This window comes from Myotis daubentonii, chromosome Y (assembly GCF_963259705.1).
Source record: "Myotis daubentonii chromosome Y, mMyoDau2.1, whole genome shotgun sequence".
NCBI lineage: Eukaryota > Metazoa > Chordata > Mammalia > Chiroptera > Vespertilionidae > Myotis > Myotis daubentonii.
In genome coordinates, this window is record NC_081862.1 from 14,890,438 (window position 1) to 14,962,526 (window position 72,089).

Genomic DNA, 72,089 nt, shown 5'->3' on the forward strand with positions numbered 1-72,089 from the left:
ACATAGGACATTTTCAAAGATAGACCAGTTGAGACACAAGCAAGCTCTCTTCAAATTCAACGAGACGGAAGTCATATCAAGTACCTTCTCAGATCACAATGCCACGCTCCTAAATAGTAAAGAGGTAATATGCAAATTAATTGCCACATCATCAAAAGATGGCTGCCTATGACCAGAATGGCAGGGTGTTAGCGAGGGACAACCAAATGACTGAACACGCAGGCTGCATGGGGAGACCAGACTGGCACGGGGGTTAGTGAGCAATGACCAAACGCCTGGACAGCAGGCTACGTGAGAAGAGCAGGCCAACTGGGGCTTAGTGAGGGACAAGCAAACGACTGAACAGCAAGTTGTGTGGGAAAATAGGCTGGCGGGAGGGGGGGTTTGGGGCATCCAGGCAGAGAAGGGGGGCAGTATGGGCCAACCAGCCCAGCAGGGGAGCAGTTGGGGGCAGCCAGGTCAGCGGGGGATGTGGCAGTAAGAGGCGACCAGTCCAGCTGCGGGACAGTTAGAAGTGACCAGTGTGGAAAGGCGGGGTGCAGTTGGGGCAACCAGGCTGGCAGGGGGTATTTAGGGGCAATTAGGCCAGCAGGTGCAGTGAAGGGAGATTAGGTTAATGGAGGGGCAGTGGGTGGTGACCAAGACAGCAGGAGGGGCAGTTAGGAGTGATTAATCTGGCACGCAGAGGCAGTGAGTGTCCAACAGGCTGACAGGGTTTGGGGGGCAGTTAGGGGTGACCAGGTAGGCAGGCAGGTGAGCAATTAGGAGCCAGTGGTCCTGGATTGGATAGGAGGTAGGCTGGTCTGAGGGAACCCCTGCCCACCCCCGCCCCCCACACAGACACACATATATAAACATTCACATTCTCAGGACAGGCCCCATGGCTTCTGTTGAGCAGTGCCTCCATCTTGAAAAGGCCAGCTGTCTTCTGTCTGACCACGGCATGTCTATGTGAGTGAATGACCAAGCCAAGGGAGTTGAGAGCCTCAGGGTCAGGAGCTCATGTCAGGCCCCTGCAGTCCTGTAGTGTACAAGTTCCCTATTTTCTGGCCAAATTACAAGACTTCTCATCAGAAGTTTGTCATTCTTCCCTCCTCCTCCCAAAAAACACCCTGAAAGAATGCGACAACATCCAAAGGCCTTCTAAGGCCTGGTGTCTCCTCTTCTGTAGCCCTGCCTCTTTCCAGGCAGGCTGAAATGCAGGAGATGCTGCTTCCACAGCCTCTTGTGATCTCTTTGCCCAATACTATTATAGTCCCCTGCTACCAACAACACAAAGATAGCAACAGCTTTCCAGCTTCTGCATGGTTCTTTAATGTCTTTGGTGTTCCCACTAAGATTGTTGTTTCAATACGTCCTTGAAGCTCTCATTAGCATCATTGAGAAAACTTATCACCATTGTCTTGAACTCTGTATGCAGTAGTTGGCTTGCTCGCATTTCATTCCTTTGTCTCTGCATCTTGGGTGCTTCCCTGGTTTTTTTCTATGTACTAGGTAGATTTTCTGTGTCTCCTGACTAGGTAGAGTGTCCTTGTGTCATTGCTGTTCTATAGGGCCTAGTGGCTCAGCCTGCCCAGATACCTGAGCTGGCACCTCCAGGTGTGCCTGTGTGGGCTGTGTGTTCAGTGTTGTTGTAGGTGAGCCTTGATTGCTATTGGCATCCCTGGATGGAACTGACCTGCAAGCCAATTTGCTGTGAGGACCAGCTGAACCACAGTGGGAGAGGTGCTGTGCATGAGACCCTCCTATAGAGCAGGGCTTGCTTCAATGGGGCTTTCGTGCTCACTGAGTCTGCCCCTGGAGTGTGTCGCTTGTGGGTGTGTAGAGCTGTAACCTGGTAGGTTTGGAAGCTGTGCAGCAGGTGCACTGTCCCTGGGGCCTCCCAGGAGGGGCAAAGTCAGCCACTGCCTAGGGAAAAACTGCAGGAGCTAGGGGGCTGTCTGGAGATGCCTGCTATTTGCATTGGGCTTGGAAATGCCCAGGAGAGACCCAGCATGAAGCATTGCAGATTGCGGCTAGTGCTGGATCTTGGGTTGTTTTTAACATTTTTTTCTGATGCCAGCTACTGCTTGTTTTATAGGTGTTAGAGAGGTCTGAAGCCTGAGCCAGGCCAGGCCATGCATACGGAAAACCTGCTACAGACAGCTTGGTTGGAGCTGCCAATTAGATGGGGTGGGGTCTCAGGAAACCACTAAGGTGGAGGAAAAGGTGTGGGCCATATATGTTGATTATTAAAAGTTACTCAAATGCCCTCTAGAAATAAGCAAATTTTTACATGTCTCCCATATGATGAGAGATTACATGGATTGCCCTCTCTTCATTTTTGCATTATCAGGTTTTATTTATTTTAATGTGTGCACAGGTGGTCTACAAGTGTGCACTAGCTTGGAAATAAAGTCTTGAATCATTCGTTCAGAGTGATTGGTTATTTTACTTATAGTCTGTATTATTTTTATAATTTCTCTGGTTAAAATGCTAGAAGTAAAACTTCTCCGTTTGAATTGCATGTCTTTGCTTACAGTTTTAAATGATTTCATCTTTTCTATTTTGAAATAGAATCCTTACATAATCTATAATATGTTTACATCACTCAGCTATTTTTACTTAAATGGATCCATGAATATAACATTTTAAACTGTATTATTTTCATTATCGTAAGTGCTTTAATTCCCTGATGTCCCAAAGTCAAGTTGGCTGTGTAACCCTAACTGATGGGATAGTAACTGATCCACATAAACAACTTTAGTAAGAAAATTTGGTATTACTTTTGTAAACAAATCCCAATAAGATTTCTGCCATACAGGGGCTCTGACACAAAGTGACAACCATAACAGCCATTCACATATTCTGGGTCTAAAATATTTCCTCGAGATCTATGCACCTCTGCCACATTCTCAACATTCAAGATGAAGCTAATACCCCTTGGTTCCCTTGATTTTTTATGAATAAAAGAGTTTTCTAGTGCCCCCACTGATTCCACCTAAATTACTACCCATATTTTCCTTCTCAACATTCTTGTGCATAATGGTAGTTACTTCCTTTTCCTTGAATATCTGTTCTCTTTACCACAAAACTCATTGCTCAATAAAATAGGGGGTTGGTCTTATTCAGAACCATTAGCACTCAGAAGGCAAGCCTGTGAATATCTGTTGAAAAAAGAAATTGAGGAATAATGTCTACACAAACTACATTTTGTTGTGCTTAGAAAGTAGCAATAAGGGAATGCTCATAAATTATTCTTCATAAGTCAAATAAATGGGTCTTTGCACTCAACAGAAATTATGAGAAAATCTAATGATTAGCTACTACAAAACCCTACATGTGAAGGCAGAGTATAAAGGTCAATATGTAACAAGCGCCTTCAACGTACCAGAAACCAAAAGGACATTGAGCAAATTAAAAGGACAATGAGGAATCACCTCACTCCTGTCAGAATGGGTACCATCGACAAATGACAAGTGCTGGCAAGGTTGTGGAGGAAAGGGAACCCTAGCACACTGATGATGGGCAAGCAGACTGGTGCAGCCATAATGAAAAACAAAATGGCATGTCCATAAAAAAATTGAAAACGGAACTCCCATATGACCCTGCCATCTCACTTCTCGGAATATATTTTAGGAAACCCAAAACACACATCAGAAAGAATATATGTTCCCCTATATTCATAGCAGCGCAATTTACAATTGCTAAGATTTGGAAAGCACCTAAGTGCCCTATCAGCAGGTGAATGGCTAAGACAAACAAACTGCTGTACATTTACACAATGCAATACTACTCAGCAGAAAAAAGGAAGAACTCTTTCATTTGCTAAGCATGGGTGGACCTATAGAGCATTATACTAAGGGAATAAGCCAGCCAGAGCTAGACAAGTATCACATGATCTCAGTCTTATTTGGAATCTCATGAACAAACTAAATTGATTTAAAAATGGAGGCAGAGACATGGAAGCTTGGACAGACTGTGGAAACTCACAGGGAAGGCAGGGGAGGGTGAGTGGGTGATGGCTGCGAGATAACCAACCAAGGACCTTGTGTGAATGTATTCACAGACAATGGGGGCGGTCAGGGCCTGGGGAAGGGAGCTGGAGTGGCCTGGAAGTGTCGCTGGGGGGAAGGAAACAGACATATGTAATACTTTCAACGATAAATATTTTTTTTTAAAATAACTGCCATGAAAAAAATGGAAATAAAAAGGACATCTTATATGTTTTCAGTGGACAGGGGCTGGGTATACTTCAGGAGGACAGGGGCTTGATGTTAGCTCCCGTTCCATAGGTTCTCAATACCATTGACTTGAATAGTCACTTACATTGCAATTTTCTCTGACACCTACCCTTGTCAGCACAGAAGAAAGGTGACGATTTCAAGTTGCCATCACTGCTAAACCAGAAGCCATGGAAGTGGACCCAGAAGTTAGCAACCCTGATCATCATGGTTCACTGGCCTCGGATAGCTGACATGAGCTAACCTCTAGGCCAAGCTCCATGGGATTCTCGTTACCCAGAGACCTGTGGGGAGTCAAGGGTTCCAGGCTCTGTCAGAGGTCTTCTCTGGGCATCGAAGGTGGATTCCATCCCCTCTAAGTCCCAAGGCGTTCCTACCAAGGTGGGGAAAACATTAAGGAGAGCTTGCTGTCAACACCTCTCAAAAATGGACTGGTGTCTGTCCGAAGGTGTATCAGTGCTTTCAAAGAAGAAAGGCTTTACAATGGGCCACACATCTTTGCCCAAAATAAGCCTTTCTGGAGGAAGTTAAAGGATCAGGAAGTGGATCAGAGGGCCCCGGGCCCTGGTCATGAGCTGGGGAGGGAGGACAGGAGTAGGAGCATATCATGGTGCTTGGTATTCATTATCTAAGGCCACAAGGGGTCAGCAAGGGCCTGTAGTTGGGAAAGGTACTTTCCTTGTTATCCTTTGCTGTTTAGAGTCTCATTAGCTGCGTGATGAGCCATTCCTAAGTGGGACACAAAGAAGGTTTACTGATTATGTCAAAGTTTATTTTGTCAGGATAATTCCTTTTCTGGAAGTGCCAGTAAGATTCTCCCATCAGAGCGGGATCAAGAAGGGGTTGAGGGAGAATTACCAATCTCCAGCTCTGCCTGTGGTCCCTGAGAAGGGCAGGAATTGGATTGGGCTAACCCCAGCCATCCTGGGATGTTCTTGTTACCTTTGTCGCACACAGCAATGGGGGGATGTCCTAGGATTCCTCTGCCTTCAGCACTGTAACTCCTACAATAGGAAAGTAAGGACACCCCAAAGCAGGCTTGATTCCCTCAGGTCTGTCATTGGGCACAGTCTGTCCTGAGTCAGAAACACACGGATGGGGCACAGGCAGGTTTACAGCTGTGAGTATGGGAAACACAGAGTTTATGCCTGTATTATTATTTATTAATCATGGAATTCTTTTCCATATGAACAACTATAAATCTATGTTTGCCCAACCCTAGATATATGCCCAGCCGTTGTGAGGAATTGACTCTCGCATGGTTATTGATTACAGAGTTAGGAAATTCCCATGAGCTGCCCTATAAGCTAGAGAGACAGTAAAGCTGGTGTTGCCATTCAATTTCAGTACAAAGGCCTGAGAACGAGGGGTGAGGATGATGTGAATTCAAGTCTGAGGGCAGGAGAATGTGAGATGCGATGCCCCCTTCAATCCTTGAGACAAAGTGGATGTGAGTTCCTTCTTCCCTGGCCTTTTGTTCTGCTTAGACCCTCAAGTGGGTTGTTTGAGCTCAATCTCACGGGAAGGGCAATGTGTCTTCTATACTGAGTCAGCCAATGAAATGCCGGTCACATCCAGGAACACCCTCACAGACACATCCGGAAATAATGTGTAATCGGGGAACTCGGTAGCCCACTCAAGATATCCATAATATTAATCTTCAGAGAATGAGGACCTTGCTACAATATGGCACTTTTAGTGCTAAAACCGGGAAAATTCTGGAAAAATGTGAAGAGTTGGTCACAGTGCAGGTTTTCTGGTGCTTACGCCTACTGACTGAGATGTCCAAACAGTTCTTGTCATTGTATATGCACAGCAGAAATACACATGTGCCAGGTAGAAATTGGATTGGCTCATCGAAATATCACAAACACCTTGAGGGGCCTTGACAAAAGGAGGACACACCCACCCGGTATCTCTTTCCTTGTGCGGAAAAGGAAGCCATTTGGAAAAGCTAGGATCAGGGGTCCTCAAACTTCTTAAAAGGGGGGCAGTTCACTCTCCCTCAGACCGTTGGAGGGCCGGACTATAGTTTTAAAAACAAAAACAAACTATGAACAAATTCCTATGCACACAGCAGCAGCAAAACACATCCAGAGGGCCGGATAAATGTTTTCGGCGGGACACATGTGGCTCCCAGGCCATAGTTTGAGGACCTCTGGACCAGGTGATGGGGAGACATGCATTGTGAGAACTGCCTCCAGATTTGGAGTCCATTGCTCTAAGGGACAGGACATGCTCCGGAAAACAGAGTTGCAACTCCAGACCTTTACTGGTCAGCTTCCTTGGATATGGTGTCACAATGAGGTATCCCAAAAGACTGAGAGCACCTAACTCTCCTCAGTCCCTTGGCAACACAGTCACCGTTTCTCAGTTGCTGTTCTTTCAGCAGCAGGCCCAGAGAGGGACCGCCCACGAGGAGGGTAATCCTGCCAAGAGAGCCTGGGCACACAGAACTGAGGAGGACAACAGTAGAAGAAAATCCATCTCTGGCGCTCTGCTCTGCAGTAGAGATGAAAGCACTTAAAGTGGAGATGCTCCTGAGAACGGTAAAATGGCCCTATGCATGCAGGCCCTCTTCTCCCCATGACTGCAGTTGAAGAGTTGGGAAGAGTTGCATATTCTGGGACTCTGACACACAGGGAAAGAGGAAACTGTCACTGTCCCAAAAGAAAAAGCTAGAGAGATGGTTTGCGTGCCATGGTGAGAGAGGCACCTGCAATGTTGCTCCAGCCCATTGTGAATGAAAGCTGTGGAAGCATCTTCAGAGCAGGAAGGGAGCGGTGAGCAGAGGGCCAGTTTAGTTCCCACTGTCCCATGAGCTGGCACCACGGTGTAAAGAGTATCACTCCTTATATGTGAGCAACAGTAGTGGTCAGCCTCATCCTCCGACTGCAGCCCAGGCATGGTCAGCATGGCCGTGTTGTCAGACTTGGGGCCAGGGAAGTGCTCAGGGATTCCTGAGGGCCCAACGCTGACCCCATAAATCAGGGGGGTAGGGTCCATGTCAAATACATAAACGGTACCAGAGACATAAATGTAACACCCAGTACCATCACTGCTTCCAGCAAGCAGATGGTGACCTACTTTCCAGGTGTTCCAGACACTGAAGGCAGACAGGACACAGGACCCTGAAAAGACCAAGAACACAATCTGGCGAGCCAACCTGAGAGAATGGGAATAGTTTGACATGTTTCTTCTCACTCAGGACACACTGAGACCTGGCCCCTCGAGCCAACACTGGATGCCCCTGTCGTACCTCCTGTGGTCATCAACGTGGTTCTTGTCTGAGGAATTGAGGACTTCCCTCATGTGGTATTAGGAGGAAGGTGAGGTCAGTGACTGAGGTTGTCTAGGAAAACATCCAATCGCTAAGTTACCCAAGAACCAAGGGCAAATCTGGACCCTTTCATTCTTTCTTAGCCTTTTCCTTGACACTCTCAGTTGCAATGAGTCCTCATGTCCCCCTTGTCCCAACCTGCATAGTGTCTGAGGCTCAGGGCCCTTTATTGCCACTTCAGGAAGTAGAAATATTGGGAAGTTGAAATGTTGGGACGCATCAGACATAGAGCATACCCCTTTGTGGCAGACACAGACTCAAGGGAATCTCCTGGTAAACACCAATGAGGACTTCATACAGGTCAGGGGTAAACGACAGCAAGTTTTCTATCCAAATCAGGACAGCTGCACACTCTGGAGGCCTCAGGTGATTCTACTGGAGCACCAGAAAAGGCAGCTGAGAGGGAGGTGGCAGACTCTTCTCTGTCTGCTTCTCTTACTCTTTCAAGTCCAATCCAGCTCAGTACCTGTCCCTCGATAACTCCTACATGCATCTGAGCTCTGTTACCTCTGTATCCCACTTCCTTCCGCATGTGCTGTCACCTGCCACATGAGGTGGACCAAACCGAGCCCTTAGGACCATTTTGCTTGTTTCTAAGTAGTTTTGGCAGAGGGTTAGTGCTCCTGAGGTAGTTCTTTGCCTTGCTTGAGGAGACATTAGAAGTTGAGTAAAATCAATTGCAGGAGGAGAAACGGATGAAAAAAAAAATGGGATCAAAGGAAGACAGAGTGACTTCCCAGAGTTGAAGGTCACAATACCCATGATGAAGAGAAAGCTCAGTAGGATTGATTGCCACTGAGAGGAAACAGGAAGTGGGATTCTGAGTTTGAGATTCTGGGAGTTGACTTGGCAAGGAGCCCTATCCCAGGTCTTCTCCTAGGAGTGTGGCAGGATGTCAGTTGGGACACACAATGTTTTTCGCCATGCCCCCTACATGATCCACTGAGAATCATTACCTCTGAGCCATGTGACTTCTGGAGGCAAAATCTGACTCATGAACAGAGAGATGGTTGGTGTGGTGTATTCTTCTGGATAGAGTTGGATTTGGAGAACAGACAAGTCAGAACTGAGTGGTCCTTTCCAGATTGACATGGCACTGTCCTCAGGTAATGACTGGAAGTTCTATGGATCAAGATGCTCCCACAAAGCTAGGGCACAAAGTTTGCATTGTAGTTCATACCACAGCACAGACATTCTGAAGAGCAAACGGTGGTGACACATTGGCTAAGGGAGGTCAGGCATCTCTGATTGTGTAGAGCGGTGTAAATTGGATATGTTTGGCAGTGACAATATTCTATGTGATACCATGGCTTCAGTGTCAGTGCCTAAACCTGTATGGGCTCCATTAAGTCAGTTTCCACAGTAATGTCTTTGGTGTGAGATAACAGTGAAATGGTACTAATCCCTGACCTGTTCAGAAATCCATCAGCTGGACCTGTGGACCAAGTAGACTGAATCCTCATCTCCTGGGAAAAGTTTGGGAAGCCCTGGGCACATTCCAGTTATCCTTATCCTTCCTGCAGGAAGCAGACCTCTGACCTTCATGGAGTTCCACCTTGTCCTCGTTCATTGCGCCTTGTTCTGTCAGGACCACAGGGCGCAGAGCCAGTGCTGCAGGAGTAACCACTCTCATTTAACACCCTCCTCTACCCATGTGCCCACATGATAACATGTGACATATACATGCTAAGCATGAAGACTGCCAGAGTAGGCAAAAGGACTACTTGCAACAATAGTTAATAACCAATGAGTTAAACAAATACATTAAAACACACTAATATTTATTCCCAAACCCATACTTTCAGGTCAAAGATACACAATAATTTCCTTTCAGAATGCCAATTAGGAAGAAAGATTAAACATCTGGAAATAGTACATGATAAAGAGAGAGGCACCTGACACAGAGGTTCTGGGACATATGAAAGGTCATTCCCTGTGGTGCTGAGTCTCTGACTGAATCTTATGGGAGAACAGTGCTGGGTACATTGGCCATAGTGACACCTAAAACACTTCTAATCCCTTCCATCAAAAAATGACACTTCTTCCACATCGGATAAAAAATAATCAGGTGTCCAATGGTGTTACTTAAGGGATGCAGGGACCATGTCTACCATGAGAGACTCCAAATACCCAGGGAACAGTGTGCTTCTTACTCTAGCAAGGTCTCATTAGAGAGACCCTGATCACCCAACAGCTTGTCCTGGTTCTCCTTGTAATAGCCCCTCTTGTGAAATAGTGACTACCTTCTCAAAAGGAAAAGGTGGTCCACCTTTGAGGAGAAACACTAGAAGGGCCAATGGGGGCTCCCACAGTCCTATGCACATCGAAATAACATGCAACCTATGGGCCTTGCTGTTACAGTCAGGGGCCACAAACAATCTCAGATGCCAAGGTGGAGGGTCAGCAGAGCCATTACTCTCTGGTTCCTACTGGTGTCCGGCAAAGGGACATTGCTCCCCCCCCCCACACACACACACACACATACACACAAACACAAACACACACACCCTACATGCAGGCTCACCCCTCTGACCAGCTTTACACAGAGTGGGCCTGGGACTCAGGATCTTCTCCGCGTCTTCATTAGCATGGACCCTTTCCCACTGTGCTGTGACATGACTCGAGAGGGTCCACGTGGGTCACTGTTGCAGCTTGGACGATTAAAGCATGATTGTAAACAAAGCAGTACTTGGAAAAATGTCACCAAGTGACTTAAATGGAGAAAATTATAGCCAAGATTTAACTTCCAAGTAGGGTGATCATCCATGTCATTTCTAAGAGCTGACATCTGCAGGGCTGAAAGTCAGTGAGGACTTACAGCCTTTGGATCATGAGGTCACACACCAGGGCTTGTGGCACCTCGGCCCAGCTTCCTTTAACAGTTCTCAACTTCTTGGCCTGATAGTTACGTGTACTTGTACTGCTTGATGCACTTTAACTGGGATTATCACTGAAAAAGTGTGGCAGCATCACGGAAATCTTCGGGGACCCCTGAGGAATGGGGCCACCTCCACAGATTCTGCAAGAACCAAGCAGCCATGGGGTGCTTCTAGAAGCATCCTTTTGGGACCTGAGCACAGAGGTGATTCTGAGAGGACACAGGACCTTTCACTCAAACCCCAGCCTCAAACCTTCCTTGGTTCTGGGAAGTATTGGGAGCATAGAAAGAGAGAAAATCAAATAGGAAGGAGTGGAGAAAGGAACAGAAGGAAATAAAATGTTTCCTTTATTCTCATTCCCACTTCATTTGTGGAGAAATGAATCCAGGTGGTCTGAACAGGTATGAGAGGCTAAGGGATTTAATGTGAGGATTTACCAGAGGATTGAGGGAAATCTACCAAGTAGGCACATGAGGGGCCTCCTTGTGGCCTCCTTCAGTTACAATGAAAGGTTTGAATGAGTGGTCATCTGGATGCACAAAACACAAGTAAACCCAACAAGCCAGTAACAGAGAGCTTCCTTTGGGATTGTCTGTGAGAGAGGACACTATCTGAAGAAAACAAGCCTTGTTCTCAATGCTTTGGGGAGGAGCAAGGACAGAGAGAGAATGAATTTTCCTCAGGGCCATGTTGCAGGAGTCCCTGCTCAGAGTGGGGAAACATCTTGAGAGCAAGGAAGGAGCTTGTGATCCCAGAGCAGGTGTTGGTCTCACTTTCCCACAAACTTGCACCACTGTGGATAGTGCCACAGCTGATGTGATGAACAACAGTACTAATCAGCCCCATCCTCCAATGGCAGCCCAGGCCTGGGCAGTGTAGCTGTTTTTCCACATTTTTGGCAAGAGAATAAATAAGGGATCACTGATGGGCATTTTGGGGTTTTATTAACCAGCAGTATAGGGCCATGCCTGGCCATTCTTTGTACCAGGAGACATGATCATAACCACTAAAATCAACGCCGTGTCTACCACAGGTGGAGGAGACTGACTGTCCCAGAGCCCTGGACACTGAGTGAGGCTGAGTCAGGGCGGACTGGACCCAGGACCCTGAAAACAGCAAAAACACTCACTGGTGGGTGCAGTGCTCGATACATGGTGAGCCTGAAGAGGAGGCAAAGAATCAGGCCAAGGTGAACCCACGGTCCCTTCCACAGAGGCCTCACCTGGGCCTTGAGTGAGGAGGGTGAGCAGGAGCAGAGGCCAGGTCATGGTGGAGCTACACCAAGAATGCTGCCTTCTGACACCCAAAGCCTGAGCCTGGCTCCCCACACTTCTCTTATCCTCTCCCCTCCCTCAGAGGAGGGAGGGGTCTCCATGCAAATCTGCTTCCTTCACCTTCCTCACCACATTCCACTCCAAACTGACCTGGAGTCTACTTATGCCTGCAACCCTGGAAAGAAGAGCTTTACCAAGAATGAAGCTCTTGCCCTGGCTGGGTGGCTTAGTGGGTCACAGTATCATCCTGGTATGGCAAGGTTGCCTGTTTATTCCCGTCCAGTGCACATACAGGGATTCACCAATGAGTGCTTATGTAATCAGAACAAAAATTCCATGTTTCTCTCTCTCCTCTCCACTCTCCCTAAATTCAATCAGTAAATGCTTTTAAAAGAGTCAAACTCTTTAATTTACTCTAAGTAAGGTCAGACTGAGCCCAGGAAAGCATGCAGAAATCGAGCCAGTCAGGGGATACCTACCTTTTCTTGTGGGGGAGTCCTGGTGTCTCCTGGATAAGCTATCCCAGGACTTCCCCTTTGTGTGGTGTGGGCAAAGGTAAAGACAGCTTGACTGAATAAAGTTCAGGCTCTCCATTTCCTGGGTGTCAATGGCAGAGATGGGGACTGCATATTGCCCTCCGCCCCTTATTCCCCTTAGTGAAGGTCGCTCCTCTGCATGGTTCCATCCTCTGTCTTTGCAGTTGTTTTATTCTGAAGCTGAGCCCTTGCATGTATTAGCTCTTTTGAGAGATGATGTATTGTGCACAACAGTTTGGGGACCTCATGGGCTCGCAGGGAAGCAGCACTTCACACTTCATCCCAGGATAGCATAAAGCCCAGCAAGTACCTTCCCCACATCCAGGCTCTTGTGCCTCTAGGGTCCTAAGGCTGTACATCCCCCTGGTGGCCCAAGACTGTGAATTCCTCAGGGAAGGCAGCTGAGGGGAATCGGGTGATTCCCCGATTACTTCCTTCCCATCTTCTGTCCCTTCCAGCTCAGTACCAGGTCCCCTGGCCCCTTCAATTTCCCGGTGAGTCCATTGCCCTTTGTCCGTCAACTTCCCTGTACTGGAAGGTGTCACCTCCCACACCAGGTGGCCCAGATGCTATTCTCAGGGCTGATTAGCATGTTCTACCATGGACTGGGTACAAGGGTGCTGCTTGTGAGGCAGCTCTTGGCTCAAGGCTGAGGACACATAACCTAAAACCACTGATTAGGAAGTTTGGATGAGAATCATGGTGCCAGGTGAGACAGACTGATTTGTCAAATTGTGAGGAGAAAAGATATTGCACAAAGAAGCAAAGGCTCTGTGGGATTGAGAAGTCCCAGGGGCTTAGAATAGCAGAAGTCAAGGTGAGAGATGGGCTGGTTCCTTGTGGAGATTCCAGGGAGAGTCTGTTTCCTGGCTCCTCCTGTGGCTAGGTCGCCAGCATTCCATGGCTGTAGCTACATGACTCCAATCTCTGCTCTGTGGTCTCATCTCCTGTTCATCTTCTGTCCCCAACTCTGCCTGCACACTTTCGTAATCCACTGTATTAGTCAGGGTTCTTCAGAGCAGCAGGAGGTTATGAGGACTTGGCTGGTGTGATTATAAAGACTGAGAAACCCCAAGATCTGCAAGCTGTGGGGCCCAGGAAAGCTGTTGGTCTAATTTGGCCTGAGACTGAGGACCTGAGAACCAAAGGAGCTGATGGTTTAAGATCCAGTGTGAGGACAGACACCTGTTAAATGAGATGTGATGCCCCAGCCCTGCGGTGATCCATGAGTATAGGGGTGAGTTCAGCCTTTTGTTCTAGTCAGATTCTCAGTGCATTGATGCTGTGCACATAGGGAGGGTGATATCCTTTTAGGGTCCACCACTTCAAATGCTAATCTTCTCTGGAAACTAGCTCAGAGACACACCCAAAAATCATGTTTATTTGGGCTCTGTGCTGTCCTGTGGGCTGTGAAACCAAGGCACACAATTAACAATCCCAGTCCCCATCTCAAAGCCTTCATCCCATCTGCAAACTCCCTTTTGCCTTATTAGGTAACATTCCCAGATCCCAGGGATTAACACCAGGATATCTTTGTGGCCTCATTACTCAGGCTCTGTAACCAACTTTCCAGTCCTGCACAGTGACACACACACACACACACACACACACACACACACACACACACACACGCACACACAAGGCTCGAGAGGCTATTCTCAGGATGTTTTGCACAGTAGCACATGGAGGTGTTCCAGACACAGGAGCTACCCCAAACCAACTTTTAAACAGTCTTTAAATTGCCCTGGCTGTCCTTCTGTTGAAATGCATTTAATATTAATGGAAACCTGAGAGTCTGTTCCCACTGCTTAGGACTGCACACAAAGCAAGGGAAGGATCTAGAAATATCCATCAGTATAACCTTGCTCGCAGTCTAGCTTCTGCAGCCCTCACTAGTGCATCCCATTGAAATATGCCTTACCATAAACCAAAGAGGACATTTTCCTTCTACAATCAAAGACATTTTAGGACGTCACTTATGAATTCCCAAACTGGATCCCACGTGGTTCTTTGTTTAAGGAATTCCTTCCCTCCCATCACGGGCAGGAAGAGGCTTTCCTTGTGGAGCCTGGGTGACATCTGTTGGCACCTCTCAACTTTCTGCCTTTCCTTCCTTGATGTCTAAGGAGGCATCGGGCCCAGCCCCTACCTGGCATTACAGAATTGAAGGACAGGTGATCAGGGTGTGACTCCACCTGAGAGAGGAGAGGCTCCCCCTGGTCCCGGGGAGGCTCTGCTTCAGGAGGGTCAAAGAGATTCCTCAAGTGTGGACTGATGGCTACACTCTGCGTTTGTGAAAATACGAAAGAGAGAAGAGCTGGGTACACAAGACTCCGGAAGCACAGCCCAGGTTTCTTCAGAAGTTCTTCACTAGACTCAACATTCATGACACCTTTGGGCGGATGACTTTCTTCATGCTTTTGTCTAGGCATGTTAGGTGAATGCAGTTAGGAGGAAGTTGCTCACCAGACAAAGCCTCACGCTATCTTTAGATGGGTGGGGCAAAGGAGCCAATTGGGAAATATTTCATCAAGATGGAAAGGACACTGTGCCAAGCTTGGTACAAGGGCAGCGGTAGGGCCTTGTGGAAGTCAGTTCTGTACAGAGCACAGGATTTGTCCCTCCAACTGTCCCCCAGCTCAGTCCTCATGAAATATTGACTGATTGTTGTGTCAAAGGAGACAGAGAGCCTAAAGGAAGTTCTCATCTTTGGTGTCTCTTGTGGTACGCTTCTTTTTCAAGGGGCCACCAAACTGGAGTAGGTTCTTCATGTCCATGATGAGAGGTGAGAGGAGTTCAGAGAGAACTCCAGCCATGGAGACATAAATGTCCCTGGACACAGGGAAGCAGGAATTAAGTGAGCAGGGATCCTGGGAGCTCAGGCAGGTTTGCTCTCATTTTCCCCAGTTGCTTGTGGCAGTGTGGTAAGTGCCACAGATGGGTTATAAAACAATGACATCAGCCCCCTTCCAGGCTGGAGCCTAGAGATGGTCACAGAGGCTGGAGTGCCAAACCAGTAGCCAGAGGGATGGTCTGAGATCTCTGAAGTCTACAAACTGACAGGATCCATCAGGAGTTGAGAGGCAGTGCCCCTGCCTTATTGGTGCTAGGCCACTCATTATAACCCACACTCCTCCCCACCCAGTGTCACTGGCTCCTCTAGAGCTTCTGCTTCAGAAACCTGAATGCTGAGGGAGGTTGAGTCATGAAGAGACAGTTCATGAACTTGAAAATGAAGACAAAGTCACAGACAGATTGGCACGTCCAGGACCATGGCTCCAGGTGAGCCTCAATGAAATAACTGGTCACCCAAGAAACAAACTATGCCTGTGCATTGATCAAGGGTGGTGTGGAGCACAGGAGCACAGCCATGCTAGAGGCTCTCAGAGAGCCTCCTGAGCCCAGAGCTGGACAGGGCAGCCTACCCCTGAGGTTATTGGTCTCAGCAGGCTGTCCTGTGTTGGGGTTGGAGGTGGGAAGGTGTTCATGCCTATTCATTCAGAGGCCGTCTCTGAGCCTGGGCATCGTCACTGTCCCCCCTCACTTCAGACTCCTAAAGGTGCGACCTCAAAGAGTGTCCGGCCTCCTCTGACCTGGCCAAGAGGGTGTGTCTGGTATATATGTTTAAAAATAAATCTGGGAGGGGCTCCCCATGGAGAAAGGGCCCTTGAGCAGAGTTACTCAAGGCAAAGAGCTGAGACCACAGTACCCCATAAGTGTGAGCCAAGGTTTGTTCCAAAGTTCCACAACTGTCTAAACCAGTGTTTTCAACATTCCTAATGCTGCGACCCTTTAATAAATTTCCTCATGTTGTGGTGACCCCCAACCAAAAGGTAATTTTCGTTGCTACTTCAAAACTGTAAGTTTGCTACTGTTATGAATCGTGATGTAAATATCTGATATGCAGGATGTATTTCCATTGTTCCTGACCCAGAGGTTGACAACTGCTGGTTAACAAACATTCATGATAACTGCGAATAATTCACTTTCACATCTATGGGTGCAAATCAAATATTAGTTAGGAGCAGTTTAGGGCGCCCGGAGCCTCACTCCACACCCCACACCCACACCCCACTTGGAGGTTTGGCAGAGCCCAGAGACCTCTGCTCAGCACAAACCTTAGTGAGCCCTGGACTGAGGTTGGGGACACCGGGGCCCAAACAAAGTTTCCCTAGTGAGTCCCTAATTGTGGCTGCAGCTTCCACACCAGCAAACAGAGCTGCAGCATCTACCCTTGCAGTGTCTCCCTTTGACCAGTACTTGCAGCATCTCCCCTGGGACCAGTTTCACCAAGAGCAGCACCTCCCCACCCCTGGAAACAAGGTACCCAGCCTTATAGTACCTGCTGTGCTGCACATAGCAGATGGTCAGGGCCTCCCTGTCCAGTACGGTAGCCACAAACCTCATGTGATGATTAAGCTCTTGAAATATATCCATTGCCCTTGAGGAGCTGAGTTTTTATTTTAATTTAGCTATCAAGGTAACATATACTTTGGTTATTGTTTAGAACACTTTGGGTGTGTGAATGGATCTATTTTATCAAATGTTAGGAAATGCAAATACAGACCCAGCATTCCTGATTTAAAAAGATACAATTTAGCACTCAATCCTTAGTGAGATGGCCTGTGAGAGACATCAAACTAAGAAGACTTTGTGAAAAACATGAAGGTAAAATACCTCATTAATATTTTTTGGCTGCTTGGTTCTTCTAGACAGGGTGAATAGCCAAATTAACAGACAGAGATTAACAGAACATCAGGGGTTAGTACATGTGCAAGAAGGTTTCACATAGAATTGATATAGCCATAAAATTACAAACACACTGAGGCAACATTGGGTATATGACATTTTTAAAGTTTTTAAAACAAGTTTTTTATTGATTTCCCACTCCAGAGGAAGGAGTGCGTAAGAGAGGTAGCAACATCAACAATGAGAGAGAATCATTGATCCTCTGCCTCCCACCGGCACCACCCAGCCGATGCAGATGAATTCATTTTCCTACCATGTGCCCTGACAGGAAAATGAATCCTGACGCCTGGCTCATAGGTCCATGCTCAACCACTGAGCCTGGTGGACTGGACTATATACTATGTATTTTGAACAAAGGAGAAAGTGGGGAGATTATTTTTCAGAAGTCAGAATGGGCGATTTGCAGGTAGTTGAGGAAGAACAGAACACACCTGTCAGGAAAGTTAAGAAACCATGAGACGCGGGTTATCTAGCTGACTGACACCAGTCTAAACCCTCTTAGCCAATAGTTAAGAAATAAAGAAAACAAAGATTCTGACACCCTAAAGCTGCCTTTGGGGATATTGATTTTCAGCTGTTTATTTAGAAGCCCAAGAGTCAGAGAGAACCTTTGGGCAACCCCAACCCGCTATGCCCAAAAGATTCAGAGAGAGAGAGAGAGACCTTCCTCAGAAGTTTGTTGCATTGGCCTGATTGGAGTGAAACATGGTAAATAAGAGGGCTTCAGCAGATGTCTATTAACTAGATACCCCTCCTCCCCTGTGACAACATCAATCAGGAGTGTGGGAGAGGTTCCCAGACATTGTCGGTCCCAGGAGGCAGGGTTATAAATTCCAGTGGCTGCTGTGTCCAGTGCTGGAATTGGTGGCAGTTCAGCTCACCAGCACACCTCCTGAGCCCACAGCTGGACAGGGCAGCGGGTGGGTCCAGGCTGGCTGGGCCCAGGGCCTGGAGAAGAGGTGGAAATGCAGAGGGGGATGACTCAGGTGAACCTGGAAGGGAGGGAGAGGCGTCAGTCCAGGTACCCACATGAACTGTCCTTGGAAAAGGTCACCTGTGTCCTGAGGAGAGAGAGGGCAGTAGAGCCCAGCCATGGGGGAGACCCCTCAGGGCTCTGCCCACTGACACTCTGACACTTGAAAGGACACTCACCACTGACTCTCTCATCCCCTCTCCAACCAGGTTCACAAGTGAGGAGGGATCTCCATGCAAATTGTTCCTGAGCTCTCAGGATTCTAAGTCCTTTTGTTCCAAGCTTGAGCCTTAGCAACCAGGGGAGCAACCAGTGGACAACCTGTCCAAGTAGGACTGGACCAGGACTGGTAGGGCAGGCTACATCTCCTTCCCAAGAAGTTGCTTTGAGGCCGGGCCAAGGTCCTGGAGCTGTGAGAGCGCTGCCTGTCAGTGAGCAGCTGGCCTTCAGCTGAGTGTTCTTCTCCACACACCCAAACTCTCCCCCAACAGTTACTCACATGGGGCGGGGGGCTCTATCCTCTTCAAGTCCAGTCTCTGGGAGGCCCGAATCTGGGAGAAGGGATGCCGCCCAGGGATCAAGGTTCCTGCCTTTCCCTCTGGACTCCTGGATAGCTACGCCAAAAGAATTTTCAAAAGGTGTGGTTCACAGAAATTGGAACACACTCTGTGGTGAATGCACTCTGGCCATCCTGAATTCTCTCCAAGACATTTCACATGGACTATTCCTGCAGTGAACTGGGCATCCAGAGGCCATTGCAGGTGCCCGTAAGGAAATCAGGAGCCTGTTGTACAGTGGGTGTCATGGAAGCACAAGTCAGCCCCAAATGCCTTCTTGATTTGCCCTCCCTGCTTTGGACCCCTGTTTAGTCTTTCTTGTAGTAGTGTCTTCACCTGAAAACAACAACTGACAGCATTAAAGTTCAAAATGTCCTGACATGAGTCTGGCTACAACATCAAAAAGCTATGTTCTCCTTAGTAAGTAAGGGCTGTATGTTTTATCTATGTCAAGCATGCTTAGTTTGAGATTGCAGCTTCTATCCCCCTTAGGCTTACTGTAGGTGATTGTAGAAAAAAGTATGTACCCCTTTCACCTCATCTCTATTTTATCCCCTCAGAGGACAGGCTAGCAGTGGTGGGCAAACTTTTTGACTCGAGGGCCACAATGGTTTCTTAAACTGGAGCGGAGGGCCAGAACAAACGCATGGATGGAGTGTTTGTGTGAACTAATACATGTTAACACTGCTGCTGGTGAAGGAGCGGAGGGGAGTGGGAAAGAACCCTCCGCTCTTTTGGCTCCGAGGGCCGGATAGAACACCTTAAGGGGCCGGATCAGGCTAGCAGGCCAAAGTTTGCCCACTGCTTGCTAGACTCAGCCTCTCTTAGCTGTGCAGGAGTGTGTGTGCGCACACACACACACACTCACACACACTCTCCTCCCCCCCCCCCCCACACACAGCAGCTCCTTCAAAAGCATCCAGCTTCCCTCTCTTCCATCACTGAAGGGTTTTTAAGTCACAAGGGTGATCATTATAATGCAGTGCTGGTTGACTGACACTTTAATGTTTCTAAAATTAAAATAGCAGTTCACCACTAGTCCAGGAGAGGCAATTGTGATAGAGAACCTTGTAGAAAATACGGAAAGATATTTTAGAATAACTAGCATTATCATTGTTAGTGGACATGTGGACTGCTTTAAGAGGTTCATAAATATGAATTGCTGATATCCCAGGAGAGTGGGGCCCGGGAACTTTAGTCCCTCTTCCTTATGCAGGCTTACTGTCGCCTAGGAATATGGCGAACATTATGAGGCTATGGGTGAAGCAATGGAATAAATGAATGTTATATTCACATTTAATTTTACAAGAATACGGTTGCATTATGTAATCAGTCAGGTGGCCTGCATTTTGCTTTTCATATAACAGATCACGTCATTTTAGTGCATCAACCTCTGCAATGCTGACAAGCAACCAGATCATCATGAACATAGGGTGGACAAACTTCAAATAGATTCCCTTTGAAATTCACCTTCCAGGATGCATCCATTCCCCTCTGTGTCACTCTATGACCCTCCCCTGTGCCCCAGTGTCCCTTGCATTCTCAAATTGGCCAAGCACTTTACTCTCTCAGAAATTGTGCAGTCTGTCCTCATGCCCTGAACAGGATCCTTCCAAGCCCCTGATGGACCCTCCTTGTACAACCCTCAGGCAGGAGTCTTCCTGCCTCTGTAACTTTCCATACCAGCCCCATGGTTTTCTTGACAGAATTACTTACAAAGTGCCATTTGTAGATCATGGTCTTGTTGGGTTTTGCTGTGTGTGTGTGTGTTTATGTTTTCTGTTTTCATCCTAAACTCTGTGAGGATAGACTCTGTGTAGCTCTGAGCATGGCATTAGCAGCCACTCCAAGACAAATAGTTGCCAAATGCATCTAGGAGAGAGGGGGGAAGGGCTATTGTGAATCTCTAGTTCCCAGGTGAGTTGTTTCTGTTTCTGTTTTTTATCTGCTCTGCTCTAGGTGACAATCCCAGATCCACTTGGGCTGAGAGCAGTCGCCTCATTTGTCCTCATTCCTCCATCTATGTAGCTGGAAAGTTTAAACTCTGCTAGTTCATAGGCATGGGGAACGTCTGGAGGAATGGCAGGGTAGGGACCCACAAGAAGCCAGCCTCACCACCCTGCTGTTACGCTCCACCCCCATGACCGCCCCATAGCCTAAGGTGAAGAGATGCAGGGTCACCTGCATGACAGGGACACAGTGTCGTCAGCCCACTCTCCCTCTCAGATAAGGTCTCACAGTTTGTAGAGTCTGAATATTCCCCAAGTCTGAGTGAGGAAGAGCAAGGCAGCACAATGTGTCTGAGGCTGCCTGTCACTACTTGAGCCAAGTTAAGCAGAGACAGGGTTGAGCCACACAATGAGTGTTTATCCAAGGATGCGGTCAGTATGGGGAGAGCAGTCGCTCACCCTGGAAATTCGGCTCTCAGCCTCTTGGGGGAGAAAATAGCTACCTGTAGCTGCCAGCTGCAAGTGTCACATGCAAAGGGGAGGGGAGGGCCTGCTGTCTGGCCTTCAGGAGCTCAAAGGCAGACCACAAGGTGGCTAATCTGTTACGACTTTAGGAACAGCTCAGCCCCTTCCTGGGATGAGATTGGAATGGTCAGCCTTCCTGAGAAAGACCCCAGGAGGGGGTCAGGGTGCGGACACAGCTGCCAAACGAAGCATGTCCTGTGCATGATCTCTTCCCAAAATGCAATTCTTTTCTGGGCAATGGGCCATGGAGGCAGCCTATGTTTTCAGTAGAGCCTGTTTCAACCTCCAGTGTCCCAGGGCCTCGTATTTATAGTTTGCAAGTAATGATTAAACAACTGCGGCTCTATTCTTATTACAAGCCCTTCCCCACTATCAGAAGCTGATTTTCAAAGACCCCCAGCAGATGCCTCAGGCCAGCTTGGATGACAGGGATGGGCCTCAGCTTTACTCTTCCCCTCTCCCTCTCTCCTCACAAGCCTGACTTTTGTCTCCTAAAGAAACTATGGACAAGCAGGCAGCAAAACCTGTCAGACTGAGCATGCCAGGCCCCCTGTACCCCCTGGAGGCACCACCTGAGAGGAGAGCCCTGGGTTAAGGTTCAGCTAAGGGGCAGCTCTGCCAGCACCTGAGCACAAGGCTGTGGCTGGTGCCTTCCCACCTCTCCTCAGCTTTGTTGGCCTGCTCCTCCTCAGGAGCATCCTGCCCACTCCTTCTGCTTCCAGGCCCAGGGGTGACTTTTCCAAAGGGATTTGTTGGTGAGAGGAGAACCCCTTCATGAGGGGGGAGGAAGGCAAGTAGGCTGCCATCACCTGAAGGCTTAGGGGAGGTGAGCAGAGCAAGGGATACATTCGGGGCTTGTCAAAGATCTCTGGTGACCCAAACCTCAGGGGAAGACTGAGGAGAGCACCTGTGGAGAGACAATGTAATTGCATCTGGCCAGCTCTTCTCTGCCCCGGGGGTTACTAAAATGTCTGTATCCAGACAGTAGGGAGAGTAGACTAGCCCAGGGCAGGGAGCTCTTTTCCAGACAGAGGGCTGCGGTGGGTGGGAGTGGGGCGCCAAGCCTGGCCCAGGGAACCAGGTAGGTAAGTGGCAGCCACAACCACAGAGGGAAAGGGGTCCCCAGAAACACAGACCAGGGGTGGCGAGTGGGAGGTTAGCTGGGGGTCGCGGTCTCCTGTTTCTCCCTCCACATCCGCGACCGCCCCCACCCTCATGACTGGAAGCACAGGGTCCCCCTAACAGCCACCCACCCTCTGCAACCCCTTGCAGCCTGCTAGGTGTGGCACAGGCGCCCCTGTCGTCACCTTCTCTGGGCCTGTTAAAACACGCCCTCCCCTCCTGCCCCCTGATCTTGGTTTGTTCCTGATCTCCTGATCTCGCGAGATTTCACCCCCAAAGGAACCAGTGCACAGTCCCAGGAAGCTTGTGAGGCGCCGCCCCCTACCTCCTCCTTCCCCTCAGCCCCCCTGCTGTGCAGGAGTCCCAGTGGTGAGGAGCACAGCCTGTGGAAAAGGTAAGCACACTCTCTGGGTTCTTGCTGTCTCCTGGGGTGAACTTGCTGTCTCCAAGGGTGAAGTTCCTCTAGTCACTGGTAACCCGCAGCCCCTCCCCCGCCGGCTTTTTCAATCTGAAAATGAGTTTCCACCTGGTTGGAGTAAAGGCCTGAGTTCCAAACCTGGCTCGCAGGCGTAAGGCCTTCCGCTTGCTGCGCCAGAGTGGGAGCTCGCTGAGGGGACCTACAAGCAACAATTCATGGAACTCCAGCGTCGGCCCTTATTGTGTGACCTCAGCTGGCCGAGTTTGCACTTGACCAAGGGCGCCCCCACAGCCCCAGGCGCCAACTCCCCCGGGATCTGGCTCCTGAAGTCTGTGGGCTCTCAGGCCAGCCCAGCCCTGCTCAGCGCGTGGGGCACGGAGAGGGGGCAGAAAAGTGGCTGCTGGACGGTGGGCTGTGTCCAGGAGGGAGAGGTCGCTTTCCGCAGAGTACCCGGCCCATCACATCATTGTCCTCTGGTTCAGCTGGTGAGAAGGCGGTGGTCAGGCTGGGAGATAAGAGGTGATTCCCACTGAGAACAGCAGAGCCCTCTCCTGGTGTGAGTGTGCGTGTGCCTGAGTGTGCCAGAGTGTGAGCGTGTGAATTCTCACCTGATGATATGTTCCTGGGTTCCTTTTCTTTCTTTCTTATTACTGATTAAGGTATTACATATGTGTTCTTATTGCCCACTCTACCCACACCCCCTCCCCCACCACGCAAGCATGCCCTCACGCTCACCCCCTGGTGTCTGCGTCCATTGGCTAGGCTTATAGGCATGCATACAAGTCCTTTGGTTGATCTCTCCCCCTTAGCCCCATCCTCCCCTACCTTCCCTCTGAGGTTGATGGTCTGATCCATGGTTCTCTGTCTCTGGATCTGTTTTTGTTCATCGGTTTATGTTGTTCATTGTAATCCACAGATGAGTGAGGTCATGTGATATTTATCTTTCTTGGACTGACTGACTGGCTTTGCTTATCATAATGCTGTCCAGATACATCCATGCTGTTGCAAATGGTCAGTGCTCCTTCCTTTTTTGCGTCAGCATAGTATGCCAGTGTGTAGATGTACCATGGCTTTTTAACCCACTCATCTGCTGACCAGCACTTAGGCTGTTTCCAAATCTTAGCTATTGTAAATTGTGCTGCAGTGAACATAGAGGTGCATGTATCCTTTCTGATTGGTAATTCTAGGTTCCTGGGATATATTCCTAGAAGTGGGATCATTGGGTCAAATGGGAGTTCCGTTTTCAGTTTTGTGAGGAAACTCCATCCTGTTCTCCATAGTGGCTGCACCAGTCTGCATTCCCAGCAGCAGTGAAGGAGGGTTCCTTTTTCTCCCAATCCTCACCAGCTCTTTGTTGATTTGTTGATGATAGTCATTCTGACATCTTTGAGTTGGTACCTCATTGTCCATTTGATTTGGTTCTCTGGCAAATTGCATCACTAATTTGAGTTAGATTAGTGACTCTGAGCATGTTTTCATGTGTCTGTTGGCCTTCCTTTGTCCTCTCTGGAAAAGTATCTGTTTAGGTCCATTGCCTATTTTTGTGATTGGTTTGTTTATCTTCCTTTTGTTAAGTTGTATGATTTCCCTGTAAATGTTGGAGATGAAACCCTTATCAGAGAGAACATTGGCAAATATGTTCTCCTCTGCAGTGGTCTTTGTTGTTTTATGTTGATGGTTTCTTTTTTTTTTTTTCCTATGAAGAAGCTTTTTATTTTGATGTCATCCCATTTGTTTATTTTAACTTTATTTTCCATTGCCCCAGGAACTGGGTCAGTGAAGCCATTGCTTCAGCGTATATCTGACACTTGCTGCCTGTGGCTTCCCCTAATATTTTTAGTTTTCCGTCTTATGTTTAAGTCCTTTATCCATTTTGAGTTTATTTTTTGTGTATGGTGTAAGCTGGTGGCCTAGTTTCATTTTCTACATGTATCTGACCGAATTTCCCAGCACCATTTATTGAAGAGACTGTTTTGTCTCCATTGTATGTTTTTGCCTCCTTTGTCAATATTAATTGAGCTTAGTGGTTTGGATTGGTTTCGGGGTTCTCTATTCAATTCCATTGGCCTATATGTCTATTCTTGAGTCAATGTCAGGCAGTTTTGAGAACAGCGGCTTTGTAAAACAGCTTGATATCTGGTACTGAGATACCTCCTACTTTGCCTTCTTTCTCAGGATCGCTGCAGCTATTTGGGGTTTGTTAGTTTTTTAAATTTATTTCATTGATTTTATACAGAGAGTAAAGGGGAGGGATAGAGAGTTAGAAACATCCATGAGACAGAAACATGGATCAGCTGCCTCCTGCACACCCCCTACTGGGGATGTGCCCCCAACCAAGGTGCATGCCCTTGATCGGAATCAAACCTGGCACCTTTCAGTCTGGAGGCAAACGCTCTATCCACTGAGCCAAACCTGTTTGAGCTCAGGGTCTTTTTTTTTATTACAGATGGATTTTTGGAGAGTTCATTCTAGGTAGGTGAAATATGCTATTGGTATTTTAATGCGGAGTGTATTGAATCTATAGTTCCCTTTGTGTAGTATAGCCTTTTTCATGATGTTAATACTACCAAACCATTAACATGGCATGTTCTTTCATCAGTTTTGTCTTCCTCTATTTCTTTTTCAAAGTCTTGCAGTTTTCTGAGTAGAGGACTTTTACCGTCGTAGTTAGGTTATTCCTAGGTATCTTAATTTTTTTGGTGTGATGATAAATGAGATTTTTTTTCAAACTCTCTTTCTGTAAGTTCACTATTGGTGTATAAAATGCCATAGATTTCTTGGCATTAATTTTGTAGTCTGCTACATTGCTGAATTCACTTACTAAGTTTACTAATTTTTTGAAGGAGTCTGGGGTTTTCTATGTACAGTATCATACCATCTGCAAATCATGACAATTTACTTCTTACTTTCAATCTGGGAGGCATTTATTTCTTTTACTTGTGTGATCACTGTGGCTAGCAGTTCCAGTACCACTTTGAACAGAAGTGGTGAAAGCAAGCATCCTTGTCTTGTTCCTGTTCTTGAGGGAAATGGCTTTAGTTTTTGCCCATTAAGTATGATGTTGACTGTAGGTTTTTCATATAAGGCTTTTATATGGGGAGGGATGATCCTTCTATTCCCACTTTGCTGAGTGTTATCAGGAAAGTCTGTTGCACTTGGTCAAATGACTTTTTTGCACCAATTGATATGATTGTGTGTTTTTTCTCTCTCAATTTGTTTATGTGCTGTATCATGCTTATTGATTTGCGGATATTGTACCAGCCTTGAGTCCCTGGGATAAATCCCACTTGGTCATGGTGTATGATCTTTCTAATGTAATGCTGGATCCAGTTTGCTAGAATTTAGTTGAGGATAGCAACATCACTGTTCAACTGGAATATTGGCTTGTAAGTCTCTTTCTTTGTGGTGTCTTTTTCTGGTTTTCAGATTATGGTAATGCTGGCTTCATAAAAAGACCTTGGAAGCGTGCCTTCCTCTTGAATTTTTCAAAGAGTGTGAGAAGAGTTGGTTTTATTTCTTCTCTGAATGTTTGGTAAAACTCCCCTGTGAAGCCATCTGGTCCAGGGCTTTTGTTTTCTGGAAGCTTTTTGGTTACTGTTTCAATTTTATCACTAGTTTTCGGCTTATTCACATTGTTTGCTTTTTCCTGATTTTGTATTGGAAGCTTGTATTTTTCTAGGAATATGACTATTTTGTCCAGATTGATGTGGGACGTTTAATGAACCAAAGACCCAGAGGAGAGACAAGCACACAGGATGATTGATGCCAGACAGAGGGCTACACCTCGCTCATGCATGTAGCAAACTATGCCCTCTCACCATTGTTTTTATTGGGGTTTGGTACAAGGTCAGTGCATCAGCAGTTAATCAATTAAATCTTGTTTTGTTCTATATTATTACAAGAGCTTACTGAGGATAACTCGCCGCTTTGCCCTCCCTTTCTGTTCTACACCCATGACGATTTAATCCTAGCCTTTCTCACGAAGGCAAATGTTCCTGGAACTCAAGATTTTGTGCAATGTTGACCCAGTGCGAATCACTTGCAAGTCACGCTGTGCTCCTGATAGAACATTCACTTCTTCTTGGCAGGATTTCAGATCCTCGTTTACAAATGTCCAGCTACGAATCCCCCTTTTTTTCTTGCTTCATTAGATGGAGCATCAGAGATAACACAGCTGTTTTTCTCTTAATTAGTTGCTTGGTTTTCCCGAGTCCTTGGAAGACTAAATATAAAATGATACAGAGATGGAGTATTAATAACAGTATTCCAGCAGGAGCTCCTAAAGTGGCTTGTAAATGGGGTATAGGATTTAATTGTTGCAACCCCTTAACCATATTTTAACACATTTTGCCCAGTTCATTTATGCGATTTCTTTTGAAATATTTTTTGTATATGAAATTGTAAATGTAGACTTTCTTTTGTTAGATTTTTATGACTGAACAAATGTTTTGTAACCTTTTTCCATGGAAACAAACTTTCATTCTAAGGTACAGGAGTAATGCAAATTGATGAATAATTCTAGTTATATTTCATATGCATTTGTCTTTGCAGACTTACAATTTGATCTTCTATCATTAATAAAAATGGTAATCAAACAGGGGCTTGTACAAAGGCGGTTTTATTAGCATTACATTGTAAAGTGTAATTCCCAGAGTTATTTTTATAGATTTTCTTATTTTATGCAAATCTATGCTTTCAGAGAGTGTAAGGCAGACCCCAGTTTCCATAAGTCAGATTGAACAGGATGTCCTTCTTGATGAGGTGTTTGGGGGGTAGGGGGGGGGCAATTCTCCATCAAGCCATACAATGCTCTCATTTTCTTGCATGGATATGGACTTGTTCTCTCCTCTATGCCATCGTAGATCAGCTCAATTGGCTTTCAAACGGGCAGAACCTGAAGGGCTCCAATCAATGACGCTTCCATAGGAAGTATTAGATAAAAACTGAACTGTCTCTCCTCGACAGGAGTCCCAATGGACCCATTCGGACAAGATGGTAAACGTAGGAACATGACATGGTAGAAGTTATGGAGGAGTACTCTTCTTATTCCAACTAACCTTTTTAAACCCATGGGCATTCAGAAGAATCAAATGCCTGTTTTTTTTTGTTTCAGTAGTAGTGTTTTCAAAATGTTCAGCAGGGCTTGTGCCTGTATTGTTGAACAATGGTCTCCTTGACCTAAGCATGTTGGCACTCCCTGCGTTTCAGTGGTATGATTTTCTATGACTCTACGGTCCTCTTCTGGTTTTAATGGACCTCGATCATCATAAGGTCCTGGTAAGCAATTTGAGTCATTAACATAAATTCGAACCTTTGAATCCAACCAAGAAACACCTCTATTCAATGGGGGATTAGGAATGTAAGCCCAGTATGTATGATTCTCAGCATTTACCTGAGTGGTTCTTAGTGCAAGCATAGCAAGGAACAAAGTCTATGGCGTCACTTCTTTTCCATGACACCAAACCAGTTGTTCTCCCTCTTGGGTAAGCTTCTTCAACAGACCCAAGGTTGGTACAGATGAATGTTGCATTGACCATAGAGCTTTTCGGATAGGACGCCCCGTCAACGTCATCTCTGAGAATCCTTGGTCAGGTCACTTAAGTAGAACTTCCTTTTGGTTCCCATGTCTCCGCTTAAGACGCCTCTCAGGAAGCCAGAACTTTTCTTTACCTGTGGAAATATAAGCATAACCTTGCCCCCATCGTAGGATCCATGCAGGATCCCACGACTGAGAGGACTCATTATGATAAAACACAGGTTGATTGAATTCTTGTGAATCCTCCTTTTCCCAATGTCGCTGAGCAGCAGTCCTGTCAGTCTCATCTTGATTTAAAAAAATTAAAGTAAATAGAGCAGTTAATAGTCTTCATTTAGGGGATTCTCCCTCTTTTTGTTCTTTGAGCATTTCCTTTACGGTGTGAATTTGTCTTTCAATAATAGCTGGTCCTGTATTGTTACAAGGGATGCCAGTGATGTGAGTGATATGATGAAATTGAAAAAAATGTTTGACATTTGGTAGATAGATATGCAAAACCATTATCAGTCTTAATATTTTGAGGTATTCCCATTACTGCAAAAGCTTTTAGTAAGTGAGTAATTACTGCATATTGAGAATCAGTGACAATATTTACAGCCTGAGGAAAATGTTGTAGTAATAAAGCAATGGCAAATAGTTCTGCGCATTGTACTGAAGTGTATGGAGAGTGAATTACCTTCGTTAGCTGTTGAAAATGAAAACCCGAGCTATCCCTAACTTGTTAGCATTGGTATAAACAATAGGGCCTTGAATTGGTTCGTTAGCTATAATATGATGAGGCCATATTCATTGAGATTTCCTAAGAAATTGTAACCTTTTTTTTGTAGGATAATGATTATGTATTTTCTCTAAAAAATTAGCACAAGCAGTTTGCTAACTGTTGCATATTTGAAACAATTTTTGAATTTTTTTGACAGTAAAAGGTACTATAATTTCTTCTGGATCTAAACCACATAATGGTCTTAATCTTAATCTTCCCTTGTAAATAATTTGGCAAATTGTTTGAATATAAGTCTGTATTTTTTCTGTGATTTATGAGGCAAGAAAATCTATTCAATAACATTACTATCTTGAACAAGTAACCCTGTAGGAGAATGCTCAGTGTGGAAAATCACTAATTTAAAATTGTCTGTGGAAAAATTCTATTTAATTGTGTTTGTGGAATATGCTGTTCTATCCAAGTTAATTATTTTTCTGCATCAGGGATTAAAACATTAAAACACGTGGGCTATTTAATTCAGATGGCCCCTTTAGTATTTGAAATAAATTAGTCAATTGATAAGTAGATATACCAAGGCTGGGTCTCAACTAATTAATGTCTCCTAATAACTTCTGAAAATCGTTCAGAGTCTTTAAACTGTCTCTTCTAATTTGAACCTTCTGTGGAATAATGGAGACATCTGTTAATTTTTGACCCAGATATTTCCATGACTCCTGCCATTGTTCCTTTTCTGGGGCTACTTCTAATCTCTAGTCTTAGAAATTTTCAAGGAGGTATTGGTAGATCTCCTGTAATTGTGATTGAATTTCAGAAGCTATTAAAATATCATTTATGTAATGATAAATTAGAGTATTAGGAAAACTTTTTTGACTATTTTTAAAGGTTGATGCACATATGCCTTACATACAGTAGGGCTGTTGAACATTTCTTGTGGTAAGACGTTCTATTGATACCGTTGAGTGGGGTGAGCCTGATTGAACGCTGGGGCAGTAAATGCAAATTTCTGATAGTCTTGAGGTTGTAAAGGAATAGTGAAGAAACAATCTTTGTGCCTCTTCCTGAGAGATAGCCTTGTTAACAGCTGTTGTTAATCTTGACAGAAAGTCAGTGTAAGGCTCCCCGCTTGTTGAGCAATTTTAGTAAAAGCGGGAGGTGCCTTTCCAGGTGTATCCACTCTCTGCCAAGCTCTTAAACAACATAATTTTATCTGAGTGATATGCAAATCTGAAAAAGATGCCTGTGCTTGCAATCGCCCATCCTGTCCAGACCCAGTTAATTCCTGAAATGTTGGTCCTGGAGGCTGTTTTGCTGCATTTTCTCTAGCCATAAAGTCTGCTTCCCCTCTCCACTATGTTTTAAATTGTAAATATATTCCTGGATCCAGTAGAGTTTTGGCCAAAGCTTCCCAATCTAGGGGAATTAGCAAAAATTCTGAGGCATACATAACTAGTAAGTAATCCCATCACAAAGGGAGAATGCATGCCATAAGAGTTAATTGATTCTTTTAAAATTTTGAGCAATTTAAATTCATGAGGACAATGAGCCACATTAACATAACCATTTGTATATTGGGGATATTGTTGCAGGTCCTGTGGCATTTGCTGCCACTGTATCAGAAATGCAAGGAAATCATCATCTCTTCTCCATGTGGGAGGAACAATCTCATCTCCAGGTTCTAAATCGAATAATATTTTGTTTATTTCAGTAGGTAAGGGCAGCTGGAACTGCCTCTGTGCCCCAATGAATAATGTGGTGAGTCTGGAGGAGGAGCCGTGGGAGTTACTCCGGGCTCCTCCGACAGTGGCTGTTGAACTGGAAAAGCATTTTTGATTAATTACTGTAACTTATTAGTGGGTTTAACATGAGGCAGTGGGATAGCACATATTAAAGCCCTTATATGAATCAGCAAATCTTTTAATAACTCTTGTTCGTCATCCCTCGTATTGCTTTTCTTTTTTTATCTCTCCTGTTCACTAGAACTAGAATCAGTGCTACTAGTTTCACTTTCTGACAAATCCTGGATGCCCTCTTTATCAGTCTCTTCTATATCTTCATATCCCTTCAACTTCCGTTCAAAATCTTTCCTTTTTTGGTCCGTAATATTTTCATGAGGCAAAGAAGATAATGGTCTATTAGGCATGTCTTTATCAGTTTCACAAGCAGAGTGAGAAGGAGAGCTAGTAACTTTAACTGGAGTGGCCTTATAATCTGATTTTGACTGCAAAGATTTAAGAGCCATAGTAATCAAAGTACACAAGGACCAAACTTCCTTTCCTATAGGATCTCCATTCTGATGGGCGTGACGTAGTGCATAAACAATCTGTTTCCAAACCTTTAGATTTACCTATTTCTGCCTGTCGGCTCAAACCAATAACAATGCCTTTTTATTTCTCTAGCTAATTCCCTAAAAGTGTCTTGAGACAGAATAACCCCAGTGCTTTAAAGCACTGAATGCAGCAGAGTCATATATTGAAACTCTGCAGTTGGGGAGTTCCCCATTGAGCTGCCTGGCTTGCCAAAGGTTTTGCATAAACCATTGTGGATGTCTTCCCTTTCTGTCTTGTGCATTCCCTGTACTCACCTTAAGGTCCCTGTTCCGGCGCCAAGTATTGAGGGATGTTTAATGAACCAAAGACGCAGAGGTAAGACGAGCACACAGGATGATTGATGCCGGACAGAGGGCTACAGCTCGCTCAGTCATGGAGCAAACTTTCCATTCTCACCCCTATTTTTATTGGCGTTTGGTACAAGGTCAGTGCATCCGCAGTTAATCAATTAAATCTATATTATTATATTTGTTCTATATTATTACAAATCTATATTTGTTCTATATTATTACAATAGCATATTAAGGACAACTTGTAGGTGTGCCCTCCTTTCTGTTCTACACCTACAACTGTTTAATCTGAGCCTTTCTCAGGGAGGTAAATGTTCTTGGAACTCAAGATTGTGTGCAATGTTGACCCAGCGTGGCTCGCTTGCAATTCCCGCTGTGCTCCTAATAGAACATTCACTTCTTCTTGGCAGGACTTCAGATCCTTGTTTACAAATGTCCAGCTACACAGGTTGTCCATTTTGCGAGAGTAGAGTTGTTTGTTGTAATTTTTTACAATCCTTTGTATATCTGTGGGGTCATTTGTTACTTCACCTCTTTCATTTATAATTTTGTTTATTTGGGTCATCTCTCTTTGTTTCTTGTTGAGCCTGGCTAGCGGTTCATGATTGTTGTGTATCCTTTCAAAGGACCAGCTCTTGGTTTCATTGATATTTTGTATTTTTTTGGTCTCTTTGTTGTTCCTTTCTGCTCTGATCTTTATTATCTACTTCTTTCTGAGGACTTTGGGTATTTCTTCTTGCTCTCTTTCTAATTGATTAAGTGGCAAGGTTAGACACTTCATTTCCATTTTTTTCTCGTTTTTGGAGGTAGGCCTTTAGAGCTATGAACTTCCCTCTCTGGACTGCTTTCATTGTGTCCCATAGATTTTGGATTGTGTGTTTTCATTGTCATTTGTTTCCAGGATGCTTTTCGTTTCTTCTTTGATCTCTTTGGTAACCCAACCATTGTTTAATAGCATGCTATTTAGCCTCCAAGTGTTTGATTTTTTCATTGTTTTTATTGCAGTGGATTTCCAGATTTATGCCATTGTGACCTGAGAAGATGCTTATTATGATTTCTATGCTCTTGAATTTGAAGAGACGTTGCCCGTGTCCTAATCTGTAGTCTGTTTTTGAAAATGTCCCCTGTGCACTGGAGAAGAATGTATATCCAGTAGCTTTGGGATGAAATGTTCTGAAGATGTCAAGTCCATCTGAACTGAGAGTCAGTTAGGGTTGCTGTTTCTTTGGAGGCTTTTTGTTTAGAGGATTTATCCAGTAGTGTCAATGGGGGATTAAAGTCCCTGACTATGACTATCTTGCTATCTGTACCTTAATACCTTCCAGAAGTGTGTATTTTATGTATTTGGGTGCTCCTGTATTGGGTGCATATATGTTTACCAGAGTTATATCTTTTTGTTGAATTGCCCCCTTTAGTATTATGCAGTGGCCTTCCTTATCTCTTGTTATGGCCTTCACTTTGAGTTCTGTTTTGTCAGATATAAGTATTGCCATCCCAGCTTTTGTCTCATTTCCATGTACCTGAAACACTTTTATTTTCTATCCCTTCACTATCAGTCTGTGTGAATCCTTTGCTCCGAGGTGGGTCTCTTACAGACTGCAAATATATGGGTCATGTTTTCTTATCCATTCACCTACCTTGTGTCTTTTGATTAGAGCATTTAATCCATTTACATTTAATGTTGTTATTGATATGTACTTGTTTGTCATCATTTTTATTCTTTTATTTTTGTTTCATCTTGCCTTTCTGTTTCTTCTTTGTACAGCAGTCCTTTTCGCATTTCTTGCATTGCTTGCTTGGTGCCAATAAACTCTCTTAGCCCTTTTTTGTCAGTGAGTCTCCAGATTCCATCTTCAATTTTGAATGGTAGACTTGCTGGGTATGTATTCAGTCCCTTGTTTCACATCACTTTGTATATTTTATTCCATCCCATTCTGGCCTGGTGTGTTTCTGTTGAGAAATCAGTTGATATTCTAATGGGAGATCCCTTGTAGGTAACTTTCTCTGTCTCTCTCTGACAGCCTTTATGATTCTTACTTTGGTATTGATGTTTAATTATAATGGGGCTTGGTGTTGGTCTTTTTGGGTTCATCTTGTTTGGGACTCTATGTGGTTCTTGCACTTGCATAGTTTTTTCTGGCTAATATCAGGGAAGTTTTCTGTTATTATCCCTTCCAACATGTTTTCTATTCCTTGCTTCACTCCTTCTCCTTCTGGTATCCCTATGATGCGGATGTTGTTTTGTTGGGTGTTATCCCAAAGCTCCCATAGGCTCTCTTCTTGCATTTTAAACTTTCTTAATCTGACCTGTTAGTTGCCTCCATTTCATTTAACTCCTTTTCTGTTGATTGCACTTTATTCATTCCTTTGGGGATTGCTTTTTTGTCTCCCTATGTATTGTTGTAATATTTGCATTGTATCTGTGTGCTAGGTTCAACTGCTTTGCTACCCAGGTTCTTTTCGGTGTGTTTCTACTGGTGTGATCTCTCAGGTCTTCTGCGGTAGGTAATCTAGTGGAGCTCCCTTCTTGAGCTATTTGGATTCTCTTGAGGTAGTTGGATCTGGATTGTTAGTGTCTTATTTGTGAATGAAGTGTTATCATGGGTTAGCAATGTGACTAACACCCAGCATTGTTTTGCAAGGTGTTTTGGATGTGATTATTGCTCCGGCTCTTGTGGAAAAGGTTGTCTGAAGTCTACTTGGTATGTGCTCACTGTTTGTTCCCAAAGACCATTGCCTGGGATTAAGGAGTCATGGGGCCTGCGGCTCAGGAACTGTGACTTTAGCTGGTGTGGTGTGACGGTTGCTGGATTAGCATGACTCTGAAACTCACCTTGTGGGCCCAGTGCCCATGAGTGTGCGGAGGCAGGTATCTCGTAGTTTGTGGTTGAGGCAGTGGGATTCTGGCCAAAGTGATTTCCCTCTCTGAATCACGAAGGAGTTTAGGATCCAGCAACAGACTGTCCTGAGGTAGGAAACCCGGCGTGGATGTGGGGCAGTGCCGTGGATACTACTGAGGGAGCCATGCACCCTTGGTTGGAAAGGCACATGCCCAGTGATCGCACACAGAAGGGCCCAGGAGCTGTGTGCAAGGGGTGTGTGCTTGTGGGGCCCACACACTGGATCAGAGTGATTGTGCTGTGCCTCTGGCCTGTGTAGGTAGAAGTCACATTTTCTGCTTTGGGGGATGAGCTACCATAGTTGGAATTGGATGCCCAATGCCTGCTTACAAAAGTGCCCAAGTATCATCTACTGGGGCACTCGGCTCAGGGGGTCCTTGTGCTGGAGCGACACTGCTGTGGGGACTGGATGCCAGTATGTTGTGCCTTACAGCAGGCTCAGGGGACTTGTGTGCTGGATTGGTGCAGTGCAGTGACCAGAGGTCTGCAGATGGAAAGGAGGAAGTCCGACTATCTTCTGCTGGGTCGTTCAGCCCTTGGTTGGATACTAGTGTGCCCAACCAGCCAGGGCACATCTCCAGTTTTCAGATTCCTCCACGGTGTTCTCAAAGATTTTCACAGGAGCCCATGGCTTCCTATGTACGTGCATTAACTGCTATTTCCTTGTTTGGGGACCATTTGGTTCTTTCTCTGACCTAGGTTGACACAGGTGACTGAGACCATGGTCCACCAGGGTAACCAAGCACTGGAGGGCGTGAGGCCGTTCTGAGCTGAACCAGCATGGATGGAAGAAATCTTCAGGTGAGCTGGTTACTGGAGCTGCCTTAGGTGTCTAGAGAAGCCCTGCGCCTCTTCCATTCTCATCATCAGGGAAATAGTTGGGGTCTGCATCCTCAGTCCCCTCCTGGGGGACCAGAAACAGGAGCAGCCATTGTATTCTCAGGTCATGTCCCCCAAAAATCATTTGTTCTCCTGCCTTTTCATGGGGTAAAAGAGAGCGAGCGCGAGACAAGAAGCTGTAGTGTGTTAGGGACCCCATGGTCAGGCAACTCTGCTTGGAGCAGGGCTGGCATGAGAGCCCACAGACTGACTTAACTGGTGTTTGGTGTCAGGTAAGTTTTGGACTCTTCCCCTGAGCTTGCACCACTTAGGGTAAGGGATGGTTCTTGAAACAAAGTAACAGTAGTGCCCAACCTGTCCCCTGGCTACAGCCCAAGGAGGTCAGGGACATCTGGGAGCTAGAGATTGGGGATGGAGAGGCCTCGCCCTCATGCATTGCGAGTATCAGGCCTCACACAGATGCTGCTGGTACTAAGGTCACCTGGTGGTAACCTCTTGTGTTACTAGTGTCTCAGCCACATTGAGAGTGGCTATTTCAGGACATACTGGTCCCAGGATCCTGAGAGGAGAGGTCAAGGCCATAACTGCAGGGTAATTTGAGGCAGAGAGAATTGTCAGCCCTGGGCTGCCAGAAGGTGCCCCCCTTAGTATAATCCACCTGTGCAGAGGATGAGGCGGTGGGGCATAGCGGAGCTCAGGCCAAGAGGGAGACACCCTGGAGCTATGCCTCCTGTGGCCCCAGCGCTGAGCTGGGTTCCCACCCTTCCTTTTCCTCTACCTCAGCTGTGGGAGGGGCCTCCATGCATAACTGCTACCCAGATCTTGTGCGTGACACCTCATCAGATGATTTACATACTTGCAGATCATTCCTTTTTCTCCCTGGGAATATCACACCATCACCTCCCCCATCCTCCTGAAGACCTGACCGGGTCCCTACACCAGGGCTGAGCACGGACCTGCCGAGCACCTGGATTGTGGCGGGTGATTGTCACCTAAATGGGCACTCCTGCTGTCTGCACATGACCCTGATGGTGACCACCGCTGCCACACATAGAGTGGCATGTTCCCATTCTCCGGTGACTTCTCTAGGCACACTCCCATCAGGCTGGCCCAGGTGATGGCCATGGGAGCCTTACATCAGGAACCAGGACCTTGTTCTTGGGTCACCATCCCATGACTCACTCAGAGATACGAGTGCAGGCAACCAATTCAGGCCTCAGTTACTGCATATGGAGAAGGTAGTCAGTTGATGGCCCCGGCCAAGGTCTCTTGTCTGGAGAGAGAAGTAATGAGACTTGGAAAGTGAAGTGCTTCCGTAATTTCTTAAATTCTGCCAAACATGAGGAATTACTTTTACTCATCATCATGACTCTGACCCAGCTTCAGGTTCGCAATGGCCAGCTCCCAGAGGAGTGTAAATGAGCAACATGGTTATGACTAAAAAAAGGATGGAGAGGTCCCAGGGCAAGCCATGAGGCCAAAGAGCTTCACACTAAAGGAACTCTCCCAGAGACAGGTGCCCACGTAGGCAGCAGGAAGGATGGGACCTTGGAAGCTTATCCAAACCTAGAAAGCAATGTGACAGTTGACCAAGGCATGGAAAAGACTCTCACTCTGTGTGGAAAGTTGTATGAGCAGAAGACCCGCAAGCCATTTTTAAACTACTCTTGAAATAGTTTACAAAGGTGCATGTCAGTTTTCTAATGCTCAAACATTTAAAATCACAAGGTGCTAAATAGTGATTTTACTACTTTATTTATTTGCATGTATTGTATGTTTCTAACAGTTTTTAATGTTGTGATAAAAATTTGTAATGGCCATTGAAAAATAACAACTTTTCCTATGGTTATTAGGATTGCTGGGCAGGGTATGAGCTGGAGGTACCATTATGTGAGTTGTGCTCTACAGTGCAGAGCAAGACCACCCTGTGATTTACTCATTTTCCAGCCCAGTTGTTTTGTTTTTTCGTTTGTCTACTCTGTCAGGTGAGGGTTCGTGCCTCAGAGATACTCTGAGGAAGACCATGACATTCCCAGGAGGTGTCCCTGCAGATCACCCGGAATAGCAGTGATTGCACCTTAGGCACTCAGTAAATGTTCTTGAGTAAATCAAGGATTAAAGTGAGAGAGGAGAGGAGTCTGTCTTTGGCGGGCCAGGATCAGCCGTCCCGTGGACATCCCTGAGAACATGTCCACTCTGTGCCAGTGCCTCCTGCCAGCCCTCCAACAGCGTCCTTGGCATTCAAGGGCTAGACCCAGGCATGTCCTGGATGTGAGGCATGTTCTCATGGGGGATAAAGAAAGAGAGGCAATCCCTTGTTTAGGTCTAGATGTCATTGGGTCTGAAGTGCAACCAGGTCTTGTTGGGGACAGGCAAGTCAGGTCATGCCAGCAGAGACTTGTGAGTTTGAAAAAGGCACAGAGGACAAAATAAGTCAGGGTAGGAAGAGGTCTGACTGCAGAGGGAAAGAAGCCAGCTGGAAGGGTGTCTGCTCAAAGGCTGGGTTAAGAGAGTGGACGATGGGAAAGCCAATGCATGGGGACTGGTCCCCAGGGTCTCTGAAATCCCAAAGAGGCAGGGCTTGCTCTGGAACCCTGGAAGGGCATCCGCCTGCCTCTCTGGTGCCTCTTTGGATCCAGAAAGGCACCTGGGATGTTGATTTTCTTTCTGTACACTGTAGCTTGTCACGTTCTCCAAAACAGCTCAGAAGAATTGGGGAGAACTCCTGATTTCTGTTATCAGTGGGTGTCCCCAGCATCAGGTTCCTGATGGGCTGAATGATATTCCACGGATGCATAAAGAGGGTCCCAGACTTGGAGCACATTCTAAGGACACCCTTCCTTAAAAAGCGGTCACAAGGGCAGATGACCTGGGATCGCAGTAGGGATTTTGTGACTGGAGAAGGCGGTTGCAGAGGACGGCCCTACTCATCTGCTCAGAGGCTACTGTGTCCTGTACATAAGTGAGGGCCATGATGAGAGCAGGTGGCAGGTGACCAGGATGTGGTGAAAACATCCCCCAAATTCATGTGTGGGTGCTGGGAGTCGGCACAGCCTGTCCAATACTGGGCAGGAAGTTCTCCTGCCCCCAGTGCCACAGCACATGCCCTGGGAAAGCAGGCCCCGTATTGGGGGGGAGGGGGTGGATAGAGGAGTATTTCTTGCTCGTGAAGAAGGCATGTTCACTCAGACTTTGTTTCTAGGTCATTCTAAGTGGTCCCTCCTGCCTCCTTGTATCTCCAGGACACTGGGATCTCATAGAAGTTTCCTGAGCTTGGGCTCCTACAATTTTCCAGTTTCTGCCAGTGCATGTAATGTTTGTGTTAAAGAGAAAATCTCACCCCCCAGGTGGCACCACTCAGGCTTTAAGCCCATGATACCAAGTCTAGACTCAACTGCTGACCTCATTACAGTTTGAACCTCTTCCAGAAGCCTCATCAGCCAGTCTGCAATTTTCAGGTCAACACCACTGTGGTAATCTGTTACGTGGTCCCTCTGCCTGGAATATGAAAGTTGTTTGGGCATCACAATGCAGGGCGTACAGAAGAGCCTACAGAAAATTTGCTCCTCTCTGCCTCTGTCTCTCTCTCTCTTTGCCCCCCCTCTCCCCCTCCCCGCGCTCTGTAGCTCTCTCTCTGTCTGTGTCTCCCTCGATTTCATAAGATCCAATGTGTGACTCAGTACAGCATGGGGATATCCCAAACTATGGCAGATCCTTACATGCCAAGTACAGCTTCAAATCTTCTGAAGGGGAAGGTGTATCTGTGCACTGTGCTTTGTCCTGAGAGAGGACATCTTCCCTCACAATCTGAGTAAGAGTTTTAGGCCTGTGCCCAAAAGGAGATTTTTGAAGCCAAATTTGCATGGATTTTTTCCTTGGGGTTGAGCAAACATTAGTTATTTCTACAGACTTTGGCAGTCTTGTTTAGGGCCCCGGCCCCTGGAACTTGGCTGGGACTAAGCTGCTGCCTGTGTAAGGTTGGGATGTGGAAGAGGATGCCTGCGCTAAAGAGAATGCCCTCTGTAGCAGCTCCTTGGTAAGGATACACAGGTCTTTTTGCCCACATTTATTTTTCTCTGTGCCTCCGAGATTCCCAAGAGCCCACGACTCTCAGCCCTCAGTGGCTTTCAAAAGTGTATGTCACATCCCAGATTCAGCTGCCACACCCCTCCTCTGGCCTCTCCACAACCCACGTTTTCACATTTAATTTTCTCAAGCTAGGTTGCTGAGCTGATCTGGTTTTTCTGAGAGGAAATGCCCTTTACCTCCACAGAGGGAGGGTGACAGAATCCCCTGCCTATACTCCCCATCAGCTTGGGTTTAAGGGATCCACCCAGTTTCCTTCTTCACTGCTAGCCTTTTAAGTTCTTAATTTGATGCAGTCAGTGTCTCTGAGTTTCCCCAATGTTCACCTTGTCCTGGGTAATTCCCTAGGTCCCATTCCAAATGTGCAGCCCCTCCCTTCTCCTGATCAATCCCTAGATGTGATTTTGGCCTGACCTGCTCTGGGGAAGGCTTGCTCCTCAAAATATGGAAGACCAACTATCCCTCTGTTCCTCTTTGAATGGGCAAGGGGTTTGCAATTGTAAGTAACCTCAGGTCTCAGGGACTGTTTGGTACTCAATACTGTTGCATTGAAATTCTTTTTCTCTGGAGATGATACCACTGTCTCTCTAAAGGGGTGTTAATGGGAACATTAGGGAATTTTGATGTGGCCCCAACACCCCCATTAAGTCTACTTCCAGGCTGGTTTCCTTTTCTTTTCCTTTCATGAATGGACCTAGGGTTCAGTTGGAGGTGTGGAGAGTGCAAAACCCCATCATGGTTAAATGCCTGGAGATCCAGGACTAAGGTTTTGCTCTCAGGTGGAAGTAGCCATTTCAGCTAGGACCTCAAAAGGAAGGTGTGGTCAGACGGGGTATAATGGCTTCTGAGGAGGCCGAGGAGGGAACAGAAGCTAGAGCGTGAGAGTCAATGTCCAGGTCTGAGCACAGGGCTCCCTGCACCACGCCGCTCTGGTGAGTCAGGAGCTTAAGGTGGTCCCCAAGGTCCTGCAAGCCAGAACCCAGAGATTTGTCCTTTTTTCCTTACAAATGAGCAGACTTTGCCTTTGCCTCTGGATGCAGGTGTGCCTTAAACCAAAATGTTTTGATTTCTGTTTTGATGTTTGCCATTCATAGAGGTTCACAGGGCAAGTTTTCCCGGTGTCTGAAAGTCGAGTATTGCTAAGGAGCCTATTGTAGGCCAAAGTGGCAAAATCCTTTTTGTAGTTTTTTAGAGGCCGGGCTGTGTGTGTGAAAACAGGTATTAATGAATGTCTTTCATAACAGCCAATTGATGTTTAGAAAGAGAGGAAGGGAGTGGGCGGAGAGAGAGAGAGAGAAACATTGATGTGAGAAACATCTATCAGCTGGCTCCTGCCCACACCCTACGGGGGCTAGGAATGTAGCCCTCAAGTGACATTTGTGGGGGCACGAGAGGATGCTTAACGCAGTGAGCAACACTGACCAGGCTTTGCAGTCTCTTATTGAGAGGAGCCTTAGTTGTGACATGTGAGCCCTCTGTTGTCATAGATAAAATGGTCATTCTAATATTCATAGAAGGGACACACAGTAAAATGTACATGTTGGAATTAACGGTTATTTTTCTCACCTCCAGCTCCCCCATGCTTCAGAAAACGTTTGTGCTGCTTTTATATGCCTCATTTAAAATGTGTCAAAGGAGAACCAAGATGGCGGCAATATAGGCAGATGTGTCCCAGGTCGTGTCCCTGAGCAAATGGAATGAGCAGCTGAAACTAGTAACACCCACACCGAATTGGCGAAATTGCTCAGCTGGTGAGAGGGTTTGCAGCCGGGAAGAGCAGAACTCCCCTGGAAAGGTAAAAAAAACCAGGGATTTGGGCAGGAAAGTTTGCCAGACCTCTGAGCCCAGAGAGTCAGAGGGAGACCGCGTGGCAGACAGCCGCGTCCCCTGGGACAGGCACAGCCCCTGACGGGGGAAAGGAGAACTGCGGGATTCCTGGCGCCACCAGGGAAATTGAGAGCTGGGTTCTGTGACCGTGGAGGACTGAGCCTAAAGGGGGCAGCCTGAAGAGCTGACCTGACCATACAGTCCCGGTAAGAGAAGAAGCTTACAGAAACCAAGCCTTCCCCGTTTCCGCGGCCGGCGTTTGTTTGTCTGTTTTCACTGAATCCTGTTCATGGGACATTTCGGATACAGACACTCACCTGTGCTGAAGAGAGGGAGAGTGTGCAGAGGAGTGGAATCTGGGGAGAGACTGGGGAGAGAAGGGGAGCCGGGAGAGGTGGCAGCGAATTGAGTGCTGAGACACCCCTGAGCCCAAGACTGGCGCAGCCATTCTCTCCAGAGAATGAGACTCCTCTCCCCGGCCCCCAGGCAAGGAGCACAGCCACACCCAGATTCCACCCTGTACGAGATCAAGGATTAGAATAACCTTATCAGTCCCTGGGAGTTAACAGGGTCTGGCCTATAGAGGGATTTTCAATCCCAGCAACAACATAGTGCCAGTAACTAACTATTACGCAGTCAGCTCTGGGCAGTGAACTTCCACTGGAAAGAGAGGCCCTATAGCCTCAGAGGACAACCCCAGAACACTGCCACCCAGAGGCTGACCCACAAACTGACTCTTTGCTAAACACAAAATAAGGCAGTCTGGGAAATAAATGCGACCTGCTTTAAAATAAGGACTGTGGTTCACAACACAGAGGAACAGTATATCACAGGGAAACTCAACACTCTCCTGAATACCTGGAAGGTCTAAGGCGAGCCACACTGAAGAATAGAAGAACCGAAGGACCTTCACTACTGCATTTTTTTTTCTTTTTTCACTTTTTAACTAAGAAATCAATTTTTTTTTTATTTTTTTTTCTGTTCTTTTTTTTTTCTTTTTCCATCACCTGATTTTACCCTTTTAATTACCACCTTCTTATTTTTTAACCAGTATTATTACTGCTACCATTTTACCATTTTTTATAGTGCCATTTTATTTTCTCTTTATTTTATTTTGGGATTAGTGTTCTCCATTCTATTTTCATTGTTATATTATTGGTTGATTCTAGTCTGCATCCATATCCAGGGAGCTGTTGCTGGAATTTGTTGGGATTAATGGCTGTTCTATAGGAGTATTCTCCTCATATAAAAAGTCTCTTCCCTTCTTCCACTTCATTCTCTCTTTTCGCTTTTTTTTTTCCTTTTCTTTTCTCGCTTTTATTTTCCCCTCTGCTTTTTCCCGATTTCATTTTTGCACTCCTTTTTTTGGTCCCTACTTTTCTTTTCTTTTTTTTCTTTTATCTTTTTCTCTTCCTTCTTCTTTATACCCTAATTCTCTTAATTCAGGTGGTCACCTTTATTTGGGGTTATTAATATCGTGAATATATTTGTGTATAGTGCATGGTACGTGGTGCCTTGTTGTGTTGTATATTGTGCCTTTAAATCAATGCAGCAGATCCAAGCAACAGCAAACTCCAGAGCACCACATCCTCTGCTGAGGAACAGCAGCTGTACGTGAAACCTCGCCCCACCAGCCAGAAGAGCCACCACAGCTGTGAACAGCACCCACCAGAGGAGCTGCTGCCAACTGAAGAGCAGGAGCTACCGCAACCGCCCGAAGAGCAACCACAGACCAAGGAGTCACTGCCACCCAGGGAGCAACCACTGAACGACTCAACATCTAGATATGTCAGTGAGATCAAACATGGGTAGACAAAAAAACCCCAAAGGAAAGAGAAGGAGGACTCTCCAGAAAAGCAGCTAAATAATACAGAGGCATGCAACATGACCGATAAAGAATTCAGAATAAGGGTCCTAGAGTGCATAAACCGGATGGAGGAAAAAATCGACAACCTCTTCAAGAAGCAAGAAGAAACAGATGAAAAAATCGATAACATATGGAAGAAGGTAGAAGAAACAGATGAAAAAATCGATAACATATGGAAGAAGCTAGAAGAAACAGATGAAAAAATCGATAACATATGGAAAAAGCTAGAAGAAACAGATGAAAAAATCAACAACTTAAGTAAGACCCAAGAAGAAATGAAGAGTGATATAGCTGCAATGAAAAACTCCATTGAAAGTATCAACAGTAGACTAGGAGAAGCGGAGGACCGAATTAGTGAATTAGAAGACAAGGAAGCAAAACACACCCAAAATGTACTGCAATTGGAGAAAAAAATTAAAAGACAGGAGGAGAGCCTAAGGGAGCTTTGGGACAACATGAAACGAAACAACATACGAATAATAGGAGTACCAGAACAACAGAAGGATGAACAAGGATTAGAAAACCTACTTGAAGAAATAATATCAGAAAAATTTCCTGCGGTGGGGAAGAAAAAAGTCACACAAGCCCAGAGAGTCCCAAACAAGGTGAACCCGAAAAGACCCACACCAAGACACATCATAATCACCATGGCAAATGTTCAGGACAAAGAGAGAATCTTACAGGCTGCAAGAGAGAGACGGAAAGTTACATACAAGGGATCTCCCATTAGATTGTCAAATGACTTCTCAACAGAAACACATCAGGCCAGAAAAGAATGGACTGAAATTTACAAAGTGATGCAAAGCAAAGGACTGAATCCAAGAATACTCTATACAGCAAGGCTATCATTCAAACTTGAAGGGGAAATAAGAAGCTTCACAGACAAAAAAAAGGCTAAGGGAGTTTGTCACCACCAAGCCAGCAATGCAAGGAATGCTAAAGGGACTGGTATAAAAAGAAGAAATAAAAAGCTCAGAAAGAAAACAGCCACACACACACAAAAAAAGAAATGGCTACAAACAAGTACCTTTCAATAATAACTTTAAACGTAAACGGACTAAATGCTCCAACCAAAAGACATCGAGTGGCTGAATGGATAAAAAAGCATGACCCATACATCTGCTGTCTACAAGAAACCCACCTCATTCGAAGGGACTCACACAGACTGAAAGTGAAAGGATGGAAAAATATCTTTCAGGCAAATGGAAAGGAAAAGAAAGCTGGGCTAGCAATACTTATATCGGACAAAATAGACCTCAAAGTGAAGGCCTTAACAAGAGATAAGGAAGGCCACTTCATAATACTAAAGGGATCGATACAACAAGAAGATATAACCCTGGTAAACATATATGAACCCAATGTAGGAGCACCCAAATTCATAAAAAAAAATCCTGGAAGATATCAAAGGAGAGATCGACAACAATACAATCATAGTAGGGGACTTTAATACACTATTGAAAGCACTGGATAAGTCCTATAGACAAACAATCAGCAAAGATACAGCAATCTTAAATGACTCACTAGATCAGATGGACTTAATAGACATCTTCAGAACACTTCACCCCAAAGCCAGGGAATATACGTTCTTCTCAGGTGCTCGGGGGACATCTTCAAAAATAGACCACATATTGGGTCACAAGCAAAGTATCCCCAAATTCAAGAAGATTGAAATCATAAAAAGCATCTTCGCAGACCACGATGGCATAATACTAGAAATAAACTACAATAAAAACAACCCAAAATACTCAAACACCTGGAAGCTGAATAGCATGCTACTAAATATTGATTGGGTTACCAATGAGATCAAAGAAGAAATTAAAAACATCCTGGAAACTAATGACAATGAAATCACAACAATCCAAAACCTATGGGACACAATGAAAGCAGTCCTGAGAGGGAAGTTTATAGCTCTACAGGCCTATCTCAAAAAACAAGAAAAAATGGTAGTAAATCATCTAACTCTACAACTCAAAGAATTAGAAAGAGAGCAACAAGAAAACCCCAGAGTGAGCAGAAGGAAGGAGATAATAAAGATTAGAGCAGAAATAAATGACATAGAGACCAAAAAAACAATACAGAAAATCAACGAAACCAAGAGCTGGTTCTTTGAAAGGATAAACAATATTGACAAACCTCTAGCCAGACTCACCAAGAAGCAGAGAGAGAGGACCCAAATAAATAAAATCAGAAACAATAGAGGCGAAATAACAACAGACCCCACAGAAATACAAATGATTGTTAAAAAAATACTATGGACAGCTCTACTCCAACAAACTAGACAACATGGAGGAAATGGACAAATTCCTAGAAAAATACAACATTACAAAACTCAATCAGGAAGAATCTAAAAATCTCAACGGGCCAATAACTATGGAAGAAATTGAAGCAGTCATCAAAAAGCTTCCAGCAAACAAAAGCCCAGGACCAGACGGCTTCACAGGGGAGTTTTACCAAACTTTCAAGGAAGAACTAAAACTTATCCTCCTCAGACTACTACAAAAAATTCAAGAGGAAGGAACACTTCCAAGCTCATTCTATGAAGCCAGCATCACCCTAATACCAAAACCAGGTAAAGACAACACAATGAAAGAGAATTACAGGCCAATATCCCTCATGAACATAGATGCCAAAATCCTCAACAAAATCTTAGCAAATAGGATCCAGCAGTACATCAGAAAGATCATACACCATGACCAAGTAGGATTTATCCCAGGGATGCAAGGATGGTACAATATCCGCAAATCAATAAATGCGATACATCACATAAACAAATTGAAAGAAAAAAAACCACATGGTCATATCAATTGATGCAGAAAAAGCATTTGACAAAATTCAACACCCATTTTTGATAAAAACTCTCAGCAAGGTGGGAGTAGAAGGATCATACCTCAACATAATAAAAGCCATATATGACAGGCCCACAGCCAACATCATACTCAATGGTCAAACACTAACACCATTTCCCCTAAGAACAGGAACAAGACAGGGATGCCCCCTCTCACCACTCCTGTTCAACATAGTACTGGAAGTGTTAGCCATTGCAATGCAGCAAGAAGAAGAAATAAAAGGCATCCAAATTGGAAAAGAGGAAGTAAAACTGTCCTTATTTGCAGACGACATGATATTATACATACAAAACCCTAGAGATTGCATCAAAAAGCTACTAGACTTAATAAATGGATTTGGCAATGTAGCAGGATACAAAATTAACCCCAAGAAATGTGAGGCATTTCTATACACCAATAGTGAACTTTCAGAAAGAGAGATTATAAAAACAATCCCGTTTACCATTGCACCAAAAAAATTAAGCTACCTAGGAATAAACTTAACTAAAGAGGTAAAAGACCTCGACTCAGAAAACTACAGGACGATGAAAAAAGATATAGAGGAAGACATAAACAGATGGAAGAACATACCGTGTTCATGGATTGGTAGAATCAACATCATTAAAATGTCCATACTACCCAAAGCTAACTATAAATTCAACGCACTTCCCATTAAAATACCAACGGCATACTTCAGAGATCTAGAACGAACTCTCCAAAAATTCATCTGGAATAAAAAAAGACCCTGAATAGCTGCAGCAATCCTGAAAAAGAACAAAGTAGGTGGGATCTCAATACCAGATATCAAGTTGTATTACAAAGCCACTGTTCTCAAAACTGCCTCGTACTGGCACAAGAATAGGCATATAGATCAATGGAATAGAATGGAGACCCCAGAAATCGGCCCGAACCAATATGCTCAATTAATATTTGACAAAGGAGGCAAGAACATACAATGGAGCCAAGATAGTCTCTTCAATAAATGGTGCTGGGAAAATTGGACAGATATATGCAAGAAAATGAAACTAGACCACCAACTTACACCATACACAAAAATAAACTCAAAATGGATAAAGGACTTAAATGTATGACGGGAAACCATAAAAATTCTAGAAGAATCCAAAGGCAACAAAATCTCAGACATATGCCGAAGCAATTTCTTCACTGATACAGCTCCTAGGGCACTTGAAACTAAAGAAAAAATGAACAAATGGGACTACATCAAAATAAAAAGCTTCTGCACAGCAAAAGAAACCATCAACAAAACAACGAGAAAATCCACTGTGTGGGAAAACATATTTGCCAATGAAATATCTGATAAGGGCCTAATCTCCAAAATTCATAGGGAACTCATACAACTTAACAAAAGAAAGATAAACAATCCAATCAAAAAATGGGCAAAGGACCTAAATAGACACCTTTCAAAAGAGGACATCCAGGAAGCCAAGAGACATATGAAAACATGCTCAAAGTCACTAATCATCCGAGAGATGCAAATCAAAACAGCAATGAGGTACCATCTCACACCTGTCAGACTGGCTATCATCAACAAATCAACAAACGACAAGTGCTGGAGAGGATGTGGAGAAAAAGGAACACTTGTGCACTGCTGGTGGGAATGCAGACTGGTGCAGCCACTATGGAAGACACTATGGAGTTTCCTTAAAAAACTGAAAATGGAACTTCCATTTGACCCTGTGATCCCACTTCTAGGAATATAACATAACCCAAGAAACCAGAAACACCAATCAGAAAGGATGTATGCACCCCTATGTTCATAGCAGCACAATTCACCATAGCTAAGATCTGGAAACAGCCTAAGTGCCCATCAGTAGATGAATGGATTAGAAAACTGTGGTACATCTACACGATGGAATACTATGCTGCTGTAAAAAGGAAGGAACTCTTACCATTTGCAACGGCATGGATGGAACTGGAGAGCATTATGCTAAGTGAAATAAGCCAGTCAATAAAGGAAAAATACCACATGATCTCACTCATTCATGGACAATAGAGACCATTATAAACTTTTGAACAATAATAGATACAGAGGTAGAGCTGCCTCAAACAGATTGTCAAACTGCAGCGGGAAGGCCAGGGATGGTTGGGGGGCAGGAGGTAGGGGGGTAAGAGATCAACTAAAGGACTTGTATGCATGCATATAAGCATAACCAATGGACATAAGACACTGGGGGATAGGGGAGGCTAGGGGACTGTCTAGGGCGGGGGGATAAAATGGATACATATGTAATACCCTTTGTAATACTTTAAGCAATAAAAAAAAATGTGTCAAAGGCCTCAATGGTACCCATTGTGTGGGTGTTCCTTAATCTTCCCCATCTATTTTATTTCCTGGAACTTAGCAAGAGGCAGTCCTGGGCCACGGGCTGCTCCCTACTCCAGGTGTTTTCAGTCCTTCAGTGATCCTCAGAAATGTTTTCCCTGGAAAGGGTGGGATCATCTCTCTGGTTTCCCAGTCCTCACTGCACAGCAGAATTGCAGCTAGCCAGTGGGCAGATGCGGGAGGGGTCCAGTGGTCATCTCACCCCTCCTTGGTGCCTGGTTCTTGTCCTTCCAGTGGCAGAGTAGAGGCAGGGCTGAGTGGCTTTGCAACCCTAAGCAGAAAACGGAGTTGGGGTAAATTGGGGGTGCTCCAGTTGTTGCCAGAGCAGTGCCTTTGGCCCTCAGCTGGTCCCTCTGAAGGGAGAAGGACCGGGGTTGCTCATGCTCAGCCTGACAAGATGCCTTGCGCCCGGCTGTCTCCCAGGATCTCTTTCATAGCAGCTTCATAGGGATGAGCCTCCCAGCTCCACGCAGACTCCTGGAACTGGCATGTCAGAGCCTGCTGCGGGATGAAGCCTTGGCCATCACTGCTCTGGAGTGGCTTCCTATGGAGCTCTTCCCACCTCTTTTCATCACAGCCTTCACTGGGAAGCACAGCAGAGTCCTGAAGGCCATGGTGCAGGCTTGGCCCTTCCCCTGCCTCCCTCTGGGGGCCCTGATGAACCATCAGCAGTCTTACCAGGATATCTTGCAGGCTGTGCTCGAGGGACTCGATGCCATGCTTGCCCAGGACCCTCGACCCAGGTATGGGGGATTCAGTAGCCGGGTCGCACCCTGGGGATCTGAGCAGTTACAGCTGGGATCTGGGAGTGGGCAGGGCTAAAGGGAGAGCTGAGGCAGGCCTTGGAGCCACTGCTAGGGTCATTCTGGGAACAGGCTTCGGATATATACGGCTGATGAAATTGCCAAGGGTGACCGAAGGGACACGAGCCTACTCCTTCCTGGTGGCACCTAAAGGTACCAGGAATGGGGACCATGAAGGATCCCAGTAGCACCAGGAGCAGTTGATTCCTGGGGCATGGAGTCAAAGTCCAGTGCGATGTCTGGCCCTGCTGCCCAGATGCCTAGCTCATGGTCTTACTCATTGTTATCTTAATGCATCCCAGCATATCTCCTATTTTCTCCACAGGAGATGTAAACTGCAGGTGCTTAATTTACAGAAGAGAGTTCATTTGGAGTTCTGGATGGTGTGGGCAGGAACCAGAGCCCATGTGTGCTCACTGCTGGAGCCTGAGGCCCTGCAGCCCATGAGGAATAGGAGGAAAGTGCACAGCTTAACGGCCAGGCCAAATCCACCCTTGGCCCCCGTGGAGGTGTTAATAGACCTTTGCCTCAAGAAAGGTGTCCTTGATGAGTCCCTCAGCTACCTGATTAAGAAAGTCAGCGAGAGGAGAGGTTTGCTGCACCTTTGCTGTAAGAAGCTGAAGGTTTTTCCGATGTCGAAGCAAAACACTAAAATCCTGGATATGGTGCAGCTGGTCTCTGTCCAGGATTTGGAGGTAAACTGTACCTGGAAGCTGTCCACTCTGAGGAAGTTCGCTCCTTACCTGGGCCAGATGGGCAATCTGTGCCGGTTCCTGCTCTCCCACGTCTTCACGTCTTCTCACACCACCTTGGAGCAGGAGAAGCAGTGTGTTGGCCTGGTCACCTCTCAATTCCTCAACCTGCCCCACCTCCAGGAGGTCAATTTGGATGATATCTCCATTCTCAGAGGCCACCTGGATGAGATCTTCAGGTGAGGGGTGGCGAGCTTTCCCTGCCAACCAGAGTGAGTCCCTTTCCATTTCAGTGCACAGTGACGGGCTCTCCTGTGTGCCGTCCCTCAGCAGTGCTAGAGTGCCTGAGCCACTAGACGGGCCACACAGTCAGTGTCTTGTTCACTGCTCTGTCACCTTGCATGTTGTGACATAACCCCCCAGATAAAGGTAGGACGTATGCACTAGGACAGAGGCTACTAAAGGGACTCCTTGCTAGGAATTCGGGCCAGGGGATGGTAGCTTTGTGCATCCTTGTAAGTGGTGTTGAAGGGAAAATGATGCAATAGAACCAAGTGAGGATTGCAATGACAAGGGGAAAGCCAATCAGAGGTGAGGTTTCATGGGTTAAGTTCCGCACTTAGAGATTTGGCCATGGCAGCCTTTCAGTCCAAACCTGCCTCAGTCACCTGTCTGCCAAGGGTTGCCATAGGCTCTCGCAAACGGAATGCGTGGCAAATGCAGGATTCAGGAGGGAGGCATTACGAAATGGGATAGGTGGTTTGTAGACAATGCAGTGATCTAAGTTCCTGGAGGGTGGCAGCCCTCGCTGGATGTTGCCTGACTGTGCCCAGGTTAGCCCTTTCTGCACATCTGCCAGAGGCCTCATTGGGCTAAGTGATGGTGGTGACAGGGGTCTAGGGTGTGGCTGGAAGGAAACCCGAGTTGCAGGCAGTTCAGGACATGTCTCCAATACTAAAATGCACTGGTTGCCTCCTGCTTCAGACCCTGGGGCAGGCTCCTTTCTGAGCTCCTCCCACCTTTATGTTCACAACACCTGTGTGTTTGGGCTGGAGGGTATGATGTGCTCCACTTGACGGATGAGTAAATGGAGTGTGTGAGGTTTCATCCAGTTGAATCCATCACGGAGCAGATAACAGATGGAGAAAGATGCCACTCAAATTTGCTCGGACTTGAATGTCACTTTTCACTGTGCAACATCCTGGGTTTGATCATCATCCGGAACACTGTAGGCTTTGGTGACATGGGCCTCTTTACCCTGAAGGCCTGCATTATCCTCACCTGCCTCTGCTCACCAGGTCCATCTCCCACATGTAACTGCTCTATGTCTCCCCAGGTGCCTGAAGAGCCCCTTGGAGACCCTGTCCATCACTAACTGCCTGCTTTTCGAAAGAGACTTTAGACATCTCTCCCAGCATCTGAATGTCAGCCAGCTGAAAAGCCTGAGTTTCATTGGGCTCAACCTGACCATTATCAGTTCTCGGTCACTCCAATTTCTTTTAGAGAGAGCCTCCCCCACTCTCCAGGACCTGGACTTGGATGAGTGTGGGATCATGGACCACCAGTTCCTGGACATCCTGCCAGCCCTGAGCCACTGCTCCCAGCTCACAACCCTAAGTTTCTGTGAAAACCCCATCTCCATGACCGTCCTGGAGGACCTGCTTCGCCACGTTGTCGGGCTGAGCAAGCTGAGTTGCGTGATTTATGCGGCGCCCGTGGAGAGTTATGAGGAAACTAGCAGCAACATCAACCTGGGCCGACTTGCCCAGATGCATGCTGTGCTAAAGCATATGCTGCAGGAGTTGGGTCGGCCCGGCATGGTCTGGCTCTGTGCTTACCCCTGTCCTCACTGTGGCTGTAGAACCTTCCATGACCCAACTCCCATTCTGTGATCCTGTTGCTTGAGTGTCTAGCTGGGTGCACATCTCATAGGCTTTACTCTGGGCACTTGGGCACTGAAGCCCAGACATAAGTGTACCGTTCAGGAACACAGCAGCCAGTTTCAGACAGCTACTCAGGGTTGGGGGGAAATGCTCACAGGGGACTGGATGGTTTCTTTGGGGAGATTTGTCCTAAGGAGTTAGAAATATGCACCTGAATCTCTCAGGGGGAGGGATTGAGGCTTGGGTGGTAGATGCGGGAATTACATTTCTTGAATGGTTGTGAATAAATGTCAGTAATAAAGAGAACTGGATGTTAACAGACTGATGTCCTCAATGACATGTTAGCCCAACTCTCCCACCTGCAGTTACTGGCCAAGTAAGAAGGCATGAGCCTTGTGATGCGCAGACATTAGGCTGGTTGAGGTTGATTCCAGGAGATCACATCACCATTTATCCTTTTTGGTTTGGTGGGTTCTTTCTGGTGCACCGGTACCTACTCACCTCTGTGACTGTTCAGTGGGTCAGCGCACACTTGTTGCGTCCACAGGGACTGGAACAAGTGGCTTCCAGTGAGCACCACCGAGGTACAACTACTCTGGGGCCATCACGGGTAACTAGTCCAGTCCCTGGACTCAAACACTCCTCCCCACTGGGAGCCTCCATCTCTGGCCTGTGTCTGCTCCATGGTAGGGCTTCCCTGTGCACAAGTCAGGCCCCCAGTACTGAAAGGGACATCAGCCTGCCAGGGAGCCAGAGCCCTGGCCTCACAAGTCCATGCCTGTCATTCCCCTGGATCCAGCCCCTTCTTGAATTCAAGTTCCTGTAAACACATTTACATTCTTTTCAGCAAAATACTGAGCTGGAATAAACCTCTGCTTTGTTCTGTGTCCTGTCCTAAGAATAGGACATCCTTTGGTAAAGGATGGCCTAATGTTTGAAGACTTTCCCCTCATGATCCTCCTTCCCATCAATCAAGGAGGTGGTAAAGCAACTCTGAACCAGTGACAGGCCCTGGGTCTGAAGAGTGGACAACCCCAAGCCAGTTCCCGGAGAGCACTTAAGTGGACACAGGTGAAGGTCACCACGGGGATATGGGGGTATGGAGGGCCACTCTGAGGGTCAATACAACCAAGTGAAGGGGAGATGTCCTAGTGTGCTGTTGGATCCCACAGTCAGTGGACAGTTAGCTGGCCATAGAGGAACAGGCTCCCTGCCCACCTGCCACTGCATTCTGGCCCTAGGCTGTCTCAGTTTGCTCACTGAGTGGCCTGCCAGAGGAGCACCTAGGGAGAAGGCCACACATCCAGGCCCAGGGGCAGGGCTCCATTTGCCTGTATGTCTCCCTAATTGTGAGGAAGTCAATCCTGCTTTTTCTCCTTCTACTGCCTCTCATTCAGTGCCAGCCACTCATGTGCTTGCTGCTCTCTGCTGGGTGTCAGCAACTTCCTAGCTTGTCACATACAGCACCTGGCCCTTCGTTCTCTTTTTATTGCCATTCCTTTCTTTTCTTCTACCTTCCACTCTTCTAGCTTGGGTCCATCATCCTACGAGCTCATTTTTCCGTTTCTTAGTACATTTCCTATTGATTTCAGAGAGGAAGGGAGAGGGAGAGATGGATAAAACATCAATAATGAGACAAAATCATTGGTTGGCTTTCTCCTGCACATCCACCTGGGGATCGAGGCGTAAACTCCAGCTCCTGCTCCAACTGAGAATTGAACTATGTCCTCTTGGTACAAAGGCCTACTGAGCCACACTGGCCAGGCACACTCTGCTTCTTCGAGTGGGAAGAGAAAATGCTGAAGTCTCAGTAACAGTTGCTGAGCTCTCCCCCCCCCCCAAAAAAAAAGAGGATAAGAGAACAAGGGTCAGAAAATGTATATCTCTTACAGCAAACGCTCTCTTTCTCTTCCTCTCTCTCTCTCCTATTCCATCTCCCTCTCCCTGTCCCTCTGTCTGACATGCACCTTGTCTTCCCATCCCCGCCTTCACAGGAAATAGTGTCCATAATATGAATCAGAACCTCTAGAATTTGAGGAAAAGCATAACAATTTGCAGGTTCTGAGGGAGGAAGGGCAAAGGCAAAACATCCTGTGGTCTGGGTGTTAATTCCTCCACACACAGAGCTCGTGCCCATTACCTTGTGTGGAGATTCACCTGTGGGGCCAACTTATGTAAAGCTCTTGTCAGCATGTCCTCCTCTGGAATTGCCCACTGTTATTAGCATTGATAGTATTTATTAACCACCAGATGCAAGATAAGGAAGAAAATAGAAGTCAGTGCACCCTGGCCAGTGTTTCTGGGCATTGTCCTGTGCACCAGAAAGTTAACCCATTTGATTTCTGGCCAGGGCACATGTCCAGGTTTCTGGTTCAGTCCCCAGGCATCCAATATTGTATCCCTCTCACATGAATGCATGCTTCTGTGTCTGTCTCACTCCATTTACCTCTCTCTAAAGAATCAATTTTAAAAACCCACCATATTAAGACAAAACAAAAGGAAACTCATTGCTGTATGTTGCCTCTAAAACAGAGTGTCCTGCACTTGACGCTTTATTTGTTCTGTAGACCACAACTGAGAATTAAAGCAAAATATTGGAATCTGGACTTTTCCATCAAAATATTCAGAAAAGCATAGTATCAAGGCAATGAGGCTTATAAAGCTTAGACAGTGATTGCATCTGTGAAGATGGGCACAGAAGGGGCATGGATAGGAGGTGACTGCTGGTGCACAAGCATCTTGTACATGAAGGCCCTATGGGCAGGGTCTCTAGGATATCAGAAAGCAAGCAGGGAGAGGAAGGCACACATAGTAGGTTCCTTAGTACTAGAATGTACCCCAGAGTCCCCCAAACTGCACAGCAGTAAGGCAGGCTGGATACAGGGCAGCTGGAGCACACGGATTCCAAAGGGAAGACTCTGAATAAAGAAGAGCCAAAGCCTGGACTGCTTGTCTCAGTGGATGAGTTTCGACCTGTGTACCAGGAGGTCAGTTCAATTCCCAGGCTGGGACATGTCCCCGTTGTGGGCTCTTAGTCCAGTAGGTGTCTTGTAGGAAGCAGCCAATCAAGGATTCTCTCTCACCATTGATGGTTCTCTCTTTTTTTTTTTAATTTTATTGCTTAAAGTATTACAATGGGTATTACATATGTGTCCTTTCCCCCCCACCCTGCCCTTGACAATACCCTGGCCTCCCGTAGCCCCCAGTATCTTATGTCCATTGGTTATGCTTATATGCATGCATACAAGTCCTTCGGTTGATCTCTTACCCCCTACCCTCGTGCCCCCCAACCATCCTCGGCCTTCCCGCTACAGGTTGACAATCTGTTTGGGGCAGCTCTGCCTCTCTATCTGTTATAGTTCATCAGTTTATAATGGTCTTTATTATCCATATATGAGTGAGATCATGTGGTATTTTTCCTTCATTGACTGTCTTATTTCACTTAGCATAATGCTCTCCAGTTCCATCCATGCCATTGCAAATGCTAAGGGTTCCTTCTTTTTTACAGCAGCATAGTATTCCATCATGTAGATGTACCGTGGTTTTCTAATCCATTCATCTACTGATGGGCACTTAGGCTGTTTCCAGATCTTAGCTATGGTGAATTGTGCTGCTATGAACATAGGGCTGCATATGTCCTTTCTGCTTGGTGTTTCTGGTTTCTTGGGTTATATTCCTAGAAGTGGGATCACAGGGTCAAATGGGAGTTCCATTTTTAGTTTTTTGAGGAAAGTCCATAGTGTCTTCCATAGTGGCTGCCCCAGTCTGCCTTCCCACCAGCAGTGCACGATTGTTCCTTTTTCTCCACATCCTCTCAAGCAGTTGTCTTTGTGGATTTGTTGATGATAGCCAGCCTGACAGGTGTGAGATGATACCTCATTGTTGTTTTGATTTGCATTTCTCATATGATTAGTGACTTTCAGCATGTTTTCAAATGTCTCTTGTTTTTCTGAATGTCTTCTTTGGAAAGGTGTCTATTTAGATGCTTTGCCCATTTTTTGATTGGATTATTTATCTTCCTTTTGTTAAGTTGTATGAGTTCCCTATAAATATTGGAGATTAAGCCCTTACCAGATATGATGGTGGTAAATATGTTTTCCCACGCACTGGGTTTTCTTGTTGTTTTGTTGATGGTTTCTTTTGCTGTGCACAAACTTTTTATTTTGATGTAGTCCCATTTGGTCATTTTCTCTTTAGATTCAAGTGCCCTGGGTGCTGTATTGGTGAAAAAATTGCTTTGGCATATGTCTGAGATTTTATTGCTTTTGGATTCTTCTAGCATTTTTATGGTTTCCCATCGGACATTTAAGTCCTTTATCCATTTTGAGTTTATTCTCGTGTATGGTGTAAGTTGGTGGTCTAGTTTCATTTTCTTGCATATATCTGTCCAAATTTCCCAGCACCATTTATTGAAGAGACTATCTTGACTCCATTGTATGTTCTTGCCTCCTTTGTCAAATATTAATTGAGCATATTGGTTCGGGCTGATTTCTGGGCTCCCTATTCTAATCCATTGATCTATATGCCTGTTCTCCTGCCAGTTCCAGGCAGTTTTGAGAACAGTGGCTTTGTAATACAGCTTGATATCTGGAATTGAGATCTCACCTACTTTGTTCTTTCTCAGGATTGCTACAGGTGTTCTGGTACTTTTTTTATTCCAGATGAATTTTTGGAGAGTTCGTTCTAGATCTGTGAAGTATGCCATTGGTACTTTCATGGGAAGTGCGTTGAATTTATGGATTGCTTTGGGTAGTGTGGGCATTTTAATGATTTTGATTCTACCAATCCATAAACACGGTATGTTCCTCCATCTGTTTATGTCTTCCTCTTTCTCTTTTTTCAAAGTCCTGTAGTTTTCTGAGTAGAGGTCTTTTACGCCTTTAGTTAAGTTTATTCCTCGGTAGCTTAATTTTTTTGGTCCAATGGGAACTGGGATTATTTTTATAATCTCTCTTTTTCAAAGTTCACTATTGGTGTATAGAAATGCCTCAGAGTTCTTGGGGTTAATTTTGTATCCTGCTACATTGCCAAATTCATGTATTAAGTCTAGGAGTTTTTTGATGGAATCTCTAGGGGTTTCTATATATAATATCATGTCTTCTGCAAATAAGGACAGTTTTACTTCCACTTTTCCAATTTGGATGCCTTTTATTTTTGTTCTTGTGTAATTGCAATGGCTAATAATTCCATTACTATGATGAACAGGAGTGCTGAGAGTGGGCATCCCTGTTTTGTTCCTGTTCTTAGGGGAAATGGTGTTAGTTTTTGTGCATTGAGTATGATGTTGGCTGTGGGCCTTTCATAAATGGCTTTTATTATGTTGATCTTTCTACTCCCACCTTGTGGAGAGTTTTTATCAAAAATGGGTGTTGGGTTTTGTCAAATGCTTTTTCTGCATCAATTGATATGATCGTTTGTGTTTTTTTTTTCTTTTAATTTGTTTATGTGATGTATCACGTTTATTGACTTGCGGATATTGTACCATCCTTTCATCCCTGGGATAAATCCTACTTGGTCATGGTGTATGATCTTTCTGATATACTGCTGGATCCGATTTGCTAAGATTTTGTGGAGGATTTTGGCATCTATGCTCATGAGGGATATTGCCTGTAATTCTCTTTCATTGTTTTGGTATTAGGGTGATGCTGGCTTCATAGAATGATCTTGGAAGTGTTCCTTCCTCTTGGATTTTTTTGTACTAGTCTGAGGAGGATAGGTTTTAGTTTTTCCTTGAATGTTTGGTAAAACTCCCCTGTGAAGCCGTCTTGTCCTGGGCTTTTGTTTGATGGAAGCTTTTTGATGACTGCTTCAATTTCTTCCATAGTTATTGGCCTGTTGAGATTTTTAGATTCTTCCTGATTGAGATTTTGATTGATGTATTTTTCTAAGAATTTGTCCATTACCTCCAGGTTGTCTAGTTTGTTGGAGTAGAGTTGTCCATAGTATTTTTTAACAATCATTTTGTATTTCTGTGGGGTCTGTTGTTGTTTCGCCTCTATCGTTTCTGATTTTGTTTATTTGGGAACTCTCTCTTTGCATCCTGGTGAGCCTGGCTAGAGGTTTGTTAATCTTGTGTATCCTTTCAAAGAACCAGCTCTTGGTTTCCTTGATTTTCTGTAATTTTTTTGTGTGTTTATGTCAATTATTTGGGCTGTAATCTTTATTATCTCCTTCCTTATGCTCACTCTGGGGTTTTCTTGTTGCTCTCTTTCTGATTCTTTGAGTTGTAGAGTTAGATGATTTACTACCATTTTTTCTTGTGTCTTGAGAAAGGCCTGTAAAGCTATAAACTTCACTCTCAGGACTGTATTCATTGTGTCCCATAGGTTTTGGATTGTTGTGTTTTCATTGTCATTTGTTTCCAGGATGTTTTTCATTTCTTCTTCGATCTCATTGGTAAACCAATCAATATTTAGTAACATGCTATTCAGCTTCCAGTGTTTTAGTATTTTGGGTTGTTTTTATTGTAGTTTATTTCAAATATTATTCCATGGTGGTCTGAGAAGATGCTTGGTATGATTCCAATCTTCTTGAATTTGGGGGGACTTTGTTTGTGACCCAATATGTGGTCTAATTTTGAATCTGTCCCATGAGCACTTGAGTAGAATATATATTCTGTGGCTGTGGTGTGAAGTGCTCTGAAGATGTCAATTAAGTCCATCTGTTCTAGTGATTCATTTAGGATCGCTGCATAATGATTATGAATAAGACAAACTCCCAATTTTCTACCACAGGCCTAGTGCTCAAATTTGTGCATGGGTGCAGTCTGGCCAGCCCGGCCCCAAACCAGTCCTTCGGTCATCCCTCAATTTGGTCATGATGAACATAGATTTTAAAATCCTCTACATATGGTAAAATCCTTTACCATAATGCTGTCCATCTCCTTCCATGCTTTTTGGAAAGGGAAGGGTTCTTTCCTTTTTACAGCAGTGTAGTATTCTGTTGTGTAGATGTACCCCACCATTTTTATCCATTTATCTGCTGATGGGCACTTAGTCTGTTTCCAAATCTCAGCTATTGTAAATTGTGCTGCAATGAACATATGGGTGCAAATATGCTTTCTGATAGGTGTTTCTAATTTCTGGGGAAAGACCCCTAGTAGTGGGAGTACTGGATCAAATGGCAGTTCCTTTTTAATTTTTTGAGGAAACTCCGTACTGTTCTCCACAGTGGTTTTACCAGACTGCATTCCCACGAGCAGTGCAGGAGAGTACCTTTTACTCCACATCCTCCTCAGCCCTTGTGGTCTGTTGATTTGTTGATGATAGCCATTCTTACCAGTGTGAGATGGTATCTCATTGTCATTTTGATTTGCATCTCTAGGAAGATTAAGGATTTTTAGCATGTTTTCATATGTCTCTTGGCTTTCTGTATGTGCAATTTTCAAAAGTATCTATTTAAGTCAATTTTTTTGATTGCATTGTTTATCTTCCTTTTTTTTTTTTTTTTTTTTTTAAGATGTCTGAGTTCCCTATGAATTTTGGAGATCAGGCCCTTACTGGATATAGCATAGGAAAATATGTTCTCCCAAGCCATGGGCTTTCTTGTTTTGTTTTTTGTTTGTTTGTTTGTTTGTTTGTTTGTTTGTTTGTTTCGTGTGTGTGTGTGTGTGTGTGTGTGTGTGTGTGTTGCTGATGGTTTCTTTTTCTCTGCAGAAGATTTTTATTTTGATGTCGTCCCAATTGTTTCTTTTCTCCGTATTTTCCATTACCCTAGGAGTTATATTGGTAAAGGGCTTCTTTGAAATATGTCATAATTTTCTGCCTATGGATTCTTCCAATATTTTTATGGTTTCCATCTTACAATTAAGTCCTTTATCTATTTTGTGTTTATTTTCCTCAATGGTGTGAGGCGGTGGTCTAGTTTCATTATTTTGCATGTATCTATCCAATTTCTCCAACCTCCTGTATTGAAAAGACTGTCTTGACTCCATTGTATGCTCTTGCCTCCTTTGTGAAACATTAATTGGGCATAAAGGCTCAGGTCTATTTCTATGTTCTCAGGTGTGTTCCATTGGTCTACTAGTACCCGTCTGTTCTTGTGCCAGTACCAGCAAGCTTGAGAACAGTGGCTTTGAAATATAACTTGACATCCGCAATTGTGAACGACCAACATTGTTCTTTTTTCTCAAGATTACTCTGACTCTTGCGGGTCTTTTTATTTTTTATTGTATACGAATTTCTGGAGACTTTGTTCTAGGTCTGAGAAATATGTCATTGGTATTTTAATGGGGGTTACAGTAAATCTGTAGAATGCTTTGTGTAGCGTGGCCATTTTAATGAGATTTATTCTACTAATACATGAACATGGTATATTCTTCATTTGTTTATGTCTTCTTCTACCTGTTTTTCAATGTCCTGTAGTTTTCAGAGTAAAGATCTTTTACTTATTTAGTTAAGTTTATTCCTAGGTATCTTCATTTTTTTGTTGCAATTGTAAATCGCATTGCTGTTTTTGTTTATTTTTCTGTGAATTCTTTATTGGTGTATCAAAAAGCCATAGATTTCTGGGTGTTAACTTTGTATTCTGGTACATTACCAAATTCATTTATTAAATGAAGAAATTGTTTTATGGTACACTGAAGGAGTTCAATACATATTGATCCTTTTACTTTACATTTATCTTTTAGTATTTGTCGACAGCCAAGATTTGGATTTGTCTCATGATTTTTCTTTCTTTCTTTCTTTTTTTTTTTTTTTTTGATAGAGCAAATTACTTGATCTTTCTTTTTTTTTCCAATGATTCTTTTTTCAATTTTTTTTTGTTTATTAAAGTATTACAAAGGGTATTACATACGTGTCCTTCCCCCCCGCTCCCGCCCTTGACAATTCCCTGACCTCCCCTACCCCCCAGTGTCTTATGTCTATTGGTTATGCTTATATGCATGCATACAAGTCCTTCGGTTGATCTCTTACCTCCCTCCCTCCTGCCCTCCAACCCCCTCCGGCCTTCATGCTGCAGTTTGACAATCTGTTTGAGGTAGATCTGCCTCTCTATCTATTATTGTTTAAACGTTTATAATGATCTCTCTTATCCATGAATGAGTGAGATCATGTGGTATTTTTCCTTCATTGACTGGCTTATTTCACTTAGCATAGTGCTCTCCAGTTCCATGTCATGAGTTTTCTTGAGTTCAGAAGTCCATTTATTTGATTTATGAAGAATAGTTGATTTTGTTTCTCAAGTGGTAAGCAGTAGAAAATGTAGTTTGTGTACACATTATTCCTAAGTGTCTTCTTTCAAGTGATATTTAGTAGCCTACACACTATGCTGCATAATGATTATGAATAAGACAAACTCCCCATTTATTGGGTAGTTATATTTTACCAGAGGCCTAGTGCTCAAATTTGTGCATGAGTGCAGTCTGGCCAGCCCGGCCCCAAACCAGTCCTTCGGACATCCCTCAATTTGGTCATGCCACACGCAGCCTGATTGATATGGTGGCACTTCCAGTACTCACTCAAACAGGAGTGGTGACAGTGGGCATCCCTGTGTTGTTCCTGTTCTTGGGTGACTTGTTTTTTGTTTTGGCCTATTGAGTATGGTGTTGTCTGTATGTTTTTCATATAAGGCTTTTATTATGTTGAGTTATGATCCCTCTATTCCCAGTTTGCTGAGAGTTTTTACCCAAAAGTGTGTTGGGTTTTGTCAAATTCTTTTTCTTCATCAAATTGTATGATTATGTGATTTTTATCTCTCAATTTGTTTATTTTTACCTCTCAATTTGATGTATCATGTGTATTGATTTGGGGATGTTGCACCATCATTTCATGCCCAGAATAAATCCATGTGCTCATGGTGTATGATCTTTCTGATGTAATGCTGGTTCTGATTTGCTAGGATTTTGTTGAGGATTTTTGAATCTATGTTCATCAGAGATACATTGGCATGTAATTCTCTTTCTTTGCAGTATCTACATCTGCTTTGGGATTAGGGTAATGCTGGCTTCTAGAAATAGCTTGGAATTGTTCCTTCCTCTTGAATTTTTTGGAATAGTGTAAGGAGGAAAGGTTTTAGTTTGAACGTTTTGTAAAACCTCCTATGAAGCTGTCTGGCCCAAGGATTTGGTTGCTGGAAGTTTTTCAATTACTGCTTCAATTACCTTCTGTTTATCCGTCTATTCAGACTTTTTTATTCTTCTTGATTGAGTTTCAGAAGGTTGTACTTTTCTAGGAATACATCCACTTGTTCTAGGTTGACCAGTTTGTTGGAATAGTATTTTTACAACCCTTTTCATTTCTTTGGGGTCAGTTGTTATTAAGCCCCTTTCATTTCTGATTGTTTATTTGGGATGTGGGTCCCCTGTCTGTGCTTCCTGGTAAGCCTGAAAGAAGTTCATCAATCTTATTTATCCTTTCAAAGAACCAGCTCTTGGTTTTGTTGATATTTTGTAGTGATTTTTTTTTTTTTGTCATCATGTTATTTAATTCTGCTGTGATTTTTACTATTTCCTTCCTTCTGCTCAGTCTGGGTTTTCTTGCTGCTTTCTTTCTAATTCTTTAAGTTGTAGAGTTATATAATTTATTACCAGTTATTTTTTGTGTTTTTGCTTTTTTGTGGCTGTAATGCTATGAACTTCTCTCTCAGAACTGCTTTCAGTATATACCATTGAATTTGAATTATTGTGTTTTCATTGTCATTACTTTGCAGGATGTTTTTAAATTCTTTTTTGATGTTTTTGATAACACAAACAAACATTGTTTAATAATGTACTATTTAGCCTGCAAGTATTTGAATTTTTGTTAATTTTTATTGGAGGTTATATCTAATATTAGAGGCCCAGTGCACAAAATTCTTCCATGAGGGGTGGTGGTGTTCCTTCAGACCAGCCTATACCCTCTCCAATCCGGGATTGCTGTCTCCTAATTGCTCACCTGCCGGCCTGCCTCACTGCCTGGTCACCCCTAACTTCCCCCCCGCCCCACCTATAGCCTGATCGACCCTCACTGCCTCTACCTGCTGCTCTAATCACCCCTAATTGCCCCACCAGCTGGCCTGGTCTCCCCTAACTGCCCTGTGATCGACCAGGTCACCTGCACCTGCCCCCTACCTACTAGCCTGGTCGCCGACAACTGCCCCTTCAACAGCCTAGTCACCTTTCACTGCCCCTCCACACACACACTGCAGGCCTAATCGCCCCCAATGAAGCCCCTGCCAGACTGGTCACCCCTAACTCTCCCCCTGTCAGTTTGGTCACCTCTTACTGCCCCATCACCCGCTAGCCTTGTCACATTCAACTGGTCCTCTAATGCGCTGGTTTCATTCTACAGTCCCCCTGTCTTCCTGGTTGCCCCTCAGAGCACCCCCACAGGCCTGATTGCCCCACACAACTTGCTGTTCAGTTGTTTGTTTGTCCCTCACTAAGCCGCAACTGGCCTGGTCGCCCCAAGTAGCCTGCTGTCTAGTCGTTTGGTCGTGGCTCATTAAACACCCCCCTCCCGCCCCCCCCCATGCCAGTCTGGTCTCCCCATGCAGCCTGCTTGTTCAGTCATTTGGTTGTCCCTCACTAAACTCCCTGACAGCCAGGTCATAGGCAGCAATCTTGTTAGGGTGTGAGGAATAATTTGCATATTACCACTTTATTATATAGCAGTATGCCTTTGTAATCAGAGAAGATGCTTGATATGACTTCCATCTTGTTTAATTTGAAGAGACTTTGCTTGTGTCTCAAGTGGTCTATCTTTGAAAATCTCCCATGTACACTTAAGTAGAATGTATATTCTGTATCTTTGGGATGAACTGTTCTGAAGATGTCAATTAAGTTTGTCTGATCTAGTGAGCTGTTTAGGATTGTTGTCCCCTGTGGTGGCCTTCATGTTAAAGTCTATTTTGTCAGATATGTTTATTTCTAGTCTAGCTTTTCTTTTCTTTTCCATTTGCATGCAAAATTCCCTCTCATTCTGTATGAGTCTTTTGTTTTGAGGTGGGTCTCTTATTGGCAGCGTAAAGGTGAGTCATATTTTTGAATCCATTCTGCAACCCTACGCCTTTTGATTGGAGCATTTAGTCCATTTACTTTAAGGGTTATTATTGATGGATACTGATTTATTGCCATTTTAATTCTGTATGCCTAGGTTTCCCTCTCATTTCTTCTTCTCATTACAGCAGTCCCTTTAGGATTTCTTGTAATTCTGGTCTGTGGTGTTGTATTCTTTAGCCATTCTTTGTCTGGGAAACTCTTTATTTAAACATCTATTTTGAATGACGGCCTTATTGGATATAGTAATCTTAGTCTAAGAACCTTGCTTTCCATTACATTAAGTACTTCATGTCATTCCCTTCTGGCCTGTAGAGTTTCTGATGAGAAACCAGGTGTCAGCCCTCATTGGAACTTTATTGTAGGAAACACATTTCTTTTGCTGCCTTGACAATTATCACTTTTTCTGTAATTTTTGGCACTTTAATTATTATGTGTCTGGGAATGGGCCTGTTTGAGTTCTTCTTGTTTGTGGTTCTCTGTGGTTCCTGCACTTGTGTGACATTTTCCTTTAAGAAGTTAGGGAAGTTTTCTGCCATTGTTTCTTCAAACACCTTCTCTATGCCTTTCTCCCTTTCTGCCTCTTTGGGCACACCCACTACTGTAATATTGTTACATTTCCGGTAGCCTCACAGTTCCTTTAACCTGTCCTCCTGTTTATTAATTGTTTTATTTTCTGGTTTTTCTGATTGAGTGATATTTTCTCTCTGACTAATAATTCACTGATTTGATCCTCAGCTTCCCTAATACGCTGTGTATTTCTTCCAATTGGTTCTTTACTAGTGTTATGTCATATTTTTAATCTATAACTTTTCTTTTTTTATAGCTACTATATTTTTTTTCATGCTATTGAGCATTTTTACCATGAATGCTCTGAACTCTGATTCAGATAAATTTCTTATCTCTACTTCATTTTTCTCCTCTGAGAATTCTCTAGTTCTTTCATTTTGGGATTGTTTCTTTGTTTCCTACTTTTGGCTTTCTGTTTGAGATTGTGATGATTCGTTATGTAGATCCTCTATCAGTGGTTCTTCATCTTATGGCCCTTTAAATACACTTCCACATGTTGTGACCCAACCATAAAATTATTTTAATTGCTACTTCATAACTGTAATGTTGCTACTGGTATGAATCGTAATGTAAGTATCTGATATGCAGATTTGTCTTAGGCAACCCCTGTGAAAGGGTCGGCCGAACGCCAAAGGGTTCGTGACCCACAGGTTGAGAACCGCTGTTCTACACCTCTCAGTCTGTCATGCTGGACAGTGTTAAAGGCTGTTTATGACTAATTAGGTCAGGCAAAGACTCAAAGCCTCAGGAGACCACCTCTGGCTACACACTTGTAGGCTTCTGACTTGAATTGACCCTGTAGGCAGTCATCCTCAGGCAAGAGATTAGAAACAGAAAAGTGAGTTCCTATGCTGATGGGCCCAAGCTAGAAGAGTGGAAGGTATAAGAGAAAGAAAGGAATGGCAATAAAAAGAGAACGAAGGGCCAGGTGCTGTATGTAACAAGCTAGGAAGCTGCTGACACACAGTAGAGAGCAGCAAGCACATGAGTGGCTGGCACTGAATGAGAGGCAGTAGAAGGAGAAAAAGCAGGACTGACTTCCTCACAATTAGGGAGACATACAGGCAAATGGAGCCCTGCCCCTGGGCCTGGATGTGTGGCCTTCTCCCTAGGTGCTCCTCTGGCAGGCCACTCAGTGAGCAAACTGAGACAGCCTAGGGCCAGAATGCAGTGGGAGGTGGGCAGGGAGCCTGTTCCTTGCTGGCCAGCTAACTGTCCACTGACTGTGGGATCCAACAGCACACTAGGACATCTCTCTTTCACTTGGTTGTATTGACCCTCAGGTTGGCCCTCCATACCCCCATATCCCCAGGGTGACCTTCACTTGTGTCCACTTAAGTGCTCTCCGGGAACTGGCTTGGGGTTGTCCACTCTTCAGACGCGGGGCCTGTCACTGGCTCAGAGTTGCTTTACCACCTCCTTGATTGATGGGAAGGAGGATCATGAGGGGAAAGTATTCCAACATTAGACCATCGTCTACCAAAGGATGTCCTATTCTTAGGACAGGACACAGAGCAAAGCAGAGGTTTATTCCAGCTCAGTATTTTGCTGAAAAGAATGTAAATGTGTTTACAGGCCACAGGAACTTGAATTCAAGAAGGGGCTGGATCCAGGGGAATGACAGGCATGGACTTGTGAGGCCAGGGCTCTGGCTCCCTGGCAGGCTGATGACCCTTTCAGTACTGGGGGCCTGACTTGTGCACAGGGAAGCCCTACCATGGAACAGCCAGAGGCCAGCAATGGAGGCTCCCAGTGGCGAGAATTTTAGTCCAAGGACTGGACTAGTTACCTGTGACGGCACCAGAGAAGTTGTACCTTGTTGGTGCTCACTGGAAGCCACTTGTTCCAGTCCCTGTGGACGCACCTTGTGTGTGCTATCCCACTGAACAATCACAGAGGTGAGTGAATAAGTACTGGTACACCAGAAAGAACCACCAAACCAGAAAGGATAAATGGTGCTGTGATCTACTGGAACCAACCTCATCCAGCCTAGTGTCTGCGCATCACGATGCTCATGCCTTCTTACTTGGCCAGTAACTGCAGGTGGGAGAGTCGTGTTAACATGTCATGGAGGACACCAGATGGTTAACATCCAGTTCTCTTTATTACTGACATTTATTCACAACCATTCAAGCAAAGGTAATCACCGCATCTACCACCCAAGCCTCAATCCCTCCCCCTGAGAGATTCAGGTGCATATTTCTAACTCCTTAGGACAAATCTCCCCAAAGAAACCATCCAGTCCCCTGTGAGCATTTCCCCCCAACCCTGAGTAGCTGTCTGAAACTGGCTGCTGTGTTCCTGAACGGTACACTTATGCCTGGGCTTCAGTGCCCAAGTGCCCAGAGTAAAGCCTATGAGATGTGCACCCAGCGAGACATTCAAGCAATAGGATCACAGAATGGGAGTTGGGTCATGGAAGGTTCTACAGCCACAGTGAGGACAGAGATAAGCACAGAGCCAGACCATGCCGGGCCAACCCAACTCCTGAAGCATATGCTTCAGCATGGCATGCATCTGGGCAAGTCGGCCCAGGTTGATGGTGCCGCTCGTTTCCTCGTAACGAAGATTTTTTCTTCACTATTTCTTTACCACCTCAAGACTAAGAGAAATTTGCATTTACTGTCCCGGCTTTAAATCAGGCTCAACCCACTCAACGGTATCAATAGAACGTCTTACCACAAGAAATGTTCAACAGTCCCACTATATGTCAGGCATATGTGCATCAACCTTTAGGAATAGTCAAAAAAAGATTTCTTAAGACTCGAATTTATCAATAAATAGATGATATTTTAATAGCTTCTGAAATTCAATCACAATTACAGGAGATTTACCAATACCTCCTTGAAAATTTCTAAGACTATAGATTAGAAGTAGCCCCAGAAAAGAAACAATGGCAGGAGTCATGGAAATATATGGGGCAAAAATTAACAGATGTCTCCATTATTCCACAGAAGGTTCAAATTAGAAGAGACAGTATAGAGACTCTAAACGATTTTCAAAAGTTATTAGGAGACATTAATTGGTTGAGACCCAGTCTTGATATACCTACTTATCAATTGACTAATTTATTTCAAATACTAAAGGGGCCATATGAATTAAATAGCCCACGTGTTTTAATCCCTGCTGCAGAAAAACAATTAACTTGGATAGAACAGCATATACAACAAACACAATTAAATAGAATTCTCTCCATAGACAATTTTAAATTATTAGTTTTCCACACTGAGCATTCTCCTACAGGGTTACTTGTTCAAGATAGTAATGTTATTGAATAGATTTTCTTGTCTCATAAATCACAGGAAAAAAAAGACTTATATTCAAACAATTTGCCAAATTATTTACAAGGGAAGATTAAGCTTAAGACCATTATGTGGTTAGATCCATAAGAAATTACAGTACCTTTTACTGTCAAAAAATTCAAAAATTGTTTCAAATATGTGACAATTAGCAAACTGCTTGTGCTCATTTTTTAGAGAAAATACAGAATCATTATCCTACAAACAAAAGGTTACAATTTCTTAGGAAAACTCAATGAATATGGCCTCATCATATTATAGCTAATGAACCAATTCAAGGCCCTACTGTTTATACCAATGCTAACAAGCTAGGAATAGCTCGGGTTTTCATTTTCAACAGCTAGCAAAGGTAATTCACTCTCCATACACTTCAGTACAATCCGCAGAACTATTTGACATTGCTTTATTACTACATTTTCATCAAGCTGTAAATATTGTCACTTATTCTCAATATGAAGTAGTTACTCACTTACTAAAAGCTTTTGCAGTAATGGAAATACCTCAAAATATTAAGACTGACAATGTTTCTGCATATCTATCTACAAAATGTCAAACATTTTTTTCAATTTCATCATTTCACTCACATCACTGGCATCCCTTGTAACAATACAGGACCAGATATTATTGAAAGATAAAAATCACACCTTAAAGGAAATGCTCAAAAAACAAAAAGGGGGAGAATCCCCTAAATGAATACTATTAACAGCTCTATTTACTTTAATTTTTTTAAATCAAGATGAGACTGACAGTACTGCTGTTCAGGGACATTGGGTAAAGGAAGTTTCAAAAGAATTCAATCAACCTGTGTTTTATCATAATGAGTCCTCTCAGTCGTGGGATCCTGCATGGATCCTACGATGGGGGCAAGGTTATGCTTATATTTCCACAGGTAAAGAAAACTTCTGGGTTCCACAGAGGTGTCTTCAGTGGAGACATGGGAACCAAAAGGAAGTTCTACTTAAGTGATCTGACCAAGGATTTCTCAGAGATGAGGTTGACGGGGCCTCCTACCCGCAAAGCTCTAAGGTCAATGCAACATTCATCTGTACCAACCTGGGGTCAGGTGAAGAAGCTTACCCAAGAGGGAGAACAACTGGTTTGGTGTCATGCTAATGAAGTGACGCCATCGACTTTGTTCCTTGCTATGCTTGCACTAATAACCACTCAGGTAAATGCTGAGAATCACACATACTGGGCTTACATTCCTAATGCCCCACTAAATAGAGGTGTTTCTTGGTTGGATTCAAAGGTTCGAATTTATGTTAATGACTCAAATTGCTTACCCGGACCTTATGATGATCGAGGTCCATTAAAACCAGAAGAGGAAGGTAGAGTCATAGAAAATCATACCACTGGAACGCAGGGAGTGCCAATATGCTTAGGTCAAGGAGACCATTGTTTAACAATACAGGCACAAGCCCTGCTGAACATTTTGGAAACACTACTACTGAAACAAAAAAAAAAAGGCATTTGATTCTTCTGAGTGCCCATGGGTTTAAAAATGTTAGTTGGGATAACAACAGTACACATCCATTACTTCCCCCATGTCATGTTCCAACTTTTATGCACTTGTCTGATTGGGTCCACTGGGAATCCTGTCGAGGAAAGAAAGTTCTGTTTTTATCTAATACTTCCTATGGAAGCGTCATTGATTGGAGCCCTTCAGGTTCTGCCCGTTCCAAAGCCAATGGAGCTGATATATGATAGCGTAGAGGAGAGAACAAGCCCATATCCACGCAAGCGAATGTGAGCATTGTATGGCATGATGGAGGATTTGCTCCCCCAAAACCTCATCAAGAAGGACATCCTGTTGAATCTAATTTATGGAAACTGGGGTCTGCCTTACACTCTTTGAAAACATATATTTTCATAAGATAAGCAAAACTATAAAAATAACTCTGGGAATCACACCTTACAATTTTATGCTATCAAACTGCCTTTGTACAAACCTGTGTTCGATTACCATTTTTATTAATGATAGAAGATCAAATTGTAAGTCTGCAAAGACAAATGCATATGAAATATAACTAGAATTATTCATCAATTTGCATTACTCCTGTACCTTAGAAGGAAAGTATCTTTCCATGGGAAAAGGTTAAAAAATATTTGTTCAATCATAAAAATCTAACACAAGAAATTCATAAATTTAAATTCTCATATACAAAAAATATTTCAAAAGAAATTGCATAAATTAACTGGGCAAAATGTGTTTAAAATATGGTTAAGGAATTGCAACAATTAAATCCTATACCCCATTTACAAGCCACTTTAGGAGCTTCTGCTGGAATACTATTATTAATACTCTATCTCTGTATCATTTTATATTTAGTCTTCCAAGGACTCGGGAAAGCCAAGCAACTAATTAAGAGAAAAACAGCTGTGTTATCTCTGATGCTCCATCTAATGAAGCAAGAAAAAAAGGGGGATTTGTAGCTGGACATTTGTAAACCAGGATCTGAAGTCCTGCCAAGAAGAAGTGAATGTTCTATCAGGAGCACAGTGTGACTTGCAAGTGAGTCATGCTGGGTCAACACTGCACACAATCTTGAGTTCCAGGAACATTTGCCTCCATGACAAAGGCTAGGATTAAATAGTCATGGGTGTAGAACAGAAAGGGAGGGCACAGCTGCAATTTGTCCTCAATAAGCTCTTGTAATAATGGAGAACAAAACAAGATTTAATTGATTAACTGCTGATGCAATGACCTTGTGCCAAACACCAATAAAAGCAATGGTGAGAGTGCAAATTTTGCTACATTCCGAAGCGAGCTGTAGCCCTCTGTCCAGCATCAATCATCCTATATGGCCGTCTTACCTCTGCGTCTTTGGTTCATTAAACATCCCTCATCAATCTGGACAAAATAGATATATTCCTAGAAAAATACAATCTTCCAATACAAAATCAGGAAAAGGCAAACAACGTGAACAAGCCGAAAACTAGTGATAAAATTGAAACAGTAATCAAAAAGCTTCCAGAAAACAAATCCCTGTACCAGATGACTTCACAGGGGAGTTTTACCAAACATTCAAAAAGAAGTAAAACCAACCTTTCCCACACTCTTTCAAAAAATTCAGGAGAAAGGAACGCTTCTGAGCTCTTTTTATGAAGCCAGCATTACCCTAATCTGAAAAATAAAAAAAGACACCACGAAGAAAGAGACTTACAAGCGAATATTCCCGTTGAACAGTGATGCTGCAATCCTCAACTAAATTCTAGCAAACTGGATCCAGTATTATATTAGAAAGATCATACACCATGAACAAGTGGGATTTATCCCAGGGATGAAAGGCTGGTACAATATCCGCAAATCAATAAGCATGATACATCGCATAAAAAAAATTGAGAGACAGAAACCACACAATCATATCATTAGATTCAGAAAAGGCGTTTTACCAAGTGCAACAGGCTTTTCTGATAAAAAACACTCAGCAAAGTGGGAATAGAAGGATCATCCCTCCCCATATAAAAGCCTTATATGAAAAACCTACAGCCAACATCATACTCAATGGGCAAAAACTAAAGCCATTTACCTCAAGAACAGGAACAAGACAGGGATGCTCGCTTACACCACTTCTGTACAAAATGGTACTGGAACTGCTAGCCACAGTGATCACACAAGAAAAAGAAATACATGGCTCCCAAATTGGAAAATAACAAGTATATTGTCATGATTTGGAGATGACATGATACTGTACATAGAAAACCCCAAAGACCCCATCAAAAAATTAGTAAACTTCATAAATGAATTTGGCAATATAGCAGAGTAAAATATTAATGCCAAGAAATGTATGGCATTTTATACAAAAATAATGAACTTACACAAAGAGAGTTTGAAAAACAATCCCATTTATCATCCCACCAAAAACATTAAGATACATAGGAATAAACTTAGCTACAAAAGTAAAAGACCTCTACTCAGAAAACTGCAAGATTTTGAAAAAGAGATAGAGGAAGACAAAACAGATGCACGAACATGCCATGTTAATGGCTTGGTAGAATCAACATCTTGAAAATGGCTATACTACCCAAAATGAACTATAGATTCAATACACTCCATGTTAAAATACCAACAGCATATTTCACAGACCTAGATTGAACTCTCCAAAAATCCATCTGTAATAAAAAAATGACCCTGAGCCCGAACAGGTTTGGCTCAGTGGATAGAGCGTTGGCCTCCAGACTGAAAGGTGCCAGGTTCAATTCTGACCAAGGGCATGTACCTTAATTGGGGGCGCATCCCAAGTAGAGGGTGTGCAGGAGGCAGCTGATCCATGTTTCTGTCTCATCAGTGTTTCTATTTCTCTATCCCTCTCCTTTACTCTCTATAAAAAAATCAATAAAAGATGTTTAAGAAACAAACAAATCCCAAATAGCTGCAGCGATCCTGAGAATGAAGAACCAAGTAGGAGGGATCTCAGTACCAGATATCAAGCTGTTTTACAAAGCCACTGTTCTCAAAATTGCCTGACAATGGCACAAGAATAGACATATAGGCCAATGGAATAGAATTGAGAACCCAGAAACCAATCCAAACCACTAAGCTCAATTAATATTGACAAAGGAGGCAAAAACATACAATGGAGACAAAACATTCTCTTCAGTAAATGGTTCTGGGAAATTTGGCCAGATTCATGCATAAAATGAAACTAGGCCACCAACTTGTACCATACACAAAAAATAAACTCAAAATGGATAAAGGATTTAAACATAAGATGGGAAACTAAAAATATTAGAGGAAGCCACAGGCAGCAGAGTCT